Source organism: Staurois parvus, unplaced genomic scaffold (genome assembly GCF_062004578.1).
Source record: "Staurois parvus isolate SC_StPar_1 unplaced genomic scaffold, SC_StPar_1.0 ptg000434l, whole genome shotgun sequence".
NCBI lineage: Eukaryota > Metazoa > Chordata > Amphibia > Anura > Ranidae > Staurois > Staurois parvus.
The window spans coordinates 422,784-494,872 of NW_028318230.1; positions in this window are offsets into that span (position 1 = coordinate 422,784).

The following is a 72,089-nucleotide window of genomic DNA, read 5'->3' on the forward strand; positions in this document are numbered from 1 at the left end:
GATAAGCACAGTGTGTCCAGGCACTTTAAGATGAAACATGGTAGTGACCCTAGTCTAGTAACCTTTTATGGAATAGAGAAGGTGAACAAACATTGGAGGGGATTAGACCTGATTAATGCAATATCCAAAAGGGAGACATTTTGGATACATGAATTAGATGTATTGAAACCTAATGGGTTAAACATAGATATAGATCTAAACTGTTTCTTAACGAATTTTTGAAAATAAGCTAAGGGAGTTATATCTTTGGAGTATGCTAACCGTAAAAGAAAGTAGAGAAAATAAGGGGTGGTATATGCATGCATATCACCTATATAAGTAAGGATGAGAAAGGGTTTTCCCTTTGAAGTTATTTGTAGGGAAGGTCCCCTTTTAGAAGAGTCCAGTATCGGGTATGTACTTGTAATTGAGGTCCTATATATAAATGTAGAAGTATGAAGTGCATGCATATATGTATATCTCCTTTGAGTATGTAGTTTGGTGGAGTCCTCCTTTATGAAATTTGGGGACTATGGAATTGGAAATTGGAAATGTATACACTGGTTGACAAGGAAGTATAGATGTCAGGGAATATTGGGATATAGAGTTTTCCTGTATAGAGCTTGACATTTTGTGATAAGTTCTTCTTTTTTTTAATTTTTTTATTGTTTATTTTATATATTTTTTTAAAAAAGAATAATTTTTTATTAAATTTAATGTTCTTAATATGTTTTTTAACAAATGTTTTATGTGAACTATAATTCATTCATTATAATATATGTTTGTATATGGTTAAATACATGAATGGAAAGATATATGCCGTGATTGATACTGATGTATTATGTAATCTTACCAAGCCAGTGGCGATGTGTGAGTACACCGCCACTGTTATTGGTTAAGAAGCACCGTTATGCAGAGTGCAAGCGGTGTATCATTGTATTATTGCCGCTATTGGTTAAAGAGCATTATTATGCAGAGTGCGAGCGGTATATATAGGCTGTATTGATGTCTTGATCCATGCCGCTCCGTGAGGACGTCAGAGTGACGAAACGCGTAGGGCGGAGCTTATTGGATGACGTCAGGACGTTCCCTGGAGCTGTCGGCGAGGTGTCCGCGGTGAACGGGGCTCGTCCATTCCGTGTATCTGATCGCTTGTTATACCAGTGTCAGGTGGACACTTAACTTTGTGAGTAAGATGAGATTGCAATAAAAAGTTTAAATGGTTCTTACTTACTGCACCATCATGCCTTTTCTTTATTTTTGAGTGGTATTACTATACATTTGGAGGATGATCGCTATATAAGGAGTCTTGGCCATACCTCAAAGTCACTGCAGAGTATTGCTCCTGATATCTGGAAGTGTCTATACTATAGAGTGCTGCTTCATGATCTACTTACTCTCATCGCTCCCAGAGCAAACACGCTTGTGCTGATTTATAATCTAATCAGCATTGAGCTCTGGTGAGTTTATTCCATTCATTTGGTGGTGGATTAAGCACGGTGGATTTATATGTTTAAAGAAGAATTTTTGTTTGGGGTGTCAGACATTGTTTCTACACACTTTTATACACTAAATTTATGGATTGTTTTCACTGGAGATTTTTTATCTATTGTATTTAATATGTTGGGACTTTTATACACATATTATTTGTGATATTATTTTTGATATATTTAGCGCATTCCGATTATTGATTTTTTTTTATAAAATATGAATAACAAAGTTTGCACTCACAATATAGGATGGTATAAAATATGTATCAGCATGAAAAACCGAACTTCAGGAAGTGACATCACTAAGCTCCGCCCAGTCCACCCTCCACGGTGCTTAGAGTACCTGGGTCTAGCCCTAGACACAGCTCTGGCCACAGATTTTCCTCCCCAGGAAAACTTTAAATTTTCCACTCATGGGACTCATGACCCATAAGTCTTTCAACTCCCTGCTTTTGAATGAAAATGGAATATGCTGTCATTGTGGGACATATCAGTCCAGTTCCTGGTCAGATGGATTCATTTGGTGTGGGGGACCAGGTTGTCCCTGGCTTGATGGCTTAGGAATCTGTCTTTGGAATTGGAAAAGTCCTTCCTTTTCATCTTTTGGAAATGCCTCATGATGATTGCCAGTTTTGGTGGGCTGGAGAATCGCAGGTGTTCTGTCACAACAGGGAACATAGACATTAGAGGAAACTCAATGCTTGAAGAACTGCTAGCGCTTTGGGTGTTTTGGCTGTCCTTGCAGCGTTAGACTATCCTGCTGGAGCACCATCTAGTCCAGATTCAGTCAGAGGGAATGCCATGGCTGTGGTGTGTATCAACCATAAGGAAGAAACCAGACGTTTTGCAAAAAGAATGGTAGAGAGGTTTTTTCATGTTTTCAGGAAGAGAGAAAACTCATGGAATTGACAATTGGCAGGCCTACTTCCTCAGCTGGATACAGAGAAAGCAAAAAGAGGGCGCACCGGCCTAGTGCATTATCGTAAAAAATATTTATTAAAAGGATAAAAAGTAAGTATCATACTCCCAATGGACATACAGGACAAAGGCACATCACATTAAACAGCGGTGTCCAATCCACACTGCATATAAGTCCAAAAAATGAAGCCCTGGACTTCCAACTATTTTAATAAATATTTTTTACAATAATGCACTAGGCCGGTGCTCCCTCTTTTTGCTTTCTTTGTATCCAGTGACTTTGGACTACCTGTTGAGGGCAGCAAGGAGTGCATATTCCAGGACATACCATATATGTTACCATAGCCTTTGCTGAGTCCATCCCCAGTGCAGGAGCACAGAGTTTGCTGTGCCTGCATCTACTTCCTCAGCTGGCAGTGCTATGGCCCAGGGGAATGGTCTATATAACCTGATTTGTTCTTGGACCTGTTTCACAGTTTCACAGGTGGGGGAAGCTGGATGTGGCTCTTCTGGCCTCCATGTTTAACAACAAACTGTACAGGTTTGTCCCCAGGTACAGGAATACTCTACTGGAAGCAGTGGATTCTTTTTGTGGCTTCATGGTATCAGTACCATCTAATCTATGGCATTTCTCCCTTGAAACAATAATCCTCCGTGCTCTGGATTTCAGGTGGATGTGGTACTCTGATCTGATAAGACTCCTGGCAGATGCTCTGTGGGTTGTGGCAGATCATCCAGACCTCTTGTCTCAAGGACTGATATATTATCTTATTTTATGGTTGCTGGCTTCAACAGGGGCTTAAAAACATAGGACCCTAACTAGAAAAAGCTAATGGGGCTTTGAGAGGTACCACATCAAAGAAATACTCAAAATATAAAAAAGCTTTAACAATATTAAAACCACAGTTGTGGTGAGAGTTTTGAGCATTCACATAGCTCATATTAAAATGTATGTGTAGCTTGTGTGAAATAACAGGCTTACTACATAACATTGCAGAACATATCCCTGGATGACATGAGTAACATAGTTGACATCATTTCTCCAATAGTTTATATCGATCTTTTCACCGATGCTTTTCGTAGGACAATAGCCCGTTTCCTCAGGGAGATATAACATATAATTCTACAATTATATAAACAAAGCCAAAATAAGCATACAACACACAAGAGAACATAAAAAAAAAATAACATCGATAGCAATCAAATACTTGGATTTACCAAATGATGGCATCAAAGGGTTCATAGAAAGCCACAGGGATCCATGACCATTTGAATGCAAAAGGGAGTACCTCCATCAAGGGTGCAGAGATAGGCTAAATGGACAGACCAATATTCATATTCAAAGCTGAGAAAATAGCTGAGAAAATAGATCAGATCATCTAAGTATCCACTGTGTCCCAAATCCATCCAAACTACAATCCTACTCCCCAAACTGGTTATACAAACAGATTAATAATTCAGGACAACAGAAAGGTATTGTATGCATAGGCCTAAGCTAGGTACATATCAATTTTCCATTTACTCTAAGTAACATACATCCAAATATAAAGCATTCCAGAAAAGAGAAAGGATATATATGTACCATATCGATATACATAACACACCCAAATAAATCCTCAGTTAGAGATTCCAATCTTCATAGATATGTTGGATAAATGTAATAGAGATATTCTCCAAAGATAAAGCCATGAAATCACTAACTCTGCTTAAAGCCTTAGTGAGGGAAAGGCGCCAAATGCCGGCATTCTGGCCGTAGGGCGCATGCGCAGCCGCAGTGTCGGCATGTATGCGTAACGTGACAACGTCCACCATCATTACAGCTGACATCACGGGTTAACGTTAGACTCCCACAGCCATATTGGAGAGGCAGATCAACAGGTAGATAATTGAGAACATAATGCAGCACTGCACATTTCCAAAATGAAACCTGCCCAGAGGCACCACCCTAGGATCCATGTTACCAAAGCAAAAAATATATTGGCCGCAAACCAAAAAATTTATGAATGGTGATGGTTTCATTGTAGCCTTCCTCGTAGATTGATTGTAATTGCCATGTTGTCATAAGCATATAATAAATTCTATAATACACAACAAAAAAAAAATTATTTAAAGAATCACCACAGCAATTACATAAATAAGATACATAACAGTAAAGTGAAAAAAACAAATAATATGTTAAATAACAGTATATCTAGTTCAAATTAATTGTAGATAATATAAATAAATAAAAATATGATGGCTGATTACCAGAACAAAAAAAATAAGGACAAAACTAGTAATTTGACCTAAAGCTAAAATGGTTTGAAATTCAACGAGTCATTCAGACCAGGGGACTGTGTGGTGGCTAGGTTATGTATCCATGGCAGCACAGTGGCTAAATGGTTAGCATCTGCACCTGGCAGTACTAGGGTCATTGGTTTGAATCCCAGCCATGGCACCACCTGCCTGGAGTTTGCATGTTCTCCCTGTGCCTGCATGGGTTTCCTCCCACACTCCAAATACATGCTGGTAGGTTAATTGGCTCCTGTCTAAATTGTCCCTAGTATGTGTATGTATGAATGTGGGTTAGGGACCTTAGATTGTACTCCCCTTGAGGGTTAGGGACTGATGTGAATGTACAATATATATATGTGTAAAGCGCTGCATAAATTGACAGCGCTATATAAGTACCTTAAATAATTAAATAAATCTAGCCTCCTTCTGAAGAATGCAGCGATCCCAGTCACCACCTCTAGAGTCAAGATGAACTCTTTCAAGGGCAAAGAACTCGGCACATTGTGGATTCTTAAAATGATACCATGTACCATGTCTTCCTATAGGGGATGATATATCTCCCAGTTGAATAGCTGACATATGGTCATAAATTCTTTTCCAAAACTTATGTTTGGTTTTACCAGTATACATAAACTGCCACAACTGCACGTCATCATATAGACGACGCCTGCAGTTTGGCAGTTCACATAGTGTCGTGCTTCATGCAACTCCCCATTCTGCAGTATATGATTTTTGCCCTGAGAAATATATTGGCAATAAGCACACCACAAATAAAGGTTGCCTTGTGGTGGCATGGGTCTGTCCTTTCTGACCTAGCAAAATTACTTTGTACCAATGCATTCCTGATAAATGCATTCCTCTGGAATGCAATTTCAGCCTTGTCTCTTACACCTGCAGCTACAGCAGGGTCAGCTTTGAGGAGATACCAGTATTTGCAAATAACATGACAAATCTGTTGTCTATTGTAGCGCATGACTAGTTTGGTAGTAATCCCTGTGTTTGGCCTAGGATGTGGAGTTTGAAAGATTAGGTCCATACGTGATTGCTGGTTCACTCAATGATATGATTTTTTCAACATTTTATTTGAATAGCTGCAAGCCAGCAATCTAGTTTTTAATGCATCAGCCTCTTGTTTAGAATTCTCTTGGTTAGAACAATTACATTTGAAGAGTAAATATTGACTGTATGGTATGGATCTAATTAAACTCTGCGGATGGCCACTATTCACCCTTAAAATAGTATTTCCAGATGTGTCCTTAGGATACTTATGATCTTCCCATATAAAGATCTGCACGTCCAAAAATTAGATACACTGAGGATCACATGACATCGTGAAGGACAAATTAAAATCATTTGTCTCAAACTTGTAATGAAGGTACACAAAAGTTCCCTGATACCATCCCAGAGGATGAGTATGTCATTGATGTACCTGTGCCATGGCACAGGTACATCGAGAGAGACTCATCCCCAAATACTTGGCTTTCCCACCCCCCAGGTACAAATTGGCGTAGGACAGGGCACAACATTTCCCCATCGCTTTGCCCTGTACCTGGAGGAAGTGGGAACCATCAAACGTCAAATAATTGTTCCTAAGTATGTATTCAAGAATCTCAAGAACAAACATATTGAATCCAACCTGTTCATTACTCCTTTCCTGCAAAAACATATTAGTCACATTCAGGCCCTTACTATGAGGTATGCTGCTGTGCATATCCATCAGAATACTCGCATTCTCTGTGAGCCCACCACAACACATATGATAGGTCTCCCTAAGTTTTTTTATTTTTATGCACCTTAGGAAGGGCATAGAAAGTGGGTAGGTGTGGCCACTCAATGTTCAAAAATTCCCAAGTACTCTTAGGGATGACATTCTTTTGTAAGGCATCATTGATAATGTTATAATGGATTATGTGACAGTGTGGCGATCTGTCACCCTGGATTCTCAACAAGGCAGGTTGAGGGGCTCCAGGGTAAAGGTTTGATATGGAGGAAAGTGGCTTTTTACTTTCCTCCTTTGTTTGTAAGGTCCTTTTTGGGAGCTGGAGCCTGGAGATTTCAAAGCGATTTGGGAGGGATGAAATCTCCAATCCTGGGACCAGGTTTTGGGATAGGCCAGGAGACTGATTGCACAGGTGTGTGCAGGCCTTTAGAGAGAGTCAGGACCAGGGTTCTGGGCTCCACCCCGGCAGCTAGGAGTCAGCAGGGCTCCACCCCAGCAGATAGGAGTCAGGAGGGCTCCACTTGGAAGACAGGAGGTCACTGCCTGGAAGTCAGGTGGGCTCCACCTAGGAGAGGTGGAAGCCAAAAGCAGCAAGGGGCTGCTAGAGACTAGCTGTGTGCTAGAGCCAGCGGTGTGCAAGTGCCATATTTTGGGAAGAAGTCTGCAGGAGACAGACAGCAAGCTGAGTATAAGCCAGGAGGCTGAACAGTTGTTTTGTGGATGATCGATACCCCTGTGTGGGAAACTTCTGTTTGAACTTTCATTTAAATAAAAGTGGGCTAAAAAGGCCCTGAAAAAGAAAGCGAGTAGCTGTGTGCGTTTAAAAGCTCTACCACTTTGAAGCGAGTTCCCACAATTAGTTGACACATTGTAATATACTGATCATTGGACATCACTACAACATTGCCCCCTTTATCAGAGGGTTTGATAACTAACTCCTTTCTTTTCCTTAACTGCTTTCCCCAGATATACTGCTACAGGGCAGCAGGGGTTCACAAAATCACGCAAATATATACACGTGATTTTGCATTTCCGGGTAGGGGGCTATTCGCGGCCTCGGCTGTCAACCACCGGGTTCCAGCCAGTGATTACTCGCTGGCACCAGGTGATCGCGGAGCATTGCTGACGAAGGGAAAGAACTGTATGTAAACAATACAGTTCTTTCCTCTATCAGCTCCTGCACACTGCTTTGCATGGCTCTGCATAGCACAGCCATGCAAAGCAGTGTGCGTACAGTTGAAAGCACTAACACAGCCCACAGTAAAACAGCACACAGCACACAGTTAACCCTTTGATCGCCCCACATGTTAACCCCTTCCTGCCCAGTGCCATTAGTACAGTGTCAGTGTTATTAGCACTGATCACTGTATTGGTGTCACTGGAGATTTCAGTGACACCTAGTCAGTTCCCCCCAGTGTCAGAATGCCTGCCGCAGTCCCTCTATAAGTTGCTGATCGCCGCCATTACTAGTAAAAATAAAAATCCCAGTATATATACCGCCATTTGTAAACACTATAACTTTTATGTAAACCAATTAATTTACACGTATTGGGATTTTTTTTGAGCAACGACAGAATACATTTTGGCCTACATTTATGACAAAATTAGATTTTTACCAATTTTTTACTGGACATGTTTGATAGCAAAAATTCAAAAATATAGTTTTTTTTCTCAAAATTGTTTTTTTTTTATAGTGCAAAAAATAAAAAACACAAAGGTGATCAAATACCACCAAAAGAAAGGAAAAAAAGGAATTTCATTTGGATGGAGCATTGCATGACTGCGTAATTGTCAGTTAAAGTAACGCAGTGCTGTAATGCAAAAAATGGCCTGGTCAGGAAGGGGGGTAATACCTCTGGAGGGCAAGTGGTTAACTTATCCAAAGCTTGGGATTTGGTCAGGTTCTGCTCAGCACCATCTGAGACAGGTATAGACATATAATCATGATCTCCTTTGTCGTTTGCTGCACAAAAGCAAGAATGTTGCCATTCAGGGTTAATGAGGGAAAAGTTTTCGATTTGGATCCAAAAACATTTTGTAACGGGAACTGGACTGGACCCGATGGATTTGCATCTATTGCTAATAGCTTGTCCAAATCCCACTTGTCAATTTCATCAAAATAGTCCGTGTTATCACTTTCCTCTAATAGTTCAATAAGCTCTTGAAGAGCCTTGAAGTCCCATTTTATATAGTTAGAAAAATCCAAGTTTAATCAAGCAGCTCTTACGAGCTTTATTTTTTTCATGTAAAACCCTCAATAGCAACCTTCTTGCAAACAAAAGAATATCCTTAACCGCCTCAAATGCATCAAAATCTTTTTCAGGACAGAACACAAGACCCAAGGATAATACTTCAATTTCTTCTAAAGAGAGGGGTGTGGGAGATAAGTTAACTACCTCCAAAGTGTCTTGTACCCCGGTGCCAGTGTTACATATTGGTCTAAATTGGTTTGTATTGCTTTTGTATTCTCCCCCATATGGTTTACTAAAAAGGGGGCCGCTGAAGTCTGAAAGTGCATGTGTTGTCACATGATATGTTGAGGGGACCACACCATGTAGTGTTGGTGGTTTAATTAGGATTATGATGTGCATTAAATTTTGTTTGTTTCAACGTACCACCACTATGCGGGCTAAAACCCCCACCATTCTTACGCTTCTTGTGAAATCTAAAAAAGTTTTTCTTAAACCCTTGTGACTGTTGCTGAGATGTAGAGAGATGTGAAGAAGAATTTGGCACCTTTCTCTCACTATTTAAGGCTTTAAGCAGAGCTAGTGATTTCATGGCTTTATCTTTGGAGAATATCCCTATTACATTTATGCAACATATCTATGCAGACTGGAATCTCTAGTTGAGGATTTATTTGGCTATGGAATGTATATTATCGATATGGGACATATATATCTTTTCTCTTTTCTGGAATGCTTTATATTTGTATGTATGTTATTTAGAGTAAATGAGTTTTGGAAAGGACCAAATTTGATATGTACCTAGCCAAGGCCTATGCATACAATACCTTCCTATTATCCCAAATTATTAATCTGTTTGTATAAACAGTTTGGGGAGTAGGGTTGTAGTTTGGATGGATTTGGGACACAGTGAATACTTAGATGATCTGATATTTTTTTCTCAGCTTTGAATATGAATACTGGTCTGTCCACTTAGCTTATCTCTGTACCCTTGATGGAGGGACTCCCTTTTGGATTCAAATGGTCATGGATCCCTGTGGCTTTCTATGAACCCTTTGATGCCATCATTTGGTAAATCCAAGTATTTGTTTGCTATCGATGTTATTTATTTTTTTTATGTTTTCTTGTGTGTTGTATGCTTATTTTGGCTTTGTTTATATAATTGTAGAATTATATGTTATATCTCCATGAGGAAGCTGGCTATTGTACTGTCATACGTGTGAGTGAAAAGATTGATATAAAATCTTGGAGAAATTATGTCAACTATGTCATCCATGTCATACAGTCATGGCCGAAATTGTTGGCACCCTTGATATTTCTCCAGGAAATCATGTATTTCTCACGAAACGTATTGCATTAACACATGTTTTGCTATACACATGTTTATTCCCTTTGTGTGTATTGGGACAAAACAAAAAAAGGGAGGAAAGAAAGCAAATTCGACATAATGTCACACAAACCTCCAAAAATGGGCTGGACAAAAGTATTGGCACCCTTTCACAACTGCGGATAAATAAGAATGTTACAAGCATGTGATGCTCCTGTAAACTCACCTGGGGCAAGTAACAGGTGTGGGCAATATAGAAATCACACCTGAAAGCAGATAAAAAGGAGAGACGTTCACTTAACCTTTGCATTGTGTGTCTGTCTGTGCCACACTAAGCATGGACAACAGAAAGAGGAGACGAGAACTGTCTGAGGACCTGAGAACCAAAATTGTGGCAAAATATCAACAATCTCAAGGTTACAAGTCCATCTCCAGAGAACTAGATTTGCCTTTGTCCACAGTGCGCAACATTATCAAGAAGTTTGCAACCCATGGCACTGTAGCTAATCTCCCTGGTCGTGGACGGATGAGGAAAATTGATGAAAGATTGCAACGCAGAATAGTCCGGATGGTGGATAAGCAGCCCCAAACATGTTCCAAAGACATTCAAGCTGTCCTGCAGGCTCAGGGAGCATCAGTGTCAGCGCGAACTATCCGTCGACATTTAAATGAAATGAAACGCTATGGCAGGAGACCCAGGAGGACCCCACTGCTGACACAGAGACATAAAAAAGCAAGACTACAGTTTGCCAAAATGTACTTGAGTAAGCCAAAAGCCTTCTGGGAAAACGTCTTGTGGACAGATGAGACCAAGATAGAGCTTTTCGGTAAAGCACATCATTCTACTGTTTACCGAAAACGGAATGAGGCCTACAAAGAACAAAACACAGTACCTACGGTAAAATATGGTGGAGGTTCAATGATGTTTTGGGGTTGTTTTGCTGCCTCTGGCACTGGGTGCCTTGACTGTGTGCAAGGCATCATGAAATCTGAGGATTACCAAAGGATTTTGGGTCGCACTGTAGGGCCCAGTGTCAGAAAGCTGGGTTTGCGTCCAAGATCCTGGGTCTTCCAGCAGGACAATGACCCCAAACATACGTCAAAAAGCACTCAGAAATGGATGGCAAAGAAGCGCTGGAGAGTTCTGAAGTGGCCAGCAATGAGCCCAGATCTAAATCCCATTGAACACCTGTGGAGAGATCTTAAAATTGCTGTTGGGAAAAGGTGTCCTTCCAATAAGAGAGACCTGGAGCTGTTTGCAAAGGAAGAGTGGTCCAAAATTCCGGGTGAGAGGTGTCAGAAGCTTATTGATGGTTATAGGAAGCGACTGATTTCAGTTATGTTTTCCAAAGGGTGTGCAACCAAATATTAAGTTAAGGGTGCCAATACTTTTGTCCAGCCCATTTTTGGGGTTTTGTGTGACATTATGTCATATTTGCTTTTCTGCCTCTGTTTTATATTTGTTCCAATACATACAAAGGGAATAAACATGTGTATAGCAAAACATGTGTTAATGCAATACCTTTTTTGTGTGAAATACTTGATTTTCAGGAAAAATATCAAGGGTGCCAACAATTTCGGCCATGACTGTATGTTCTGCAATGTTATGTAGTAAGCCTGTTATTTCGCACAAGCTACACATGCTTTTTAATATGAGCTATGTGAACTATCAAAACCCTCACCACTACTGTAATTTTAATATTACAGTTGTGGTACAGCTTTAACTTTTTATTTTTTGAGTATTTCTTTGGTGTGGTGCCTCTGAAAGCCCCATTAGCTTTTCCTAGTTAGGGTCTTATGTTTTTCAGTGTCTTGCAAATAAGGGGTGTGGCACCAGTAAAATCCAATAACAAGGGGTGAGACCTTTATCTATAGGCCTCCCTCTTCCCCCTCCCCAATTAATGTTTTCAACAGGGACTTCTTTGAATCAATTATTCCCACAGTGTTAAAAGCTAGGAATTCTACATCTTGGAAGGTCTATCATTGTACTTGGAAGGCATCCATCTCTGTGGGATGAATCCTTTCCCTACTACAACTGGGTCTGGACCAGCAATTGGCTCTCTGCACCATTAAGGGTCAGGTCTCTGCTCTTGCTATCTTGAGCGCTAACCTCTCATTTGTTCAATAAGGCCTTTTTTAGGGAGTCTCCCATGTAACTCACCCTGATCATTCCCCTGTGACTCTGAGGAATCTGCACTCGTGGCCCTTCAAAAACTGCCATTTGAGCCCATTAGAGAAATTCCCTTCCCAACTCACAAGATGGCGTTTCTTGTAGCCATCACCTCTGCGAGGCAAGCATCTGAGATTGCGGTTTTATCTTCCAAAGAACTTTTTCTGATTTACATTTTGGTCTTCCATCTCAACCAGATCGGTGTTTTTCTATCCTTTTGCCCTGCTTCAGCTCATGAAAATGATGTTTTCCTCTATTGCCTGATTTCCTTTTTGACATCCCGGATGGTCACTATAGAAACGCACCAGCTTCTCGTTCCACCTTCTGTAGGGGGCTCAGACAGACATTATTCAAGCTTAAGGTCTCATTGGATTACACCATTTCTTGCGAAGGTGCACTCTGTTAGATCCTTGAGTGCCTCTGGGCTTTTCAGCATCAGGTTACGGATTCCTGAATCTGCTAGGTTGCCAACTGCCCATATGAAAGAAAAATATATTTGAAATATAGTTTAAAAATATTCTTCCCAAATAAATTGCCATGTATTTGAAATGCTACAATTTTGGCCATATTCAATATATTTCAATAAATAAATAAATAAATATATATATATATATATATACTGCATGTTGAAATGCATTGTCATTGCAAAATATATGAAAAATATTTTTAAAAATACATTTCAAATATACTGTATGTTTTTAAAAATACAAATCTACATTTTTGGAATGCAATTACAAATATATGTAAAATATATGTTAAAAAGAAAATCTGAAAAATATATTTAAAAAAATATATTTTTAAAAATATTTTTCATGTATTTTGTAATATATAAAAATGCATTTTAACATGCAATATATATATATATATATATTGCAGATTTCTTTTATTCTTTTTCAAAACCCTGTGATGATAATCCTAAAATACTCACCATGCCCCTTAGCAAATACCTTGGAGTGTCTACTTTCCAAAAAGGGGTCATTTGGGAGAGGGTTGTACTATTCTGGCAAATCAGGGCCTCTGAAACTGTGTCAGGAAGTGAATTGAGGAAATTATGCGCTTTAAAAGCCATAAGAGTGCTTCTACTATCCTGGCATTTCAGAGCCAACATTAGAGGTTTATGCCAGACATCACTCACTTTTCTAACCACTTGAAGACCAAGCCTTTTCTGACACTTTTTGTTTACTTGAAAAATTTGTTTTATTGCTATAAAATTACTTTGAACCCCCAAACATTATATATTTTTTCAAAGCAGAGGCCCTAGAGAATAAAACAGGTGTTGAAATTTTTTATGTCACACAGTATTTCCACAGCGATTTTTCAAACGCAAATTTTTTGGAAAAATACACTTTTTAGACTTTCAATTCACAAAAACACAATATATTGCCCAATTGTTTGATAAACTATAAAACATTTTAGGCAAAATATAAAGTGCAGCGCTAAATGGATAATCATCAAAATATAAGTTCGTTTGAAAGTTCATGCAATAAATCAACTTATGTGCGGTACCAATCGAACACAGCTTTCCTATGCCCCACGGCACCTAAACTGCCTGTGCTCTATATTCTCCCTAAGATGCATAAGGATCCCGTCCATCCACCAGGACGTCTTATTATTAGTGGGATTGGATCCCTCAGTTCCAAAATTGGGGAGTACATAGATTTCTACCTTCAAGCTTTGGTAACGCAAACTCCATCCTACCTGCATGACATGAAACAGGTGCAAAATGAAGTCAGTACCTTAAATATACTACCAAGCACCTTTTTGGGGACAGCAGATGTAGCCTCTCTCTACACAAACATTAACCATGTTGACGGCATGGAGGCAGCAGATTTTTACGTTACTAATCATAGCACCCTACCTACTACACAAAAGCACTTTATTTTAGATCTGTTGGAATTTGCGATGAACCATAACTATTTTTGGTTCAACAAATCTTATTATTTACAGATCAAAGGTGTTGCAATGGGGGCCAAGTTTGCCCCCAGCCTAGCCAACCTTTTCATGTCTCGTTGGGAGGAGGATTTAATCTACGCTAGAGACTGGCCAGAGCTAGTTATGTATAAAAGGTATATCGATGATATCCTCCTCCTATGGAATGGTGAAGAAGAGTCACTGGTTAATTTCTTCACCACCTTAAATAACAATGATCTCAATATTAGTCTTACGTTTACATATAGTCAACAAGAAATAAACTTTTTAGACCTCACTCTCATTAATTTTAAAGGAAAAATTGTTACAAAATCATTTTTTAAAGCTACTGATAGAAATAGCTCTATCCCAACAAGTTGCTGTCATCACTCTAATTGGTTGGGTAACATTCCGAAGGGTCAATTTATGCGCATTAGACGCAATTGCACAGACATTGATACTTATCATACCCAAGCAACAATACTTAAGAAAAGATTTTTAGAAAAGGGATATGAGAACATTTTGGAGAACACTCTACAGGTGGTTGCCCAACATAACAGAAGTGAGATGTTATTGAGCAAACCTAAATCGACACAAGCAAGGGTTTGCCCTTTCATAACCACTTTTTCCACGCAATTCAGACAAATTGGGGGGATTATCAAAAAGAATTGGAACATATTAAAATTGGACCCCATACTATCTAAGATCCTACCTGCCAAACCCGAAATCATCTTTCGGAAAGCATCAGCAATCAGACATCAGGTTGCACCCAATGTAGTCAACCCCCCAACTAGTGTCTCATTCTTTAATGATCTGAAAGCGTTTCACCCCTGTAACAAATGTATTATCTGCAAATGTTATAATACAAGAAAATGCAGGCTTGACACTTTTGAATCATTTGTAACAGGAAAATCATATGTTATAAAACGATTCATTTCATGCTATAGCAAATTTGTGGTGTATCTCCTCCAATGCCCATGCCACAAGCAATATGTAGGCTGTACAACCAGGCGACTACGCGACTGTTTACGAGAACATGTGGCCAACATAAAGAAAGGTTATAGGGAACACTCCCTTTTCAATCATTATAGGTTGTTCCACAATAATGACCCCTCCTCTCTCAAGTTTGTTGGAATTGATGTTATATCGCCACACTGGAGGGGTATGAACAAAACTAGAGCTGTGTTGCAATCTGAAACTAAATGGGTATATGAATTGGACACCCTACATCCTAGGGGACATAATATTTTACATTTTAAAATGGTGTTGTTTATATCTGGTGAAATGGAAATGATGAAATGCTCGTAGCTTCCGGTCTCTTAAACCATAGAGCTGGTTGGAGGCATTCCATTCCCCAGTCAGCTCTATTGTCAGCCAGCGGAATTGGCAGCTGCATTTTTGGGTTCCCCGGTGGGATGGGAGAGCCCAAGAAAAACTTGGAAGGTGGTGGGAGGGGTGGGGGCATCCCTTACTGCTACTTGTAAAAGCGATCCAGTGGCTAATTAGTAGCTAGGACTGTTTTTACATGAAAGCCGACCCCCAGCTGAAAGACAGGCATCATCCCGTTATAACAAGTACATTGGTGGTCCTTGTTGGGCATATATGTACCAGCAGAGAACATGGGCATATGCTGAATTAGGTTTGTGGATTAATATGACCTCAATTTGTTCTTTCTTATAATGCCCATATTGAGGGTTAGGCCTAAAAAGGTTTAAATTCAGAAACTGTGATAGGTTTCTATGCAAATTGTCTGGCAAGAGCTGAATTTGTGTGGGGAGCGATGTATTGTTGTGCATAAAAATTGCTTTGGCCCACAATCAATTGATACAAATGTCCCATGAAAAACAGCAGAGGGGTTAAATGCTAGTGCTGACATCGAACTGGGCCGATCCTGCTAACACTGCATTTCTGGGGACACAATAAAATCTGTAGAAGCACTATACTAGTAATGGCGGTGATCAGCGACCTATAGCATGAGTGCAATAGTGTGCGGGCAATGTAATGATAGCTGACCCTGGTTGGGTGGCGCGCTTACTGACCCTGATGCTATCTGATGTTGCTAGTGGCAGGAATGCAGTGAACAGATAAAAATTTTATATACTCACACTATACTAATGGCACTGACTGGGTGAAGGGGTGATCAAAGGATTACTAGGGGCGATAAAAGTGTTAAATGTGCTAATCTAACATGTGTGTGTAAATTGTAGTTCTTTTTTCTGTGTCTGTTGATATCTCCCTGGATGGCATACGGGGACAGAGGGAGGGGTGGGTGTGTGGTGGGGGGGTTGCACGCACACCTGGAAATAGAAAGCAACTTAAGATTAGTTAAGCAGTAGTACTGTAGTTAAAAAAAGTCTCTAAATTTTTTTTTTTTAACATTATTTCTCTTTTGTTACTATTATTTTTCTTTAATACTTCAGAGTTCTGCAATGTTAACATAGTAACATTGTACTACTATGGGGGAGTATGATCAGGGTTCTTTTTTTTTTACACTTTGCATTGCATGATCAATGAAGCTCATTTTTCTGCAATGCAAAGCTTGCTTTGAACTGTCATAAATGTGTTAAGTTCAGGACAGTTCAATATAATAGTGATCTGTGATTGGCTCCAGCTGGTCACATGATACAGGGAGCTGTGATTGACCCCATGTGTTATGTGAGAACTGTGGACCAATCACAGCTCTCCAGGAACAGAAGCAAAGCTATTATGAATCATATAGATTCATAAATGCTTTGTTGTCATTGTGATCATGTGATCGCATAGCGATCACTTGATTACCTGGTCACAATTATGGGGATTCTCATTCAGACGTGTGTGCGCATGGGGGGGGGGGGTTAGGGTTGTGCACAGCGGCCACTGTGTTGGCAAAAGACCAGCGAGTTCTGCAGCTGCAGTACATTGTGGGCGGGTGGCCCGAAAGTGGTTATTTATTGAACGTGTTTACTTATGCATTGTCTCCTTTGGCCACTCTAGGATTAGAAATGTCAATCCTGAGTTTATTTGGTAATTTCTTGGTGATTAACCCTTATATAATAAATTCATACACAGCTACAATTATGTAAGTTTCTCTAAAATATGTAGAATGCCATGGAGACTTCCTATTTTATGGTAGCAGCAATTAAATGTAAAAAAATAGAATTTCATATAGAACGATTAAAATATTAGTTATACACATAGAAGTTAGGTAGCAGAGAGGGTTGTTAATCAGTTTCAGCTGCTTTGGTGTTAATGAAATTAACAGGTGCACTATATGTAGAGATGAGCGAAGTATTCAAAAATTCGATTCGGCGAATTCGAGGAATAAATTCGATTCGATGCGAATATATTCGCTGCAAATTTAACTTATAAAAAGGTGTTTCTAGGCTTCAGAGAGCCTTTATATTAGTGCAGAACACTGTACCTTTAATTTAAATGCCCTTGGAGTCTGCTGGGGAAGAGAAATAATACTGTCAGTCAGTATGACATGCAGATGAGTGCCGTCGATCTTAGAATCACCGCACACTTCACTCATTTGGGCAGTCACGGGGCCAAAACCAGAGTGTGGAGCCACAGTGTGGCGGTGGAGGCAGCAGCAATGGGAGGCCATACAGCACCCTATGACAAAATGGAACCCACCAGCAGTGTGAGGAGACCTGAAAGTGGCACATGGCAGAGTGTGGCGATGGAGACAGCAGCAATGGGAGGCCGTACAGGGACCCATGACAGATTACGGGCCTGGCAGCAGCATGAGGAGGCGGTACAGGGGCCCATGTCAGATTACGGGCCTGGCAGCAGCAATGGGAGGCCCGTAATCTGCCAGCACCCTATGACAAAATGGAACCCACCAACAGTGTAAGGAGACCTGAAAGTGGCACATGGCAGAGTGTGGCGATGAAGTCAGCAGCAATGGGAGGCCGTACAGGGACCCATGAGAGACTCTGGACCTGGCAGCAGCAAGAGGAGGCGGTACAGGGGCCCATGGCAGAGTGGCGAAGCGTAAGCAGCTTAAATTGAAGGCCATACAGAGGCCTATGTTAAAAATAATAACATGTTTGGGGCATGATTCATGGCGGATTTAGTCAGTTGTGTCAGGAACTGGTGGTTTCAAATCCAGACTAATCCACGCCTGATTCATTTTCACAAACGTGAGTCTCTCCACACTTTGGGTGGACAGTCGTGTCCTCCGCGGAGTTACAATACCTCCTGCCGCACTAAACACGCGCTCCGATGCCACGCTACTGGCCGGGCATGACAGCCTTTCAAGGGCAAATTCAGCTAGTTGGGGCCAAAGGTCAAGTTTTGTTGCCCAGTAGTCAAGGGGATTGTCTACCTCGGTTGGCAGGGTGCTGTCCAAGTAGGCCCAAGCCTGTTGTTTGAGGTCCTGCTCCAGGTCCACCTGATGCTGCTGCTGCTGCTGCGGCTGGTTAGTAGTTTCCTCACTGCGCTGGTGAAGAAAGCTACTCATCATCGACTGCAGACTGAGGCAGCCGCTGCTGGTGGAGCTGCCACTGCTCCTACCACCCCACCCCTCCCCTGCTGCCATGGCAGCGGAACGCGAGTGCACAGGGCCCACAGTGTCTGAGGATGGACGTTGGCGCAGAAAGGCAGAGACCAACTGACTACATAGGTGGTTTTTATAGTACGTTATTTTGGGCTCCCTCTCAGCAGGTGTGAAAAAGGCCACCATTTTTGAACGGTACGAGGGTCCAACAAGGTGGACAGCCAAAAGTCATCCCTCTGTCTGATGGTTATTATTCGGCTGTCGCTACGCAAGCAACCGAGCATGCTATGGGCCATTTGTGCCAAGGAATGCGAGGGACTCCCTGCCTCCATCTCCACAGCATACTGCCACGGTGCGTCTGGGTCCTCTGTCTCCTCCTCCTCTACCAGATGCTCCTGCTCCTCCACTCCTGTCCGCTGAGTGGAAAAACCACCCATTTCACTCAATAATTCCTGAGCACCAATGTCCTCCTCTACCTCCTCCTCTTCTTCCTGTCCTGCCCCCACAGGGGTCATGTGGCGTTGAGATCTGTGCGCCACGTCTACCGCACCCTGACCAGCCATTGTTAACAGCATTTGTTCCAGGACGTGCAACAGAGGAATGACGTCGTTCATCCCATAGTCCTGCCGACTCACGAATAGCGTGGCCTCCTCAAAGGGCCTGAGCAAGCGGCAGGTGTCACGCATGAGCTGCCAATGGCTGACATCTAAGTTACACAGGGGAGTACCTTTATCCGCTTGTAACATCAGGAAATCAGTGATGGCCTTTCGCTGTTCGTAAAGGCGGTTAACATATGTAGGGTTGAATTCCACCTTGTTGCAACGTCACAGCATGAGGAGTCGGTACGGGGGCCCATGGCAGATTACGGGCCTGGCAGCAGCAATGGGAGGCCCGTAATCTGCCAGCACCCTATGACAAAATGGAACACACAAGCAGTGTGAGGAGACCTGAAAGTGGCACATGGCAGAGTGTGGAGATGGAGACAGCAGCAATGGGAGGCCGTACAGGGACCCATGAGAGACTCTGGACCTGGCAGCAGCATGAGGAGGCGGTACAGGGGCCCATGGCAGATTACGGGCCTGGCAGCAGCAATGGGAGGCCCGTAATCTGCCAGCACCCTATGACAAAATGGAACACACCAGCAGTGTGAGGAGACCTGAAAGTGGCACATGGCAGAGTGTGGCGATGGAGACAGCAGCAATGGGAGGCCGTACAGGGACCCATGAGAGACTCTGGACCTGGCAGCAGCATGAGGAGGCGGTACGGGGGCCCATGGCAGATTACGGGCCTGGCAGCAGCAATGGGAGGCCCGTAATCTGCCAGCACCCTATGACAAAATGGAACACACCAGCAGTGTGAGGAGACCTGAAAGTGGCACATGGCAGAGTGTGGCGATGGAGACAGCAGCAATGGGAGGCCGTACAGGGACCCATGAGAGACTCTGGACCTGGCAGCAGCATGAGGAGGCGGTACGGGGGCCCATGGCAGATTACGGGCCTGGCAGCAGCAATGGGAGGCCCGTAATCTGCCAGCACCCTATGACAAAATGGAACACACCAGCAGTGTGAGGAGACCTGAAAGTGGCACATGGCACAGTGTGGCGATGGAGACAGCAGCAATGGGAGGCCGTACAGGGACCCATGAGAGACTCTGGACCTGGCAGCAGCATGAGGAGCGGTACAGGGGCCCATGGCAGATTACGGGCCTGGCAGCAGCAATGGGAGGCCTGTAATCTGCCAGCACCCTATGACAAAATGGAACACACCAGCAGTGTGAGGAGACCTGAAAGTGGCACATGGCAGAGTGTGGCGATGGAGGCAGCAGCAATGGGAGGCCGTACAGGGACCCATGAGAGACTCTGGACCTGGCAGCAGCATGAGGAGGCGGTACGGGGGCCCATGGCAGATTACGGGCCTGGCAGCAGCAATGGGAGGCCTGTAATCTGCCAGCACCCTATGACAAAATGGAACACACCAGCAGTGTGAGGAGACCCGAAAGTGGCACATGGCAGAGTGTGGCAATGGAGACAGCAGCAATGGGAGGCCGTACAGGGACCCATGAGAGACTCTGGACCTGGCAACAGCATGAGGAGGCGGTACGGGGGCCCATGGCAGATTACGGGCCTGGCAGCAGCAATGGGAGGCCCGTAATCTGCCAGCACCCTATGACAAAATGGAACACACCAGCAGTGTGAGGAGACCTGAAAGTGGCACATGGCAGAGTGTGGCGATGGAGACAGCAGCAATGGGAGGCCGTACAGGGACCCATGAGAGACTCTGGACCTGGCAGCAGCATGAGGAGGCGGTACGGGGGCCCATGGCAGATTACGGGCCTGGCAGCAGCAATGGGAGGCCCGTAATCTGCCAGCACCCTATGACAAAATGGAACACACCAGCAGTGTGAGGAGACCTGAAAGTGGCACATGGCACAGTGTGGCGATGGAGACAGCAGCAATGGGAGGCCGTACAGGGACCCATGAGAGACTCTGGACCTGGCAGCAGCATGAGGAGGCGGTACAGGGGCCCATGGCAGATTACGGGCCTGGCAGCAGCAATGGGAGGCCTGTAATCTGCCAGCACCCTATGACAAAATGGAACACACCAACAGTGTGAGGAGACCTGAAAGTGGCACATGGCAGAGTGTGGCGATGGAGGCAGCAGCAATGGGAGGCCGTACAGGGACCCATGAGAGACTCTGGACCTGGCAGCAGCATGAGGAGGCAGTACGGGGGCCCATGGCAGATTACGGACCTGGCAGCAGCAATGGGAGGCCCGTAATCTGCCAGCACCCTATGACAAAATGGAACACACCAGCAGTGTGAGGAGACCTGAAAGTGGCACATGGCAGAGTGTGGCGATGGAGACAGCAGCAATGGGAGGCCATACAGGGACCCATGAGAGACTGTGGACCTGGCAGCAGCATGAGGAGGCGGTACGGGGGCCCATGGCAGATTACGGGCCTGGCAGCAGCAATGGGAGGCCTGTAATCTGCCAGCACCCTATGACAAAATGGAACACACCAGCAGTGTGAGGAGACCTGAAAGTGGCACATGGCAGAGTGTGGCGATGGAGACAGCAGCAATGGGAGGCCGTACAGGGACCCATGACAGATTACGGGCCTGGCAGCAACATGAGGAGGCGGTACGGGGGCCCATGGCAGATTACGGGCCTGGCAGCAGCAATGGGAGGCCTGTAATCTGCCAGCACCCTATGACAAAATGGAACACACCAGCAGTGTGAGGAGACCTGAAAGTGGCACATGGCAGAGTGTGGCGATGGAGACAGCAGCAATGGGAGGCCGTACAGGGACCCATGAGAGACTCTGGACCTGGCAGCAGCATGAGGAGGCGGTACGGGGGCCCATGGCAGATTACGGGCCTGGCAGCAGCAATGGGAGGCCTGTAATCTGCCAGCACCCTATGACAAAATGGAACACACCAGCAGTGTGAGGAGACCTGAAAGTGGCACATGGCAGAGTGTGGCGATGGAGACAGCAGCAATGGGAGGCCGTACAGGGACCCATGAGAGACTCTGGACCTGGCAGCAGCATGAGGAGGCGGTACGGGGGCCCATGGCAGATTACGGGCCTGGCAGCAGCAATGGGAGGCCTGTAATCTGCCAGCACCCTATGACAAAATGGAACACACCAGCAGTGTGAGGAGACCTGAAAGTGGCACATGGCAGAGTGTGGCGATGGAGACAGCAGCAATGGGAGGCCGTACAGGGACCCATGACAGATTACGGGCCTGGCAGCAACATGAGGAGGCGGTACGGGGGCCCATGGCAGATTACGGGCCTGGCAGCAGCAATGGGAGGCCTGTAATCTGCCAGCACCCTATGACAAAATGGAACACACCAGCAGTGTGAGGAGACCTGAAAGTGGCACATGGCAGAGTGTGGCGATGGAGACAGCAGCAATGGGAGGCCGTACAGGGACCCATGAGAGACTCTGGACCTGGCAGCAGCATGAGGAGGCGGTACAGGGGCCCATGTCAGATTACGGGCCTGGCAGCAGCAATGGGAGGCCCGTAATCTGCCAGCACCCTATGACAAAATGGAACACACCAGCAGTGTGAGGAGACCTGAAAGTGGCACATGGCAGAGTGTGGCGATGGAGACAGCAGCAATGGGAGGCCGTACAGGGACCCATGAGAGACTCTGGACCTGGCAGCAACATGAGGAGGCGGTACGGGGGCCCATGGCAGATTACGGGCCTGGCAGCAGCAATGGGAGGCCTGTAATCTGCCAGCACCCTATGACAAAATGGAACACACCAGCAGTGTGAGGAGACCTGAAAGTGGCACATGGCAGAGTGTGGCGATGGAGACAGCAGCAATGGGAGGCCGTACAGGGACCCATGAGAGACTCTGGACCTGGCAGCAGCATGAGGAGGCGGTACAGGGGCCCATGGCAGATTACGGGCCTGGCAGCAGCAATGGGAGGCCCGTAATCTGCCAGCACCCTATGACAAAATGGAACACACCAGCAGTGTGAGGAGACCTGAAAGTGGCACATGGCAGAGTGTGGCGATGGAGACAGCAGCAATGGGAGGCCGTACAGGGACCCATGAGAGACTCTGGACCTGGCAGCAGCATGAGGAGGCGGTACGGGGGCCCATGGCAGATTACGGGCCTGGCAGCAGCAATGGGAGGTCAGTAATCTGCCAGCACCCTATGACAAAATGGAACACACCAGCAGTGTGAGGAGACCTGAAAGTGGCACATGGCAGAGTGTGGCGATGGAGGCAGCAGCAATGGGAGGCCGTACAGGGACCCATGAGAGACTCTGGACCTGGCAACAGCATGAGGAGGCGGTACGGGGGCCCATGGCAGATTACGGGCCTGGCAGCAGCAATGGGAGGCCTGTAATCTGCCAGCACCCTATGACAAAATGGAACACACCAGCAGTGTGAGGAGACCTGAAAGTGGCACATGGCAGAGTGTGGCGATGGAGACAGCAGCAATGGGAGGCCGTACAGGGACCCATGACAGATTACGGGCCTGGCAGCAACATGAGGAGGCGGTACGGGGGCCCATGGCAGATTACGGGCCTGGCAGCAGCAATGGGAGGCCTGTAATCTGCCAGCACCCTATGACAAAATGGAACACACCAGCAGTGTGAGGAGACCTGAAAGTGGCACATGGCAGAGTGTGGCGATGGAGACAGCAGCAATGGGAGGCCGTACAGGGACCCATGAGAGACTCTGGACCTGGCAGCAGCATGAGGAGGCGGTACAGGGGCCCATGTCAGATTACGGGCCTGGCAGCAGCAATGGGAGGCCCGTAATCTGCCAGCACCCTATGACAAAATGGAACACACCAGCAGTGTGAGGAGACCTGAAAGTGGCACATGGCAGAGTGTGGCGATGGAGGCAGCAGCAATGGGAGGCCGTACAGGGACCCATGAGAGACTCTGGACCTGGCAGCAGCATGAGGAGGCGGTACGGGGGCCCATGGCAGATTACGGGCCTGGCAGCAGCAATGGGAGGCCTTTAATCTGCCAGCACCCTATGACAAAATGGAACACACCAGCAGTGTGAGGAGACCTGAAAGTGGCACATGGCAGAGTTAACATGTTTGGGGCATGATTCATGGCGGATTTAGTCAGTTGTGTCAGGAACTGGTGGTTTCAAATCCAGACTAATCCACGCCTGATTCATTTTCACAAACGTGAGTCTCTCCACACTTTGGGTGGACAGTCGTGTCCTCCGCGGAGTTACAATACCTCCTGCCGCACTAAACACGCGCTCCGATGCCACGCTACTGGCCGGGCATGACAGCCTTTCAAGGGCAAATTCAGCTAGTTGGGGCCAAAGGTCAAGTTTCGTTGCCCAGTAGTCAAGGGGATTGTCTACCTCGGTTGGCAGGGTGCTGTCCAAGTAGGCCCAAGCCTGTTGTTTGAGGTCCTGCTCCAGGTCCACCTGATGCTGCTGCTGCTGCTGCGGCTGGTTAGTAGTTTCCTCACTGCGCTGGTGAAGAAAGCTACTCATCATCGACTGCAGACTGAGGCAGCCGCTGCTGGTGGAGCTGCCACTGCTCCTACCACCCCACCCCTCCCCTGCTGCCATGGCAGCGGAACGCGAGCGCACAGGGCCCACAGTGTCTGAGGATGGATGTTGGCGCAGAAAGGCAGAGACCAACTGACTACATAGGTGGTTTTTATAGTACGTTATTTTGGCCTCCCTCTCAGCAGGTGTGAAAAAGGCCACCATTTTTGAACGGTAGCGAGGGTCCAACAAGGTGGACAGCCAAAAGTCATCCCTCTGTCTGATGGTTATTATTCGGCTGTCGCTACGCAAGCAAGCGAGCATGCTATGGGCCATTTGTGCCAAGGAATGCGAGGGACTCCCTGCCTCCATCTCCACAGCATACTGCCACGGTGCGTCTGGGTCCTCTGTCTCCTCCTCCTCCTCCTCTACCAGATGCTCCTGCTCCTCCACTCCTGTCCGCTGTGTGGAAAAACCACCCATTTCACTCAATAATTCCTGAGCACAAATGTCCTCCTCTACCTCCTCCTCTTCTTCCTGTCCTGCCCCCACAGGGGTCATGTGGCGTTGAGATCTGTGCGCCACGTCTACCGCACCCTGACCAGCCATTGTTAACAGCATTTGTTCCAGGACGTGCAACAGAGGAATGACGTCGTTCATCCCATAGTCCTGCCGACTCACGAATAGCGTGGCCTCCTCAAAGGGCCTGAGCAAGCGGCAGGTGTCACGCATGAGCTGCCAATGGCTGACATCGAAGTTACACAGGGGAGTACCTTTATCCGCTTGTAACATCAGGAAATCGGTGATGGCCTTTCGCTGTTCGTAAAGACGGTCTAACATGTGTAGGGTTGAATTCCACCTTGTTGCAACGTCGCAGATCAGGCGATGCTGTGGAATTCCGTTCTGCCACTGCAGCTCAAGGAGGGTGTGCTTTACGGTGTAGGAATGGCTGAAATGCATGCAAAGTTTACGTGACATTTTAAGGATGTCTTGCAGTGGGATGGTGGATTTTAGGAACTGCTTGACAACCAGATTGAACACGTGAGCCATGCATGGCGCATGGCACAACCTTCCTTGACGCAGAGCAGACACCATGTTCTTTCCGTTGTCGGTCAACATGGTTCCGATTTTCAGTTTGCGTGGAGACAGCCATCTGTCGATTTCTCTGTTCATTACACTCAGAAGTTCCTCCCCTGTGTGACTACGTTCGCCAAGGCATACCAGGTGCAGCACAGCGTGACACCGTTGCGCCCTGCACATGTGATATGCCGGTCGGGTAATGGGACTTGGCACGGGGGTGGCGGCTGAGGACACGGCGGAAGAAGAGGTGGTAGAGGCGGACATCTTTTGTGGACCAAGGACGTGCAAACGTGGAGGCAAAAGCGGCGTGACCTGTCCAAGTTGCTGGTGCGGCTGTGCCGGCACCACGTTCACCCAGTGGGCCGTAAATGACATGTACTGTCCCTGACCGTAGTTACAGCTCCACATGTCGGCGCTGCCGTGCACTTTGGCAGAGACCGACATGCTCAAAGACTGGCCCACCATCTCTTCTACATGTGAATGCAGGGCTGGCACTGCCTTTTTGGGCGAAGAAATGACGGCTTGGCACTCTCCACCGCGGCGCGGCACAAGCCATCATTTCTCGGAAAGGTGCTGAGTCCACCACTTGGAAAGGGAGGGACTGCAGCACCAGCAACTTGGACAGGAGGACGTTCAGCTTTTGCACCGTCGGGTGCGTGCTCGCAAACTGTTGTCTCTTGGAAACGGATTCCAAGAAAGACTGCTGACGGAATCCGTGAAGAGGAGTAGCAGGAGAAGGAGCATCTGAACGAGCGGAAGATGCCAACGAGCGACAACTCCCCTCAGCAGAGGTGTTGGAGCCTTGACTGGCTGATAGAGGGCGTTTGACGTCGGGTGACGGAGCAAGTAACGGAGCGGGTGATGGAGCGGGGGCTGGGGCAGGCAGAACCGCCGTATTTTTATCACGGTTTTCCCAGGCCACCAAATGGCGACGCTGCATATGCTGACGCAACGCTGTAGTCCCAACATGGGCCCCCTGGCCACGCTTGACTTTCTGGCCACATAGTCGACATACGGCTACGTTTACTTCCTCGGGCGGCTTGACAAAAAATTGCCACACCGCCGAGTAGGAAACTTTGCCCCCGCTACTCCTCACTGGCTGACTGCTACTTCCTCCGTGCACACCGGCACCACTACTGGCCGTGGTGGTAGGCTGCAGTGGAGCTGGTGCTCTACTCCGTGGCCGTTTGCCTCCACTGACACTGCTGCGACCCTGCTGCCTCCTGGGGAACCCACCGACTGTTTTGCTCGCTGCCAAGCTGGCACCCTCTTCTCCTGATGATGCGGAAGCAATAGCCTGATGACGACGAGGCTGCCAAGTGCGATCAGCCTCATCATCATCAATTAGGGTCTCCGCCTCACTACTAGCCCCCTCGGCTGCGTGTGGGTCAGGAGACAGACCTGTCTCTAGACCGGCTACCGAGCCACTCTCCTCGCCAGTACTTCTTCGCCTGGCTGCTGAAGAGGCGGATGTCTCCCCCCGTTCCTGACCGCCCTCTGTTAGCTCTTCCTCACTGTACAGTGGGGCTGAGCCCACAGCATGCGATACTTCGCTTGGTGAGGGAACACCAAAGGACAGGGGCAGGTAGAGGACACGTGATTTCAGTGGGCTTGCTCCCGGGCCATGCCAACTAACGGTTGTGTCTGACGTACCCACCGACTGTTGGCTGTAGGTGTCAGAGGTGACCTGGGAAGAGGAAGACGACCGAGCCAACCAATCGATGACGGCAGGGTTGTCGGTGGAGACACGACCGCTGGATGACACCGGGAGCACTGGCCTCTGGCTGCGACTAGTGCTGCCTCGACCCCTTCCTCTGCTGCCACGTCTGCTCGCTCCTAAAACATTGCCTCCTCTGCCACTCCTCTGCACGTTGTCTGACATACTCTTTAATTCAAGGATTCTGTGTCCCTGAGTAACAATTCTGTGTCCCTCAGTAACAATTCTGTGTCCCTCAGTAACAATTCTGTGTCCCTCAGTAACAATTCTGTGTCTGTCCCTGAGTAACAATTCTGTGTCCCTGAGTAACAATTCTGTGTCCCTCAGTAACAATTCTGTGTCCCTCAGTAACAATTCTTTGTCCCTCAGTAACAATTCTGTGTCTGTCCCTGAGTAACAATTCTGTGTCCCTCAGTAACAATTCTGTGTCCCTCAGTAACAATTCTGTGTCCCTCAGTAACAATTCTGTGTCTGTCCCTGAGTAACAATTCTGTGTCTGTCCCTGAGTAACAATTCTGTGTCTGTCCCTGAGTAACAATTCTGTGTCTGTCCCTGAGTAACAATTCTGTGTCCCTCAGTAACAATTCTGTGTCCCTCAGTAACAATTCTGTGTCTGTCCCTGATTACAATTCTGTGTCTGTCCCTGAGTAACAATTCTGTGTCCCTCAGTAACAATTCTGTGTCTGTCCCTGAGTAACAATTCTGTGTCCCTGAGTAACAATTCTGTGTCCCTCAGTAACAATTCTGTGTCCCTCAGTAACAATTCTGTGTCTGTCCCTGAGTAACAATTCTGTGTCCCTCAGTAACAATTCTGTGTCCCTGAGTAACAATTCTGTGTCCCTCAGTAACAATTCTGTGTCTGTCCCTGAGTAACAATTCTGTGTCCCTGAGTAACAATTCTGTGTCCCTCAGTAACAATTCTGTGTCCCTCAGTAACAATTCTGTGTCTGTCCCTGAGTAACAATTCTGTGTCTGTCCCTGAGTAACAATTCTGTGTCTGTCCCTGAGTAACAATTCTGTGTCTGTCCCTCAGTAACAATTCTGTGTCCCTCAGTAACAATTCTGTGTCCCTCAGTAACAATTCTGTGTCTGTCCCTGAGTAACAATTCTGTGTCTGTCCCTCAGTAACAATTCTGTGTCTGTCCCTGAGTAACAATTCTGTGTCTGTCCCTGAGTAACAATTCTGTGTCCCTCAGTAACAATTCTGTGTCCCTCAGTAACAATTCTGTGTCTGTCCCTGAGTAACAATTCTGTGTCCCTGAGTAACAATTCTGTGTCCCTGAGTAACAATTCTGTGTCCCTCAGTAACAATTCTGTGTCTGTCCCTGAGTAACAATTCTGTGTCCCTGAGTAACAATTCTGTGTCCCTGAGTAACAATTCTGTGTCCCTCAGTAACAATTCTGTGTCCCTCAGTAACAATTCTGTGTCTATCCCTGAGTAACAATTCTGTGTCTGTCCCTGAGTAACAATTCTGTGTCCCTCAGTAACAATTCTGTGTCCCTCAGTAACAATTCTGTGTCCCTCAGTAACAATTCTGTGTCTGTCCCTGAGTAACAATTCTGTGTCCCTGAGTAACAATTCTGTGTCCCTGAGTAACAATTCTGTGTCCCTCAGTAACAATTCTGTGTCCCTCAGTAACAATTCTGTGTCTGTCCCTGAGTAACAATTCTGTGTCCCTCAGTAACAATTCTGTGTCCCTCAGTAACAATTCTGTGTCCCTCAGTAACAATTCTGTGTCTGTCCCTGAGTAACAATTCTGTGTCCCTGAGTAACAATTCTGTGTCCCTCAGTAACAATTCTGTGTCCCTCAGTAACAATTCTGTGTCCCTCAGTAACAATTCTGTGTCTGTCCCTGAGTAACAATTCTGTGTCCCTCAGTAACAATTCTGTGTCCCTCAGTAACAATTCTGTGTCTGTCCCTGAGTAACAATTCTGTGTCTGTCCCTGAGTAACAATTCTGTGTCTGTCCCTGAATAACAATTCTGTGTCCCTCAGTAACAATTCTGTGTCCCTCAGTAACAATTCTGTGTCTGTCCCTGAGTAACAATTCTGTGTCCCTCAGTAACAATTCTGTGTCCCTCAGTAACAATTCTGTGTCCTTCAGTAACAATTCTGTGTCTGTCCCTGAGTAACAATTCTGTGTCCCTGAGTAACAATTCTGTGTCCCTGAGTAACAATTCTGTGTTCCTCAGTAACAATTCTGTGTCCCTCAGTAACAATTCTGTGTCTGTCCCTGAGTAACAATTCTGTGTCTGTCCCTGAGTAACAATTCTGTGTCTGTCCCTGAGTAACAATTCTGTGTCCCTCAGTAACAATTCTGTGTCCCTCAGTAACAATTCTGTGTCCCTCAGTAACAATTCTGTGTCTGTCCCTGAGTAACAATTCTGTGTCTGTCCCTGAGTAACAATTCTGTGTCTGTCCCTGAGTAACAATTCTGTGTCTGTCCCTCAGTAACAATTCTGTGTCCCTCAGAAACAATTCTGTGTCCCTCAGTAACAATTATGTGTCTGTCCCTGAGTAACAATTCTGTGTCTGTCCCTGAGTAACAATTCTGTGTCTGTCCCTGAGTAACAATTCTGTGTCTGTCCCTCAGTAACAATTCTGTGTCCCTCAGTAACAATTCTGTGTCTGTCCCTGAGTAACAATTCTGTGTCTGTCCCTGAGTAACAATTCTTTGTCTGTCCCTGAGTAACAATTCTGTGTCCCTCAGTAACAATTCTGTGTCCCTCAGTAACAATTCTGTGTCCCTCAGTAACAGTTCTGTGTCTGTCCCTGAGTAACGATTCTGTGGCCCTAACTCTCTCCCTCAATACAGACAGGTCTGCCTCTCTTGAATGACTGGAGGCAAATGGAGAATTCTAAAATGGCCGCAATTTATAGCTCGACCATTACACAGTGCTGGCTGGCTGGCTGCTGATTGGCTAATGCGATCACATGTCATGAATGAATGCATTATGGGTCAGCGCGCCTTGTCTGCGCGCCTTCCCAGAGATCCCCGCTCCGTCGCCGCACATGTCGCCGCCATTTTAGGAAAAATTTTGGATTCGTCGCGAATCAAAATTTTCCTAATATTCGAAACGAATTTCACTTCGCCAAGTTCGATTCGCTCATCTCTAACTATATGGACAACAATGAGACAACCCCCAAAACAGGAATGGTTTTACAAGTTGAGGCCACTGACATTTTTTTTCCCTACTCATCTTTTCTGACTGTTTTTCACTAGTTTTGCATTTGGCTAGGGTCAGTGTCACTACTAGTAGCATGAGGCGATAACTGGACCCTACAGAGCTTGCACAGGCAATCCAAATCCTCCAGGATGGCACATTCATACGTGCCATTGCCAGAAGGTTTGCTGTCTCCCAGTATGTCTCAAGAGCATGGAGGAGATTTTAGGAGACAAGCAGTTACTCTAAGAGAGTTGAACAGGGCCAAAGAAGGTCCTTAACCCATCAGCAAGACTAGTATCTGCTCCTTTGTGCAAGGAGGAACAAGATGAGCACTGCCAGAGCCCTAAAAAATGACCTTCAGCAGGCCACTGATGTGAATGTCTCTGACCAATCAGAAACTGATTTCATGAGGGTGGCCAGAGGGCCCAACATCTTCTAGTGGGCCCTGTGCTCACTGCCTGGCACCATAGAGCTCAATTGGCATTTTCCAAATGAACACCAGAATTGGCAGGTCCGCCACTGGCGCCCTGTGCTTTTCACAGATGAGAGCAGATTCACCCTGAGCACATGTGACAGATATGAAAGGGTCTGGAGAAGCCATGGGGAATGTTATGCTGCCTGTAACATCCTTCAGCATGACTGTTTTGGTGGTGGGTCAGTGATGGTCTGGGGAGGCATAAGCATCCAGGGACGCACAAACCTCTACAGGTTAGACAATGGCACCCTGACTGCCACTAGATATCGGGATGAAATCCTTGGACCTATTGTTAGACCCTACGCTGGTCCTCCTGGTGCATGACAATGCCTCATGTGGCGAGAGTATGCAGGCAGTTCCTGGGGGATGAAGGCATTGATACCATTGACTGGTCCCCACGCTCGCCTAAACTAAATCCAATAGAACACCTCTGGGATATCATGTTTTGTTCCATCTGACAATGCCAGGTTGCACCTCAGACTGTCCAGGAGCTCACTGATTCCCTGGTCCAGACCTGGGAGAAAATACCCCAGGACACCATCTGTCTTTTCATTAGGAGCATGCCCCAAAGTTGTCAGGCATGCATAGAAGTATGTGGGGGCCATATAAACTACAAAGTACAATTTTGAGTTGCTGCAATTAAATTTCAGCAACATGGACTAGCCTGCTGCATAATTTTTTCACTTTAATTTTCAAGGTGTCTATGAATTCAGTCCTCTTTAGGTTTATCATTTTCATTTCCATCAAACGATGGGGCATCCTTATGTTCCTAAGATATTATCTAGTCCATATCAGTATAGATATCCAGCATGATATTTTTCCCCATTGAGATCTGATGTGTTCTTACTTAAATGACTTATTTGAGTGTGGCTATGGTATCATACGCATACAATATTAACATATCCAACCCATTAATTATATAATGGAATTATAACTTCCCTTTCAATCCTCAGTCAAATAATATGATATTTCATCCCAGACATATGCATTTGAATGGACAAGTGTCTTAATACTTAATTTTCTTAGGGCCAGTTCCCACTGTGCATTTCAGTTGCTTTTTTTCTACATCCAAAATGCACAGAAAGTAGGTTATATGGTTGTCAATGTCATAGTTCCCATAAGTGCTTGCAGCTCCAGTGCGTTCCTGTTGAAGAAAAAAAAGTAGAACATGCTGCATTTTTTCTGCACAGAACTGTACTGGAACGCACCAAAACACACTGGAAAGCACATTTCCCTATTTAAATTGAAAAAAAAAGAGGGGAAAATGATCTGGAATGCATATAAAATGCAGCAGAATGCACCAAAAATGCTTAAAAAACATGCATGCAGAAATGCATCCGAAACGCATCCGGACTTTCTATAGTCTGATCTGGCCCCATCTTTTCCTAAAGTGTTCCAAAAATATGTTGATTCAAAATCCTAATAAAATATAGTGCTGTTGCGCTTAGGAATAGATATTCATGCAACTGCCAATTTGCATGGGGTCGATCTGAGCCGGGGGGGGCATGAACATAGCGCCGTGAGCAGCGTGAGCTCCAGGCGCCTGGCAAACTGAAAGAGCAGCTCTGCAGCCCTTCAGCCAAGAATCAGTTACAAAGTCCTGAGTAGAGAAAAAGGAAAAGGGGGCTTGGGCTTACCTAATGTAAGGAATTACTATTTAGTGTGTGGGATAGAATGCATAGTCAAAAAGGATGGAAATATAATACAATATTGACTCCTTTGGAGGGAATGGAATATTTCCCCCCTGGGGAAGGATAATATATTTGGGAAATGAAAGGGTTGAAAGTTTTTTCCAATTTCGAATTAGTATAGGTGTAAGGGTGTTTTAGGATATCATTTTCAAATTGTAATTATATTTGGGAAATGGTTAAAGGATAAGAATGCACATTTGAAGGATATATTGAATGAAGGGAAAATGCACACTTTTCAAAATTTAAAGAAGAAAAAAGATTTATTATCACATTTGATGAGTGGAGGTATTATCAACTAAATCACTTTGTTTCAAGTCTCCCTCAACCATTGAGGACGTCTGAGGACATGTATCCATTTGAAAAACTGTTAAATTAAAAATTAATCCCAAAACGTGTTACTTCTAGGATTTATAAGATCCTAATGGCTATAGAAGGCACTGATCCTCCAGGGTTCTTGAAAAAATTAGAAAAAGAGATTGGAACAGAACTGAGTGTACAGCAATGGAAAAAAGTTTTTAAATTAACAGATGAGGTGACAAATATGATCACAGTGGAGATGAATTATACATTTTTAACTAGAGGTTAATAATACACCAAACATAGCTCACAGACAACAAGTAGACACATCACCGTTGTGTTGGAGAGGATATGGAGAAAGTGGCACAAGTGGGGTTGTCCAAAAATACAGGATTACTGGAGAGAAATAATTCATTATATTCAGGAGATATGTGGGATATTTGTACAGAGAGATCCCTGGAGTTGTTTATTCTATAACTTTGAGCCCTCGGTGAAATTTTATAAAAACAGGGTACTTTATCATCTAATTAGTGCGGGTAAGAGTCTGATTCCCAAATTTTGGCAAGTTCCTGAAGCACCAAAAATTAATGAATGGATAAATAGAGTCGAAAATATTTATAGGATGGAGGAGTTATGTCATATAGAGGAGGATAAAATGGAAAGATTCAGGAAAACGTGGTGTAGTTGGTTGAAATTTAAAACCTCTGAAAGATATATGGAACTGGTGGGTACTGGTGGAGAAAATTAGAAGCCAGGAGTCTTAATTGTGATTTTGAGGGAGAGCAATGTTGGAGATAAAGAGACAAGTAGATAAATATGAGAAAGCATATAGGTCAGGAAGAGGATGTGGATGGGGGAGAAGGGGGCAGGGGGACAGGGGGAGGGGTGTGTGGGGGTGTTAGGGGGTATAATGGAATGGGTATATGTGAATTATTTTTGTAAATATGTTGTTCTTTTTATATTGGAAAATCAAAAAAAAGTTAAATAAAAAAAAAAAAAGATATTCATGCAACTTTGATAAGTATGCGCTGCAGTCCTAATTTGTGAACCAATAACACAAAAACAAACAAAATACCATGTGGACTGCGCATAAATTAAGTGCATTAAATTTGACAATACATGAGTAATAAAATAATGCTTCACATATACAAAGTGAATAATTGTAACATTCAGTCCCAATTCGGAAAAATAAAGTGCCCAGGTGTTGAATACTAATTGGTGAACTTCGTGCAAAAACTGACAGGTGCTCCTCTGTGTTCAATTGGGGCTCCACATGGATGTGCACTCACTGTTAGCCGTGGACCACCTATCTCTAGGTTGGTCTTAAGCGCCTGGTTTGGGACTAGCCCAATGCGTGATGGCAAGAATGGCACCAATATTAATTCCTGGGAATCATGCGATCTGGCTGATAGTAACCAATAGGATGATGACTAGCATGGATATAAATGACAGTGTAGTTTTAAAAGAACCTTTTTAAACTTTTTCCTCTCAAGCAAAGTGCCCATAACCTGGCACTCAGTGTATTCAGCCTTGCTGCCTGTGAATAGGAACGAAGATGGTCACAGTGTTCCAGTGTGCGTACCAAATGGCGGAAATGTCGTGAGCAGAAGTTGCGTCTTCAAACCTCGAGCAGTTTCGATCAATGGATCGTCATCAGGAAGTGCAAGATCTGCCATTTTGGAGATGGTATTTATACACAGCAGTGATTAAATCACTTGCTGGAGCTGTGTCATTTAATTACTTGCCCGAATCTATCCATAAGTATCTATCCATATACAGTTTATATATGCCAGATATGCTTGGGCTAGTAAACAAAACTTAAAATTAAATCATAAAGTAAATTTAGTGCATAAAATACAGTGATGGGGTTCTTAAAGGGGGAAAAAACCCTGCTTACCAATAATGCCTAAATCTTTTAACAGAATATTAAAAAGATGTAAACCAACACAGTATATTCCCAAAGAGAGTCATAAATTCTGTCAGGTTTGCATACTTTGAGCTGTATTCTACATACAGTTTAAAAACTGTTCTGTATCAATCTCTATGCTGGAAAACCAAATTAAAGGGGGAAATACTCTCCCAAGCTTTACTAAACTGTCTGATGTAAATCAAAATTGGTCTACAATAAACATTTATGAGACCTGGAAGTCCTTGTAAACATTGGTCAGTTTATCTCTGGTTGGTGCGGTGGGAATACCAGAAACCCATTGTCCGGAAACTACAAAGGCCTTGACTTTACTTATTTGGCCACAATTTTGTTTGTAGACCAAGATTGTCTCTTGGTGTAGTCAAACTAAAATGAAGACATTTGTTTCTACTTACTTGGAGTTTGTTTTATACAATCCAAAAATTAAAAACGATAATTTCCATTAACAGTTCTGACGGTGTGCTTGGCAGAGCACTTGGTGGTGGCACACTGAGATGGTTAATTGGAAGAGGAAGAATTCAATTTTTTGGATGGAGACACCACTCACCTCTTATATTTTTGGGACTTTGCAATTATATATTTGATTTTATGGACTCTCATATACTTTTGGTGATAGTTATCTTATCCTTTTTTATTAGTGCTGCACTTTTTTGTAAGTTCTATAGTTGTCAATTTTTATCAGTTGACATGCTAGCGGCTTTGTTTTTACTCGTAGTGTGATTTCCTTTACCATTCCAAGTGTACTTTATGCACACGGCCTGAAGAGATCCTACTGATGGGGAGCAGAGGAATGACCCCATCAATTTGTTACTGCTCCTTCACTTTCCCATAAGAGGCTAACTTAAGGGACGTGACCAAGATATTTTGGTTAACTGCAGCAGAGAAAAGTCAAATCACCAGGCTAAATGTGCTGCTTCTCAGGGCTATGTAAATACCAGGACAGGATGGAAAGAAATGCAAATCTTTTGGCAGGTAGGACAGTTTCTATATGTATTTGAATGTCTTGTTTAGCTGATTGGCTGGAGTTTAACTTTAAATGCACAATAAACTGACAGCTTTTCCCATGTACATATTTATTTATTAAGTAGTACAGATCATGTTCAATTCTCGGTTCAGCAGCCTAAACACTCTTCATTAGCCTGCATTGTGGATCTATGTATATTGCCTGATGTCTTGACAGGAAAAACACTGGCAGCACAGGCCTGTTTTCAAGCCAAGGTTTGGCTAAGATAAAACTGCACAGCGTTTTTTTAAATGAACTGGAAAAATCCTATCCTTCTGCCATTCCACTGAATTATCTGCTAAATAGGTCATGCAGTGAGCTTTTGTCAAAGTGTTTTGGGATTATTATTTTGGTGAATTTTAATGAGGCTGTTCTTGACAAGCTTCAATGTTAATAAAATAAAACTGGTGACAGCTTTAAAATTGAACTTGCACTAATGTTTTTGCCAGCTTTATTCTTTTAAGATCATAGTGAAATCAAATGAGAAACTATTTCAGAATAAATAATTATCCATTGAATTAATGTAATGACTAACATTTACTTGACATTAACATTTTGCAGAGCATTAGGAGAGATATAAAAGAACAGCCTAATCAACTTGCACCTTAAGAAACATTAAATCAGTGAATTAATTGAGTATTTATTACTGAAATATGCAAACTGTTTTGCTCCATTGCAGAAGAAAATCAAGACTTATACAGTATTCTTGTCTGCTGTAGCCAGAATGTAAAACCTCTGTTTTTGTAGACTGATCTTGAAGCTCTTTAGAACCATGTGTTTCAAATCTACTGAAATACAAATAATATTCAGTACCATTTAGCAACTGCCGAATGTAATAATAGATAATCTACGTGAAACAGGAATAGCATGTTTCCTTTGACTTGTGCGTGTTCAGTTTGGTGTCTAAACCAAGCTTAGGCTGGGTCTACATGGGGGATCTTTAAACTCAGGTCTAAAAAAAGAAGTGCTGCTTGTAGGAGATTTAAATATGATTGTTAAGAGATTAGTTTCATGAGATCAATTCCCTAGGAGTATACTTAGAATGGCAAAAGAATCACACAAATGTGCTATTGTTGAATGATTCATTTCCTTCTCCATTTTACCCTATAAAGGAGAGGGTTTTAATTGTTGATAAATTCTGTAGCACAATTAAATTGTAGCATTGCATGATTGGACGAGGTCAGTTGGGTGACTGCAGCAGTTCTCATTAAAACTGTGATGCATAAGAAGTGGTTGGTCGGAAGAGAATCTTGCTTACAGATTTTTGTAAATAAATAAAGGAAAAAGATGCATTATGATCACAATGCTGAATTTACAATTTAACTATATCATAACAATGTCCTAAGCCATTCAGCAGCTTGAACAACAGGGCTACTTCCAGGCTAATATGCTTACTGATTACAATGCTTACTGATAGTGGTAGGCCACAGCATGAGTCTCAGCCTGTAATAAGAGCTGTCAATTCATCAGTTCATGCTGCTGTTATTGTAAGTACAGACTTAAGTGGTTGTAAACCTTCACCCAGTGAGGTGACTGCTCTCAGGTGATACACAGACATGAAGCAAATCCTTATACATACTGTAAGTTGTACCTGTTTATCTTCAGTGTTTCTTCTGTAGTTTGTTCTAAAAACACACAGATCAAAGGGTTTTTTTCAGCTTTGGCAGCAGGGGTGGGGATCTGACATCTCACATTGCAGAGCTAGAGCACAGAGTTCCTTGATATCTGATAGCTCAGTGGACAGAAGGGACACACCCCTTTCTACACTGGCTTACAGGCTCATAGAAAAACATTCAGAGCTGAGGGTATGAGTCACCTGCCATGTGCTGGAGAGGGGCAGACAGCCTCCCTTGAGACAGTTGTGTCAGCTTAGTCTTTTCGGTACTTGTACAGATAGCAGAAAGATCAGAGAGGAACCACACTCAGTACTTTGGATGCAGGTTAGTACACATTATATAGGGGATGTGCTTTGTTACTTTCATGTCTGAGATTTACAACCACTTTAATGCTCCTTTGACCTAATCCATTCAATTTTTTGGTTTTTGATATTTGAAGTGAGAAGTTTAAAACCTTTCTAAAGTTTTTCTGCTGTCTTTATCAACACCATTTTAAGATATATCACTACATATCTAGTGGGGTTCCCTGGGCCCCTATGCTGTGACCATCCACTATTTTATTTTTCTTTCTCTGAGGTTAAGATGGTCTAGAGAAGGAGGGTTTGAAAAGGGGGGTTGAGATCTGTACTGGGAGGGCTTTGAAAGGGCATCTGTTTGGGGGTGGGGGGAATTGGTGGGGTGGAGGATTTAGGCTGCTGGGATTGATATGTACTGGGAGGAGGGGGTAACTTTTGGTTGTTCTTTGTAAGCTGGCCTGTATGACCTCTTTGCTCTTTGTGTTACTTCTGTGATCTGTGTATTACATATTTTTGAACCCTGCACTGTCTGCATCATGTACTCTTGAGCCCCGCATTCTGTGTGCTTTGCATGCCTGACCCCTGCACATTTTGCATTATGCAAACCTGAGCCCTGTGCTTTGTACATATTTCTGAATCCTGTGTTCTGTGTGTCGCATACTCCTGAGTCCTGAGCTCTCTATATTCTTCTGACCCCTTCACTCTGTGCTTTACATATTCCTGACTCCTGAGCTATGCTCTCTTTGTGTTATGTACTAATAAGCCCTGTGCTCTGTGCAATACAAATACCTGACCACTGATCTCTGTGGTTTATGCACTCCCAAGCTCTGTGCTCTGTGCCTTACACACTCCTGACCCCTGAGGTCTGTATTTTACATGCTCTGAGCTCTGTGCTGTGTGTTACATGTTGCTGGGCCCCCTACTCTATGCACTACATGTTCCTAGGCCCTGTGTTCTGTGCATTCTGTACTCTTGAGCCCAGTGCTCTTTATGTTATGCACTCCTGAGCCCAGTTCTCTGGGCATTACAGCTCATTAGCTTGAGCTCTGTGTGTTACATAATCCTGAACTTTTCACTCAGTTCATTACATGTCCTTGACCCCTGAGCTCTTTGCATTATTTATTCCTGAGCCACGTATTCTTTGTGTCACAAACTTCTGGGCCCTGAGCTCTATGGGCCACATCTTCCTGACCTCTGTGCTCATCATCACTGTGCCTTATGAACTTCACACCCCTGAACCCTCTATGCACTCACTTTGCTTTACATATTCATGAGCCTTGTGCATGATACTTTTTGGGGCCTGGGCCCTGCGCTCTATACTTTGTGCTTCTGGGCCCTTCGCTTTGTGTGCTGTCTGCTCCTGAGTCCTGTGCTCTGTGAGTTATGTACTCCTGAGCCCAGAGCTTCGTGTGACTCCTTTAAAAAAACAAAACAGTGCTGCGCTAGTGATAAACAAGCTACCATATCTCTATTCTCCCATATGCAAAATATCTAATTTGATGAATAAATCCAACACATAAATTAAACCAAGAGCACATATAAATACAGGTGTACCTCAGTACCTCAGCCTTGGTTAACGTTAATTTCCGGTTTACTAATGAAAATCCATTGAAAATAATACCTCGGTTTACGAATTGTTTACAAATTTGTTTTGCAATACGAAGTGTATGTCGGTGCTGATTTTTAAAATCCTTTTTTTTTCTTCACCATAGCTCACAAAATTAGCTGTCACTTTCCCTGGAGCTAAAGGATACTTTGTTTATTTTATCTCCAGAAACAAACTAAAAGGAAACATTGTTTCTTGTAACTCAGGGAAATAAACTGTCACAAGTTAGCCTGCAGCCTCTTGTTTGTTTAGTCTTACCTCCTTGCTGTTCTTGTTTCCTTCACATGTGGGTTGTTCTGTGCTCACCTGTGGGCGTTGTCTGCTATTCCATGGGTTTTATGTCCTTCCCTTCCATCACTTCCTGGCCTGCCTCTTAGCTGGCTTGTCTATTTAAGACATGCTCAGTCTGTCTCACTTTGCCTGAGCAACGTGTTGTTGTCGGAGCTCCCTTGTGTTCTTCTGAGAATCCTTATAGTCTATCTGTGTACCGACCCTGGCTTCGTCCCTGACATTGCTCTTTTATGGTCTATCTGTGTACCGACCCCGGCTTCGTTCCTGACATTGCTCCTTTATGGTCTATCTGTGTACCGACCCTGGCTTCGTTCCTGACATTGCTCCTTTATGGTCTATCTGTGTACCGACCCCGGCTTCGTCCCTGACATTGCTCCTGTTAGGAATGGACTGGCCAGCAATGGTGGGACTCACCTGCCTTTTGATCTGCAGTACCAGGGCTGGCCAGCGGGTGTTCCCAGCAATCAGAGACTCAACTCTGCAGCCAGCTAACACCTGTAACTGATGATGCTGGGGTATTTAAGGGATGGCCAGACCCACAGACTCTGCCTTGGTGTTGTGTTTGTCCTGGGCCCTGTAGCTGTCCTGCATCCTGTTTCTGTTCCTTTGCTGACTTCTCCTGCTCTGATCCTGGCTTGTGACCCTGACCATCCCTCTGTCTGACCCTCTGTACTACGCTGCTTGCTACCTGTTCTGATCCCTGGCTTGTGACCCGGACCATCCCTCTGCCTGACCCTCTGTACTATGCTGCTTGCTACCTGCTGAACCTGGCCTGTGACCCCGACCATTCTCTGCTTGCTCCCCCTGTACCTACCTGCCCTATTGATATTGACCCGGCCTGCCTGACGACGCTTGCTTGTATATACTGTTATCTGTGGGTGGTTTGGTTTGGTTTGTTTGCACCGTATTATGTTTTAGTATTGCACTGCGTTTATGTTTGTACTGTTAGTGTTAATAAATTATATTGTTTATAACATATCTGAGGTCTGCGTTTCCCTGCTTCAGTCACACACCTCTGGTCATACCTGGGAGCCCTGACATTACACCAAGGCCAATCCTGACCAGAAGTGGCTGCACAGGGAAGCCATCTTGGCTTGTTGATGGGAAGGATGGATCTTGAGGAGGTTGAGTATTTATATCTGCTAGTGTTTGATGACAGGGAGTATGCTTATCAAACTCTGAAGGAGTATACCCGGGATGAACTGCTAGAATGTATACGGCTCGCTCATGTTCTAGTAGATCAGGGCACAGTGTTCTCTGAGGTGCAGCCATTGATTGAGGTTTGTGCAGAGTTGGTTTCATCTGGTTCCCCCGAATGCAGGGATGAATTTTTGCCACCATTTAGTGCAGACCAGGTAGAGTCCCTGGTGTGGTTATTAGAGGATGATGTGGGTTATTTTCTGGAGCGTTATTCCACATGTTCACCACAGACACTGAGAGATTGTATAAACGCAGTGCAGTCATTGACCAGACAGGCTTTGTGTAAGCTCAGCTTTGTTCAACCCATACTGCAGACATGGACAGACTTGTTGCACCCAGCCTCAGTCAGCTTACAAAGACCCAGTCCTGCTTCTAACTCTACTCCTGTATTCCCACCAGCTCCTCCAGTTACAGCCCAGTATACTTGGCTATCTACCGCATGTCAGTACCCTGTTCCCACTCGCTGCACCTATCCTGCCTTTAACCCTGTAAAAAAGCCCTCTGTAGCAACTGCTCCCTCTCCTGTTCCATCCTCCAGTTCTTCTCTGTCTCCAGCTGCTCCATTCGTTTGCAGACCTGCGTTTACTTGCAGTGCTCCAGTAGTTAAAACCAGAAAAAAGCGAAAATTCTTTCCAACCAATACCATCCTGCCAGTATCCAAACCGGTGAGCCTGCCTTCCGTGGTTCAGACTGATGCCTGTACGCAGCCTGATGCCTGTACGCAGCCTGAAGCCTCTACTCGGCCTGAAGCCTCTACTCGGCCTGAAGCCTCTACGCAGCCTGAAGCCTCTCCTCGGCCTGATGCCTGTACTCGGCCTGATGCCTGTACTCGGCCTGATGCCTCTCTTCAGCCTGAAGCCTCTACTCGGCCTGATGCCTCTACTCGGCCTGATGCCTCTACTCGGCCTGAAGCCTCTACTCGGCCTAATGCCTCTACCCAGCATGATGAACTGATCCAGCCTGACGATCCTATTAGGCCAGTTGACTCGATGCCCGCTGTTGATCCAGATGATCCGGTACCTGATCCGGTGCCCGCTGTCGTGCCAATTGACTCAGAGCCCGCTGTCGTACCTGGTGACTCGGTGCCCACTGCCTTGCCAGATGACGCGGTGCCCGCTGGCAAGCCAAATGACCTGATGCCTGGTGACCTAGTGTCCGCTGTCATACCTGATGACCCGATGCCCGCTGTCGAGCCAGACAATCCGGTACCTGATGACCCGGTGCCCACTGTCGTGCCTGTTGACTCGGAGACCACTGCCTTGCCAGATGACGCGGTGCCCGCGGTCGAGCCAAATGACCTGATGCCTGGTGATCCGATGCCCGCTGTCCAGCCAGACGATTCAATGTCTGCCCCGGTGCCCGCGGTCATGCCAGTTGACTCGGAGCCCACTGCCTTGCCAGATGACGCGGTGCTCGCTGTCGAGCCAAATGACTTGATGCCTGGTGACCCGATGCCCGCTGTCCAGTCAGACGATCCAATGTCTGACCCAGTGCCCGCGGTCATACCAGTTGACTCGGAGCCCACTGCCTTGCCAGATGACGCGGTGCCCGCGGTCGAGCCAAATGACCTGATGCCTGGTGACCCGATGCCCGCTGTCCAGTCAGACGATCCAATGTCTGACCCAGTGCCCGCGGTCATACCAGTTGACTCGGAGCCCACTGCCTTGCCAGATGACGCGGTGCCCGCGGTCGAGCCAAATGACCTGATGCCTGGTGACCCGATGCCCGCTGTCCAGCCAGACGATTCAATGTCTGCCCCGGTGCCCGCGGCCATGCCAGTTGACTCGGAGCCCACTGCCTTGCCAGATGACGCGGTGCTCGCTGTCGAGCCAAATGACTTGATGCCTGGTGACCCGATGCCCGCTGTCCAGCCAGACCATCCAATGTCTGACCCAGTGCCTGCGGTCATACCAGTTGACTCGGAGCCCACTGTCGTGCCTGGTGTCTCGGTGCCCGCCGCTCCGCCTGAGGGCCCGAGACCTGTCGCTCCACCTGGGGGTCCGGCGCCCGCCGCTCCGCCTGAGGGCCCGAGACCTGTCGCTCCATCTGGAGGTCCGGCGCCCGCCGCTCCGCCTGAGGGCCCGAGACCTGTCGCTCCGCCTGGGGGTCCGGCGCCCGCCGCTCCGCCTGGGGGCCCGAGACCTGTTGCTCCGCTTGGGGGTCCAGCGCCCGCCGCTCCGCCTGGGGATCCGGCGCCCGCCGCCCCGCCTGGGGGCCTGAGACCTGTCGCTCCGCCTGAGGGCCCGAGACCTGTCGCTCCGCCTGGGGGTCCGGCACCTGCCACTCCGCTTGAGGGCCCGAGACCTGTCGCTCCACCTGGGGGTCCGGCACCCGCCGCTCCGCCTGAGGGCCCGAGACCTGTTGCTCCATCTGGGGGTCCGGCGCCCGCCGCTCCGCCTGAGGGCCCGAGACCTGTCGCTCCGCCTGAGGGCCCGAGACCTGTCGCTCCATCTGGAGGTCCGGCGCCCGCCGCCCCGCCTGGGGGCACGATGCCTGTCGCCCCGCCTGGGGGCACGATGCCTGTCGCCCCGCCTGGGGGCACGATGCCTGTCGCCCCGCCTGGGGGCACGGTGCCTGTCGCCCCGCCTGGGGGCACGGTGCCTGTCGCCCCGCCCGGGGGCCCGGTGCCTGCTGCTCCGCCCGGGGGCCCGGTGCCTGTTGCCCCGCCCGGGGGCCCGGTGCTTGCTGCTCCGCCCGGGGGCCCGGTGCCTGCTGCTCCGCCCGGGGGCCCGGTGCCTGCTGCTCCGCCCGGGGGCCCGGTGCCGGCTGCCCCGCCCGGGGGCCCGGTGCCTGCTGCCCCGCCCGGGGGCCCGGTGCCTGCTGCCCCGCCCGGGGGCCCGGTGCCTGTAGCCCCGCCCGGGGGCCCGGTGCCTGTAGCCCCGCCCGGGGGCCCGGTGCCTGTAGCCCCGCCCGGGGGCCCGGTGCCTGCTGATCCGCCCGGGGGCCCGGTGCCTGCTGCTCCGCCTGGTGGCCCGCTGCCTGCTGCTTCGCCTGGTAATCCGATGTGCCTCTGCCCGGAGTCCTGCCCGATGTGCCTCTGCCCGGAGTCCTGCCCGATGTGCCTCTGCCCGGAGTCCTGCCCGATGTGCCTCTGCCCGGAGTCCTGCCCGATGTGCCTCTGCCCGGAGTCCTGCCCGATGTGCCTCTGCCCGGTGTGCCTCTGCCCGGAGTCCTGCCCGATGTGCCTCTGCCCGGAGTCCTGCCCGATGTGCCTCTGCCCGGTGTGCCTCTGCCCGGTGTGCCTCTGCTCGATGTGCCTCTGCCCGGAGTCCAGCCCGGTGTGCCGCTGCCCGGAGTCCTGCCCGGTGTGCCAGTCTTTGATATCCCGCCAGTTGCCAGACCCGGGCGGTGGAACATTTTGCCCAGCTAGGACTGTTTGGAGCGTCCTGAGGCCGCTCCTTGAGGGGGGGGTACTGTTAGGAATGGACTGGCCAGCAATGGTGGGACTCACCTGCCTTTTGATCTGCAGTACCAGGGCTGGCCAGCGGGTGTTCCCAGCAATCAGAGACTCAACTCTGCAGCCAGCTAACACCTGTAACTGATGATGCTGGGGTATTTAAGGGATGGCCAGACCCACAGACTCTGCCTTGGTGTTGTGTTTGTCCTGGGCCCTGTAGCTGTCCTGCATCCTGTTTCTGTTCCTTTGCTGACTTCTCCTGCTCTGATCCTGGCTTGTGACCCTGACCATCCCTCTGTCTGACCCTCTGTACTACGCTGCTTGCTACCTGTTCTGATCCCTGGCTTGTGACCCGGACCATCCCTCTGCCTGCCCTCTGTACTATGCTGCTTGCTACCTGCTGAACCTGGCCTGTGACCCCGACCATTCTCCGCTTGCTCCCCCTGTACCTACCTGCCCTATTGATATTGACCCGGCCTGCCTGACGACGCTTGCTTGTATATACTGTTATCTGTGGGTGGTTTGGTTTGGTTTGTTTGCACCGTATTATGTTTTAGTATTGCACTGCGTTTATGTTTGTACTGTTAGTGTTAATAAATTATATTGTTTATAACATATCTGAGGTCTGCGTTTCCCTGCTTCAGTCACACACCTCTGGTCATACCTGGGAGCCCTGACAGCTCCTTTATGGTCTATCTGTGTACCGACCCCGGCTTCGTTCCTGACATTGCTCCTTTATGGTCTATCTGTGTACCGACCCCGGCTTCGTTCCTGACATTTCTCCTTTATGGTCTATCTGTGTACCGACCCCGGCTTCGACCCTGACATTTCTCCTTTATGGTCTATCTGTGTACCGACCCCGGCTTCGTTCCTGACGTTGGTCCTTTATGGTCTATCTGTGTACCGACCCCGGCTTCGTCCCTGACATTGCTCCTTTATGGTCTATCTGTGTACCGACCCCGGCTTCGTTCCTGCCATTGCTCCTTTATGGTCTATCTGTGTACCGACCCTGGCTTCGTCCCTGACATTTCTCCTTTATGGTCTATCTGTGTACCGACCCCGGCTTCGTTCCTGACATTGCTCCTTTATGGTCTATCTGTGTACCGACCCCGGATTCGTTCCTGACATTTCTCCTTTATGGTCTATCTGTGTACCGACCCCGGCTTCGACCCTGACATTTCTCCTTTATGGTCTATCTGTGTACCGACCCCGGCTTCGTTCCTGACGTTGGTCCTTTATGGTCTATCTGTGTACCGACCCCGGCTTCGTCCCTGACATTGCTCCTTTATGGTCTATCTGTGTACCGACCCCGGCTTCGTCCCTGACATTACTCCTTTATGGTCTATCTGTGTACCGACCCTGGCTTCGTCCCTGACATTTCTCCTTTATGGTCTATCTGTGTACCGACCCCGGCTTTGTCCCTGACATTTCTCCTTTATGGTCTATCTGTGTACCGACCCCGGCTTCGTCCCTGACATTGCTCCTTTATGGTCTATCTGTGTACCGACCCCGGCTTCGTTCCTGCCATTGTTCCTTTATGGTCTATCTGTGTACTGACCCCGGCTTCGTTCCTGCCATTGCTCCTTTATGGTCTATCTGTGTACCGACCCCGGCTTCGTCCCTGACATTGCTCCTTTATGGTCTATCTGTGTACCGACCCCGGCTTCTGTGTACCGACCCCGGCTTCGTCCCTGACATTGCTCCTTTATGGTCTATCTGTGTACCGACCCCGGCTTCGTTCCTGACATTGCTCCTTTATGGTCTATCTGTGTACCGACCCCGGCTTCGTCCCTGACATTTCTCCTTTATGGTCTATCTGTGTACCGACCCCGGCTTCGTTCCTGACATTGCTCCTTTATGGTCTATCTGTGTACCGACCCCGGCTTCGTTCCTGCCATTGCTCCTTTATGGTCTATCTGTGTACCGACCCCGGCTTCGTCCCTGACATTTCTCCTTTATGGTCTATCTGTGTACCGACCCCGGCTTCGTTCCTGACATTGCTCCTTTATGGTCTATCTGTGTACCGACCCCGGCTTCGTTCCTGACATTTCTCCTTTATGGTCTATCTGTGTACCGACCCCGGCTTCGACCCTGACATTTCTCCTTTATGGTCTATCTGTGTACCGACCCCGGCTTCGTCCCTGACATTGCTCTTTTATTGTCTATCTGTGTACCGACCCCGGCTTCGTTCCTGACATTGGTCCTTTATGGTCTATCTGTGTACCGACCCCGGCTTCGTTCCTGCCATTGCTCCTTTATGGTCTATCTGTGTACCGACCCCGGCTTCGTCCCTGACATTTCTCCTTTATGGTCTATCTGTGTACCGACCCCGGCTTCGTTCCTGACATTGCTCCTTTATGGTCTATCTGTGTACCGACCCCGGCTTCGTCCCTGACATTGCTCCTTTATGGTCTATCTGTGTACCGACCCCGGCTTCGTCCCTGACATTGCTCCTTTATGGTCTATCTGTGTACCGACCCCGGCTTCGTCCCTGACATTGCTCCTTTATGGTCTATCTGTGTACCGACCCCGGCTTCGTTCCTGACATTGCTCCTTTATGGTCTATCTGTGTACCGACCCCGGCTTCGTCCCTGACATTTCTCCTTTATGGTCTATCTGTGTACCGACCCCGGCTTCGTTCCTGACATTGCTCCTTTATGGTCTATCTGTGTACTGACCCCGGCTTCGTCCCTGACATTGCTCCTTTATGGTCTATCTGTGTACCGACCCCGGCTTCGTCCCTGACATTACTCCTTTATGGTCTATCTGTGTACCGACCCCGGCTTCGTCCCTGACATTTCTCCTTTATGGTCTATCTGTGTACCGACCCCGGCTTCGTCCCTGACATTTCTCCTTTATGGTCTATCTGTGTACCGACCCCGGCTTCGTCCCTGACATTGCTCCTTTATGGTCTATCTGTGTACCGACCCCGGCTTCGTCCCTGACATTGCTCCTTTATGGTCTATCTGTGTACCGACCCCGGCTTCGTTCCTGCCATTGTTCCTTTATGGTCTATCTGTGTACCGACCCCGGCTTCGTTCCTGCCATTGCTCCTTTATGGTCTATCTGTGTACCGACCCCGGCTTCGTCCCTGACATTGCTCCTTTATGGTCTATCTGTGTACCGACCCCGGCTTCTGTGTACCGACCCCGGCTTCGTCCCTGACATTGCTCCTTTATGGTCTATCTGTGTACCGACCCCGGCTTCGTTCCTGACATTGCTCCTTTATGGTCTATCTGTGTACCGACCCCGGCTTCGTCCCTGACATTTCTCCTTTATGGTCTATCTGTGTACCGACCCCGGCTTCGTTCCTGACATTGCTCCTTTATGGTCTATCTGTGTACCGACCCCGGCTTCGTTCCTGCCATTGCTCCTTTATGGTCTATCTGTGTACCGACCCCGGCTTCGTCCCTGACATTTCTCCTTTATGGTCTATCTGTGTACCGACCCCGGCTTCGTTCCTGACATTGCTCCTTTATGGTCTATCTGTGTACCGACCCCGGCTTCGTTCCTGACATTTCTCCTTTATGGTCTATCTGTGTACCGACCCCGGCTTCGACCCTGACATTTCTCCTTTATGGTCTATCTGTGTACCGACCCCGGCTTCGTCCCTGACATTGCTCTTTTATTGTCTATCTGTGTACCGACCCCGGCTTCGTTCCTGACATTGGTCCTTTATGGTCTATCTGTGTACTGACCCCGGCTTCGTCCCTGACATTGCTCCTTTATGGTCTATCTGTGTACCGACCCCGGCTTCGTTCCTGCTATTGCTCCTTTATGGTCTATCTGTGTACCCACCCCGGCTTCGTCCCTGACATTGCTCCTTTATGGTCTATCTGTGTACCGACCCCGGCTTCGTTCCTGACATTGCTCCTTTATGGTCTATCTGTGTACCGACCCCGGCTTCGTCCCTGACATTGCTCCTTTATGGTCTATCTATGTACCGACCCCGGCTTCGTCCTTGACATTGCTCCTTTATGGTCTATCTGTGTACCGACCCCGGCTTCGTTCCTGACATTGCTCCTTTATGGTCTATCTGTGTACCGACCCCGGCTTCGTCCCTGACATTGCTCCTTTATGGTCTATCTGTGTACCGACCCCGGCTTTGTCCCTGACATTACTCCTTTATGGTCTATCTGTGTACCGACCCCGGCTTCGTCCCTGACATTGCTCCTTTATGGTCTATCTGTGTACCGACCCCGGCTTCGTCCCTGACATTGCTCCTTTATGGTCTATTTGTGTACCGACCCTGGCTTCGTCCCTGACATTGCTCCTTTATGGTCTATCTGTGTACCGACCCCGGCTTCGTCCCTGACATTGCTCCTTTATGGTCTATCTGTGTACCGACCCCGGCTTCGTTCCTGCCATTGTTCATTTATGGTCTATCTGTGTACCGACCTCGTCTTCGTTCCTGCCATTGTTCCTTTATGGTCTATCTGTGTACCGACCCCGGCTTCGTCCCTGACATTGCTCCTTTATGGTCTATCTGTGTACCGACCCCGGCTTCGTTCCTGACATTGCTCCTTTATGGTCTATCTGTGTACCGACCCCGGCTTCGTCCCTGACATTTCTCCTTTATGGTCTATCTGTGTACCGACCCCGGCTTCGTTCCTGACATTGCTCCTTTATGGTCTATCTGTGTACCGACCCCGGCTTCGTTCCTGCCATTGCTCCTTTATGGTCTATCTGTGTACCGACCCCGGCTTCGTCCCTGACTTTTCTCCTTTATGGTCTATCTGTGTACCGACCCCGGCTTTGTTCCTGACATTGCTCCTTTATGGTCTATCTGTGTACCGACCCCGGCTTCGTCCCTGACATTGCTCCTTTATGGTCTATCTGTGTACCGACCACGGCTTCGTTCCTGACATTGCTCCTTTATGGTCTATCTGTGTACCGACCCCGGCTTCGTTCCTGACATTGCTCCTTTATGGTCTGTCTGTGTACCGACCCCGGCTTCGTTCCTGACATTGCTCCTTTATGGTCTGTCTGTGTACCGACCACGGCTTCGTCCCTGACATTGCTCCTTTATGGTCTGTCTGTGTACCGACCCCGGCTTCTTTTCTGACATTGCTCCTTTATGGTCTGTCTGTGTACCGACCCCGGCTTCGTTTCTGACATTGCTCCTTTATGGTCTGTCTGTGTACCGACCCCGGCTTCGTTCCTGACATTGCTCCTTTATAGTCTATCTGTGTACTGACCCCGGCTTCGTTCCTGACATTGCTCCTTTATGGTCTAACTGTGTACCGACCCCGGCTTCGTTCCTGACATTGCTCCTTTATGGTCTATCTGTGTACCGACCCCGGCTTCGTTCCTGACATTGCTCCTTTATAGTCCAGCTGTGTACCGACCCTGGCTTCATTCCTGACATTGCTCCTTTATAGTCTATCTGTGTACCGACCCTGACTCCGCTCCTGACATTGCTCCTTTATAGTCTTTCTGTGTACCGACCCCGGCTTCGTTCCTGACATTGCTAGTTTTCCGCCTGTCCTGACCTTGGCTTGCCAACTGGATCTCCTGTGTCTACTCTTGTTGTACCCTGCTCCCGCTAGCGGTCTCCTCTACCTCAGCTGGGTGTACCTGGGGGCCGCGACCTGGTTCCAGCCTGCTCCAAGTCCATCCCCACCATCAAGGGCCCTGGTGAACAAGCAGGCTGGGGCTTAGACTCCGCGCCCTGGGGAACCCCAAGTTGTGGATCAAAGAGCTCACCACCACAGGTGCTGACATAAACTAAAAGGAAATTTTCTTTCTTTTAGCTGGGGGGAAAGTGACAGCTGATCCTCTGAGCTAAAGTGAAGGAAAAAAAAGCTGGTAATTACATTTAAAAACTGGCACTGACGTATAGTGACTTATTTTTTTTACTTTTTTCTGACCTCCGGAGGTGGTTTTCAATGCATTCCTATAGGAAACCGCTTTTCGGTTAACTAATTTTTAGCAATACGAAACATCCCGGAGAATGCATTAAATTCGTAAACCGAGGTACACTTGTATGTGCACAGTAAATTGCATGAAGGAATGTCCATCTGATGATAAAGCTGCTGACAAAAATACATTCTTCAGACTGTGTAATTTTATTGAGCATCAGATTGCACCCTTGTGCCCCACACCATAGTCCTCCACCACCAGGTGTGCTCTCACCTTATTGCTATGACCTCCCACATATGTGTTTGGTCATAAAGCGCTTTTGTCTTGACAAGCGGACTGCGATCTCCTTTTGTTCAGTAGCCACACCATCCGAGATTGCAAATCCTCTTCTCTTGCTGCTTCTACTCAACATCATACAAACAAAACACTGTATATAGAATTTTATCCTTAAAAATGTGTTTATTGTATTCAAAAGACAGATAAAATACTACTCACACTCTGTAGGTGCTAGATCACACCAGTTATATCCAGTCCCCTGGCAACATGCGAACAAACACTTGCCAGTTATTTTGTGTATGTGGTGCAGTGGTAGATTTTTAGTTTGTTTATTAATTTTTTTCCTTTTGTGCACTTGTACTTTTTTGTTTCCTTGAGTTTATATATACGTGATACATAGCAGCTCACAAGGGTTTCTTGGTGTCAATTGTTCGTGTGACTCCTGCACGCTGAGCATTAAGAATTCCTGATCAATGCACTGCACATGCACTATGTTGTACATTTCATACTCTTTAAGTACTGCATTCTGTACAATGTGCTGCATATGATACCCCTGCACTACAAGTCCTCATGCACACTGAACGTTTTTACAGCTGCTGTTTTTGGCTTTTGACATTGTTTCTACAGCTAGTAAACCCCCCAGCATGTTATCCAATGTGTCCATGCACACATAGACTGTAATCAACGTTTTTTGGCAGGGACATTTCTGCCTGGAAAAAAAAACCCAGGACTAGTGGGTTTCTAGAGGAGTGTTTTAGCTGTAAAAATGCTCTAATGCTGAAAAACGCGGTAAAACGCAGTAAAACTCTGCAAACTGTCATATTTGGATTTTTTTACACTGAAAAACATTTTTTTCATCAAAAAAATGCTAAAAACCGCAAATGCAGAAAAACGTGGGAAAACGCCACTAAACGCTAATGCAAAAACACAAAAAAAAAGCTGAAAAACTCACGTTTTGTAACGTGACTTTACACAGCTAACATTACCAGCGTTATCAAAACACCCCGTGTGCATGGAGCCTAAGTACATTACTCATTCTTGACCACTGCATTCATTATGTTATATTATACATTATATACTCCTGACCAAAATGTTTGTTGTCTCAACAGTTGTGTGTTACTAAGTAGTCAATGACTATATTAATGAAGTTCGTTTTACGATAGACACTGCATAAAAGCATACAGTATGTAACAGACAAGGTGTTAACCACTTGCCCTCCAGAGGATTTACCCCCCTTAATGACCAGGCCTCTTTTTGCTACTCGGCACTGCACTAATTCAACTGATAATTGCCCGGTCATGCAATGCTGCACCAAAGTAAATTTACGTCCTTTTATTCACACAAATAGAGCTTTCTTTTGGTGGTATTTGATCACCTGTGTGCTTTTTATTTTTCACGCTATAAACAAAAAAAGGCCAAAAATTTTGAAGAAAAACAATATTTTTTACTTTCAGCTATAAAAAATATATAGTAAACTCAAAGTTGGTTATACATTTAGGCCAAAATGTATTCTGCTACATGTTTTTGGTAAAAAAAATCCCAATAAGTGTATATTGATTGCTTTGTGTGAAAGTTATAGCGTCTACAAACTATGGTATAGATACTGCAATTTACGACATTTTTTTGCTACCAAAATTCAGCTTTTACCAGACAATTCGCGTGAAAACCTATCACGGTTTCTGAATTTAAAACTTTTTTGGGACTTACATTCAACATGGGCATTACAAGAAAGAATGAATTGGTCATATTGGTCCACAGAGCCAATTCATAATATGCCCGTGTTCTCTGCTGTTACATATATGCCCAACATGGACCGGCAATGTACTGGTATGTTGTTGGACTTTGAGTGGTTATACCCGGATGATGCCTGCAGCTTTTAAAACGTCGCCTATCAATAATAAAAATGTATGTACTTTGTTGCCACTGCACTGGCATGCACAATTTTAAAGCATTACATGTTTGGTATCTATTTACTCGGCATAACATCATCTTTTATATTTTATAAAACAATTGTTCAATATATTGTGTTTTTGTGCATTAAAATTCTAAAAAGTGTATTTTTCCCAAAAGATTTGCATTTGAAAAATTGCTGCACCCACCGTTTTATTCTCCAGGGCCTCTGCTTTAAAAAAATATACTGTTTGGGGGTTCAAAGTAATTTTCTAGCAAAAAAACAGTGTCAGAAAAGGCTTGGTCTTCAAGAGTGGGTGATGTGTGGCATAAGCTTCTAATGTTGGCCCTGAAATGCCATGATAGTAGAAGCAACCCCTCCACATGACCCCTTTCTGGAAAGTAGACACTCCAAGGTATTTGCTAAGAGGCATGGTGAGTATTTTTCAGATCTCATTTGTTGCCACATGTTTTTGGAAAACAAAGAAAGAAAACAAAAATGTATTTTTTCTTTTCATTTTTTTTTCAAAACCCTGTGACAAAAATGATATCTGTAAAATAATCATCATGCCTCTTATCAAATTCCTTGGGGTGTCTACTTTCCAAAAAGGGGTCATTTGGGGGGTGTTTGTACTACCCTGGCATTTTGGAGCCTCCGAAAGTGTGATAGGTAGTGAGGAAGTGATATGAGGAAATATGCCCTTTGAAAGCCTGGAGGTGGTCATTGGATTTTGGGGGCTTGTATGTAGCTAGGATGCCAAAAAGTCTCTCACATGTGGTATCCCCATACAAGGGAGAAGTAGAAGAATGTGTTTTGGGGTGTTATTCCACATATATCCATCGTATGCATGAGCAAAATTTCATTAAATTAAAAATTTGTGGCAATAAAAAAAATGTGCCATGAACTCAACATTCCTCTCTGCAAAATCCTTGGGGTGTCTACTTTCTAAAAACGGGTAATTTTTGGGGGGGTTGTACTGGCCTAGCATTTTAGCACCTCCTGAAATGTGATAGGCAGTCAGAAAGTAAAAGCTACCTAAATTCCATTATATATACCATAGTTTGTAGACAGTATAACTTTCACACAAACCAGTTAATATACATGTGTTGAGTTTTTTTTTTACCAAAGACATGTAGCATGCCCGCCTCCAGGACTTCTCCAGGATGTCACCCATCCTCTGGAACTCCCTGCCCCAACCCATCAGATTATCACCTACTCTCCTCTCCTTTAGGCACACCCTGAAAACCCATCTCTTCAGGGAAGCCTACCCCACCCCCTGCTATCCTGCCGACCTCCTCCACTCTTCCTACCACTCCATCCCCCACAGCTATCTCCTCCTGTACCACTATCCCCTCCCTCCTAGATTGTAAGCTCGAAAGAGCAGGGCCCTCGATCCCCTCATGTTTTGCATTGTATTGGTACTGTTCTGTCACATGTTCTGTCCCCCTTTGTAATGTACAGCGCTGAGCGAACTATTGGCGCTTTATAAATACTGTATAATAATAATTTTGGCCTAAATTTATGACCAACTTTGAGTTTATTGGATTTTTTTATAATCAAAAGTGAAAAATATTGTTTTTTTTCAAAATTTTCGGTCTTTTTTTGTTTATAGCACAAAAAGTAAAAACCCCAGAGGTGATCAAATACCACTAAAAGAAAGCTCCATTTGTGTGAAAAAAGGCCATAAATTTAGTTTAGGTACAGCATTTCACGACCATGCAATTACCAGTTGAAATAGCACAGTGCCAAACAGCAAAAAATGACCTGGTCATGAAGGGGTGTAAATCTTCTGGAGGGCAAGTGGTTGAACAATTAAACATAACTAGACTATACAAAATGCAGTCTTTCTAATTTTGACCAGTTTAGTTGAAAAATAAATAGTGTTCATGCAGATAAAATGTGAACACTTTATTCTGCAATTTGTCCTGTTTAAAAATGACACTGAAATTATGATTCTGGTATAAAGCATTGTATAGTTATTTACAAATGAAATAAAGTGTTTTTTGTTTTTTTCAATATTGTGCTTTTTAAAATGGGAAAAGTGTAAAAATGTTAACGAACAAAACAAATACAAACAAAAAAAGTTGAAATATTATTGGTTAATAAAATAGAAATGAACAGAAAAAAAATCAGCAGAAAAATAATATATGACTGGATAAGGAGAATAAGGAGTGAATTAGGGCTAATTAAAGTACATTAAGAGTTAATAAGGGGTTAAACAGAGAATATTTTATTTTAAAAAAATAAAACTTTTTTTTCCTACTTGTCAGGTTGCTTTAACTGACATCATCTACAGATCAAAAGTTAAACAGAATGATACAAGTGTAACAATATATTACATTGTATCTTTCTATAGCGCCTGAGCAACTGTTATTTATTTGTCAGGCTGCCAAGTCTCGGTTCACTCTACTGTGACCTGAAAGTCACGCCACTTATGGTACAATTTTGCCAAGCGACTTCCTAAAAATTTGCTGGTAAATTGATGAGACTTGAGTATTACTTTGATGCAACTTGTTGTGACTTTGAAGTGAGTTTCATGCCATGCGTCTTTGCCTGTGACCAATGAGAATGTCAGCTACAGGTAATCTTTCTGTAATGTCGGATCCAAATCACATCAATATAGATGAGGATCCAACTTGAAGGTGACTTCCATTAAAGTCTATGCGCAGAGGTTGCCTTGAAGTAGTAGAGGAACCTTTTCTAATGTTGGAGTGACTTCATTAGTGCTAATTAAGACAGCTCTCATTGACAAAAATGGGATTTCACTTCTGGAATTGATTAATCAGAGATGAATTGCTGAGTATTGGCAGGGGGAAGCAGGACAGAAGGCCTGGACATGCTACACACGTCCTGTGTACAACAATTACCTTTTTTGTGGCCTGTCTAGCACGCCCAAAGTCTGAAACTAGTTAACCATGCCAATTTAAACCCGTCTCACAGTTAGCACAATTTGGCTGCACCCACTAATCGGCATGGCATGCTACTTGCATTCCTAACCTCTGGTTGCCCAAGGAAGCTTCAGGTCACTCACATTCCTAGCAATGTCTTGGATTTCACCTCACTTTCTGTATGGTTCTTCACATATACACAGATACTGGTGAAAACCTTATCAACATTGTCAATCAACAATAGCTTAAAAATGATTACCAGAAAACGTATGAACAGAAATTTCAGCCCCAAGTCCAATCTTTAACTAACTCATGCAGCCTCCACCTCCGCAAGATCGCCAAAATCTGCACGTTCCTAACCCCAGAAAACACTAAACAGCTCATCCACTCCCTCATCATATCACGACTCGACTACTGCAACTCCCTCCTCACTGGCCTGCCTCGCCGCTGGCTATCCCCGCTTCAGTCGATCCTGAATATGGCTGCCAGACTCATTCACCTTTCCAACCGCTCCGTTTCTGCCACCCCCCTCTGCCAATCCCTCCACTGGCTTCCGATTGCGCAACGGATCAAATTCAAAATCCTAACACTGACGTACAAAGCTGTCCACCATACTGCCCCGAACTACATCACTGACCTAATATCCAAGTACTGCCCAGCACGCACACTCTGCTCCTCACAAGACCTCCTTCTCTCTAGTTCCCTGGTCTCCTCCTCCCATGCCCGCCTCCAGGACTTCTCCAGGGTGTCACCCATCCTCTGGAACTCCCTGCCCCAACCCATCAGATTGTCACCTACTCTCCTCTCCTTTAGGCGTACCCTGAAAACCCATCTATTCAGGGAAGCCTACCCCACCCCCTGCTAACTTGCCGACCTCCTCCACTCTTCCTACCACTTCATTCCCCACAGCTATCTCCTCCTGTGCCACTGTCCCCTCCCTCCTAGATTGTAAGCTCGAAAGAGCAGGGCCCTCAATCCCCTCATGTTTTGCATTGTATTGGTATTGTTCTGTCACATGTTCTGTCCCCCTTTTAATGTACAAAGCCGAGCGAACTATTGGCGTTTTATAAATACTGTATAATAATATAATAATAATAATTTCATTTCAGTTCTATCAGTCATAGAAACTCACTCAGATTTGGTGTTAAAGGATAAGTTCACTTAAAAAAAATATGCATTTTCTGCAGGTAAAATAGTGCATTTATCGGGAGTCACGGGATGTCCCTCCGGCGGAATTTTTTCGTTACCTTCAATTGCAGCATTGGCTGACCTCACTGGGGGGCACTTCTGCTTTCCCATACCAGAAATCTGCCTTTGAACTGCTTTGCCAACAGCGTCCGGGGCGTTCCGGGTCTTATTTCCCTTCTTTATGTAGCTTTGAACAGACGCTCAACGTATACTTCTCTCTCATATGTCGCTCAATGGGAGCACGACCTGGTGGCAGTCGTGGATCTGGAGGACTGGAATAGGGCCTGGTCGCTTATAGCTAAATGTTAATTTAATACGACCATGCTGGAGGCGGCATACAAGGTATTGTTTCGTTGGTTTTGGTTTCTGGCTTGTTTGGCCCAGGCAAACCCTGCCTGCAGTGATCGATGCTTCTGGGGTTGTGGCCATCGTGGTGATGTATTGCATATCTGGTGGTCATGCCCGAGACTGTTTCATTTTTGTGTGTTTGGCCTCCTTTTCACCTTGTTCCATCTCTCCATATGCTGGGATACTCAGTATACTTTGCTTCATTGTCCCATACCTGGCCTCTTGGCTCTCCAGCAGAAGTTGGCTTCCTATCTGTTTTTGTCGGCCACTAGAACAATTGCTCAGGCCTGGAAGAGCCCGTTTGTCCCTCTTGTCCCCGTTTGTCCCACTATGATGCTCAATGAACAGATGTCAAGTATCTGTAATGACTCCCAACGGAAATTCTTGAAAATATGGGAGCCGTGGTTGCAATATGCCTTTCCCACGCTCCCCCCAGCTAGTCTGGGGTTGTGATGTTGCTCGGTATTGGTGTTCTCTGACGCCTGCTCTTGGTCTTGTAATCTTTTTCCTTTTGTCCTCCTCCTTCCTTTTCTTTTTCTGTTTTTTTCTGGTGTGGCATGGCAGTGGATAGCTGCCTTTAGATTGAGTTACTGTCGGTGTTATACCAATGTTTTTGTCATTTATGTGCCTCTGATAGCCCCTGCGTGGACAAACCTCATTAGCGATATAACACATCACAGTCCCCTGGTACATTATGATCTTTAGCGTACCTTTCACACTGTAGTCCCCTCTACATCACAGTTCCCTCTTTAAAGAAGTCCCAGAAAGTCCTCTTTTCCCTCTGCCCTCCTTTACATCACATCGCCCCTTAACAAAACACAGCATCTCCTAACACAACACAGCACCCCTTAACACAACTGTCAGGAATGGACTGGCCAGCAATGGTGGGACTCACCTGCCTTTTGATCTGCAGTACCAGGGCTGGCCAGCGGGTGCTCCCAGCAATCAGAGACTCAACTTTGCAGCCAGCTAACACCTGGAACTGATTATGCTGGGGTATTTAAGGGATGGCCAGACCCACAGACTCTGCCTTGGTGTGTGTTTGTCCTGGGCCCTGTATCTGTCCTGCATCCTGTTTCTGTTCCTTTGCTGACCCTCTGTACTACGCTGCTTGCTACCTGTTCTGATCCCTGGCTTGTGACCCTGACCATCCCTCTGCTTGACCCTCTGTACTACGCTGCTTGCTACCTGCTGAACCTGGCCTGTGACCCCGACCCCGACCATTCTCCGCTTGCTCCCCCTGTACCTACCTGCCCAATTGATATTGACCCGGCCTGCCTGACGACGCTTGCTTGTATGTACTGTTATCTGTGGGTGGTTGGTTTGGTTTGTTTGCACTGTATTATGTTTAGTATTGCACTGCGTTTATGTTTGTATTGTTAGTGTTAATAAATTATATTGTTTATCCCATATCTGAAGTCTGCGTTTCCCTGCGTCAGTCACACATCTCTGGTCATACCTGGGAGCCCTGACATTACACCAAGGCCAATCCTGACCAGAAGTGGCTGCACAGGGAAGCCATCTTGGTTTGTTGATGGGAAGGATGGATCTGGATGAGGTTGAGTATTTATCTCTGCTAGTGTTTGATGACAGGGAGTATGCTTATCAAACTCTGAGGGAGTATCCCCGGGATGAACTGCTAGAATGTATACGGCTCGCTCATGTTCTAGTAGATCAGGGCACAGAGTTCTCTGAGCTGCAGCCTTTGATTGAGGTTTGTGCAGAGTTGGTTTCATCTGGTTCCCCCGAATGCAGGGATGAATTTTTGCCACCATTTAGTGCAGACCAGGTAGAGTCCCTGGTGTGGTTATTAGAGGATGATGTGGGTTACTTTCTGGAGCGTTATTCCACATGTTCACCACAGACACTAAGAGATTGTATAAACGCAGTGCAGTCATTGACCAGACAGGCTTTGTGTAAGCTCAGCTTTGTTCAACCCCTACTGCAGACATGGACAGACTTGTTGCACCCAGCCTCAGTCAGCTTACAAAAACCCAGTCCTGCTTCTAACTCTTCTCCTGTATTCCCAACAGCTCCTCCAGTTACAGCCCAGTATACTTGGCTATCTACCGCATGTCAGTACCCTGTTCCCACTCGCTGCACCTATCCTGCCTTTAACCCTGTACAAAAGCCCTCTGTAGCAACTGCTCCCTCTCCTGTTCCATCCTCCAGTTCTTCTCTGTCTCCAGCTGCTCCATTCGTTTGCAGACCTGCGTTTACTTGCAGTGCTCCAGTAGTTAAAACCAGAAAAAAGCGAAAATTCTTTCCAACCAATACCATCCTGCCAGTATCCAAACTGGTGAACCTGCCTTCCGTGACTCAGCCTGAAGCCTCTACTCAGCCTGAAGCCTCTACTCGGCCTGAATCCTCTACTCGGCCTGAATCCTCTACTCGGCCTGAAGCCTCTACTCGGCCTGAAGCCTCTACTCGGCCTGAAGCCTCTACTCAGCCGGACGCCGGCATTCAGCCTGATGCCTCTACCCAGCATGATGAACTGATCCAGCCTGATGATCCTATTAGGCCAGTTGACTCGATGCCCGCTGTTGATCCAGATGATCCGGTACCTGATCCGGTGCTCGCTGTCGTGCCAATTGACTCAGAGCCCGCTGTCGTACCTGGTGACTCGGTGCCCACTGCCTTGCCAGATGACGCGGTGCTCGCTGGCGAGCCAAATGACCTGATGCCTGGTGACCCAGTGCCCGCTGTCATACCTGGTGACCCGATGCCCACTGTCAAGCCAGACGATCCAATGCCTGGTGACCCGGTGCCCACTGCCTTGCCAGATGACGCGGTGCCCGCTGGCAAACCAAGTGACCTGATGCCTGGTGACCCAGTGCCCGCTGTCGAGCCAGACAATCCGGTACCTGATGACCCGGTGCCCACTGTCGTGCCTGTTGATTCGGAGCCCACTGCCTTGCCAGATGACGCGGTGCCCGCTGTTGAGCCAAATGACCTGATGCCTGGTGACCCGACGCCCGCTGTCCAGTCAGACGATCCAATGTCTGACCCAGTGCCCGCGGTCATACCAGTTGACTCGGAGCCCACTGCCTTGCCAGATGACGCGGTGCCCGCTGTTGAGCCAAATGACCTGATGCCTGGTGACCCGATGCCCGCTGTCCAGTCAGACGATTCAATGTCTGACCCAGTGCCCGCGGTCATACCAGTTGACTCGGAGCCCACTGCCTTGCCAGATGATGCGGTGCCCGCGGTCGAGCCAAATGACCTGATGCCGGGTGACCCGATGCCCGCTGTCCAGCCAGACGATCCAATGTCTGACCCAGTGCCAGCGGTCATGCCAGTTGACTCGGAGCCCACTGTCGTGCCAGATGACTCGGCGCCCGCCGCTCTGCCTGAGGGCCCGAGACCTGTCGCTCCACCTAGGGGGTCCGGCGCCTGCCGCTCCGCCTGGGGGCCCGAGACCTGTCGCTCCGCCTGGGGGCCCGAGACCTGTCGCTCCACCTGGGGGTCCGGCGCCCGCCGCTCCGCCTGAGGGCCCGAGACCTGTCGCTCCACCTGGGGGTCCGGCGCCCGCCGCTCCGCCTGAGGGCCCGAGACCTGTCGCTCCACCTGGGGGTCCGGCGCCCGCCGCTCCGCCTGAGGGCCCGAGACCTGTCGCTCCACCTGGGGGTCCGGCGCCCGCCGCTCCGCCTGAGGGCCCGAGACCTGTCGCTCCACCTGGGGGTCCGGCGCCCGCCGCTCCGCCTGGGGGCCCGAGACCTGTCGCTCCGCCTGGGGGCCCGAGACCTGTCGCTCCACCTGGGGGTCCGGCGCCCGCCGCTCCGCCTGAGGGCCCGAGACCTGTCGCTCCGCCTGGGGGCCCGAGACCTGTCGCTCCACCTGGGGATCCGGCGCCCGCCGCTCCGCCTGAGGGCCCGAGACCTGTCGCTCCGCCTGGGGGTCCGGCGCCCGCCGCTCCGCCTGAGGGCCCGAGACCTGTCGCTCCGCCTGGGGGTCCGGCGCCCGCCGCTCCGCCTGAGGGCCCGAGACCTGTCGCTCCACCTGGGGGTCCGGCGCCCGCCGCTCCGCCTGGGGGCCCGAGACCTGTCGCTCCGCCTGGGGGCCCGAGACCTGTCGCTCCACCTGGGGGTCCGGCGCCCGCCGCTCCGCCTGAGGGCCCGAGACCTGTCGCTCCGCCTGGGGGCCCGAGACCTGTCGCTCCACCTGGGGATCCGGCGCCCGCCGCTCCGCCTGAGGGCCCGAGACCTGTCGCTCCGCCTGGGGGTCCGGCGCCCGCCGCTCCGCCTGAGGGCCCGAGACCTGTCGCTCCGCCTGGGGGTCCGGCGCCCGCCGCTCCGCCTGAGGGCCCGAGACCTGTCGCTCCGCCTGGGGGTCCGGCGCCCGCCGCTCCGCCTGAGGGCCCGAGACCTGTCGCCCCGCCTGGGGGCCCGATGCCTGTCGCCCCGCCTGGGGGCCCGATGCCTGTCGCCCCGCCTGGGGGCCCGATGCCTGTCGCCCCTCCAGGGGGCCCGATGCCTGTCGCCCCTCCTGGGGGCCCGGTGCCTGCTGCTCCGCCCGGGGGCCCGGTGCCTGCTGCTCCGCCCGGGGGCCCGGTGCCTGCTGCTCCACCCGGGGGCCCGGTGCCTGCTGCTCCGCCCGGGGGCCCGGTGCCTGCTGCTCCGCCCGGTGACCCGCTGCCTGCTGCTTCGCCTGGTAATCCGATGTGCCTCTGCCCGGAGTCCAGCCCGATGTGCCTCTGCCCGGAGTCCAGCCCGATGTGCCTCTGCCCGGAGTCCAGCCCGATGTGCCTCTGCCCGGAGTCCAGCCCGATGTGCCTCTGCCCGGAGTCCAGCCCGATGTGCCTCTGCCCGGAGTCCTGCCCGATGTGCCTCTGCCCGGAGTCCTGCCCGATGTGCCTCTGCCCGGAGTCCTGCCCGATGTGCCTCTGCCCGGAGTCCTGCCCGATGTGCCTCTGCCCGGAGTCCTGCCCGATGTGCCTCTGCCCGGAGTCCTGCCCGATGTGCCTCTGCCCGGAGTCCAGCCCGATGTGCCTCTGCCCGGAGTCCAGCCCGATGTGCCTCTGCCCGGAGTCCAGCCCGAGGTGCCTCTGCCCGGTGTGCCTCTGCCCGGAGTCCAGCCCGGTGTGCCTCTGCCCGATGTGCTTCTGCCCGGAGTCCAGCCCAATGTGCCTCTGCCCGGTGTCCAGCCCGATGTGCCTCTGCCTGGTGTACCGCTGCCCGGAGTCCTGCCAGGTGTGCCAGTCTTTGATATCCCGCCAGTTACCAGACCCGGGCGGTGGAACATTTTTCCCAGCTAGGACTGTTTGGAGCGTCCTGAGGCCGCTCCTTGAGGGGGGGTACTGTCAGGAATGGACTGGCCAGCAATGGTGGGACTCACCTGCCTTTTGATCTGCAGTACCAGGGCTGGCCAGCGGGTGCTCCCAGCAATCAGAGACTCAACTTTGCAGCCAGCTAACACCTGGAACTGATTATGCTGGGGTATTTAAGGGATGGCCAGACCCACAGACTCTGCCTTGGTGTGTGTTTGTCCTGGGCCCTGTATCTGTCCTGCATCCTGTTTCTGTTCCTTTGCTGACCCTCTGTACTACGCTGCTTGCTACCTGTTCTGATCCCTGGCTTGTGACCCTGACCATCCCTCTGCTTGACCCTCTGTACTACGCTGCTTGCTACCTGCTGAACCTGGCCTGTGACCCCGACCATTCTCCGCTTGCTCCCCCTGTACCTACCTGCCCAATTGATATTGACCCGGCCTGCCTGACGACGCTTGCTTGTATGTACTGTTATCTGTGGGTGGTTGGTTTGGTTTGTTTGCACTGTATTATGTTTAGTATTGCACTGCGTTTATGTTTGTATTGTTAGTGTTAATAAATTATATTGTTTATCCCATATCTGAAGTCTGCGTTTCCCTGCGTCAGTCACACATCTCTGGTCATACCTGGGAGCCCTGACAACAACACAGCACCCCTAACACAACACAGTGCTCCTAACACAACACAGCACCCCTAACAACACAGCAAATATATAGCAAAGACGGGATGTCTCTTTGCTGGACAGGGATGTCTCTTTGCTGGATGGGGATGTCCCTTCCTGGACTGGGCTGTCTCTTTGCTGGACTCAACTGGGCAAAGAGACAGCCCAGTCCTGCAAAGAGACATCACTGTCCATCAAAGAGACAGCCCGTCCAGCAAAGAGACAGCCCACCCAGCAAAGAGACAGCCCATCCAGCAAAGACACAACCCATCAAGCAAAGAGACAGCCATCCAGCAAAGAGACAGCCCAGTCCAGCAAAGAGGCAGCCCAGACCAGCAAAGAGACAGCCCATCCAGCAAAGAGATAGCCTATCCAGCAGAAACAGCCCCATCCATCGCCACTACAGACCTGTCACAGTTTGCCGGCAGGTGAAGAAGAAAGGCCACTGTTGTCCCTTCAGTGCAGCAGCTGGCCAAGGAGGTGTCCCTGTGAAAGTGGCACTTCCTGCTTGTCACTGGAGCCATCACTTCCAGCTCCTCCTGTTGTCCCTGATTTAGGCATAGCTGCACAGCGGGAGGTGAGTGGCGGCCGTGGTCTGTACTAGCCCCGTCCAGACCGCAGTTGCTACTTACCTCCCGCTGTATAGCCCGGTCATCTTAAGCCCGGCGGCCCCGAGGGAGGTGGTGGCAGTGTCATGGCTGCAGTCCGGAGAGGACTGTCCCTCGGTCCAGTTCCAGACCGTGGTCCGCCATTTAGTGACCACTGCTATATTGCATATTATTATTGGAACCTTTTTCTCCTATGGACTGCGCTCCTATAATGGGCATAAGAGGGATTTGAAGATACGTGCATATAATCCTTCCTCCACCCCCTGTTGGATTACATCTGGGTTTGGAATTTTATTGTGGACATTGTTCCTTTTGCAATATATGGAGACTACTATCCATTGAGATCTCTTGGGAAACATCTATGGTGCAAGAGGAAGGTGGAACTGTTTACATTTATAGTAAAATATGTAGCGAACGTGCTCACAGAGATGGATGCGAACTTCCATTTTGGGCAAAGGATCTTCCATCTTGTATCATTTCTACTCCCAAGTCAGCTTTCCTCATCCCCCCTCCCTCTCTGTTGAGTGACATGTGGTCTGTTTGATGCAGATCACAGGCAGCAAACTCATTGGGAGGGCGTCATGGTTATAAATCCCACACTAGCTGGTGCCCCTATGTCTGTGAGACTCTTGCTGGAGAAGGGATCGTAAAGCCATAAACCAAGCCCTCACTGCGCTTCGAAGACATTCCAGGTAGTCGTAAAAACAGACTTACATTTAAAAACTCACTTTTCCATATAATTTTATATCTTCAAATAGGACATAATTACATAAACATGGAGCACATATTCGGATGGCTCACTTTAATACAAGTTGCCTGATATATTACACCCCCTAGCTGGCATATACAGGAGAGCAGAAAATTATATCTCCTTAACCATCCAAGCAGGTATGTAATATTTCATATCTAACCGTTCAGCAGATGCGTCTGCATATTACTCTACTAGTGGCCAGGCTGCTAAATGCACCAAGAATAAGATATATAATATCTTATTATATATCATTCATATAATAACATGAACCATGACATCAACTGGGAGAGTTTTTGGTTCTAGCTTGGGTTTCTGCCCCAACACCCCTCCCCAAATGAGGCAATTGGTTTTCTGCTTTAAGGAGACACCCTGCTGAGTTCCTAGAAAAAGCTGAGCTAAGCTGAGTTGAGAAAAAGTTGAAGATTCTCCCTTTTAACATCGGAACTAACTTTGGGAGATAAGGCATCCTTTTGGCTCTCAAACTTGATCTACTTAAACCAAGGCTGACAGCAAGTATTTTATCCCTCTAAACTTCTTTCTGTTATCTCTTTGCTGTGCTATTGCTCTTTGTATATTTTTATATATATATATTGGCTACATCTTTTTCTGTAAATATTTTTATTGCACCCTTTTGACCTTTTAGTAATAAATCTTACTTTCTGAAAGTGTTGAACTGTTTCTAAAGCTCTTTAATGCAAACTAAGAACCCATGCCTCAGAAGAGCGCTACTGTGTGTGTTTAACCCTCTGTATAACCTGCCTGCGGTGACAGTGGTATACAGACAATTATTCAATCATCATAGTGTTATTGCTGATATTGCCGAGTTTCCTCGTTCTCTGTATAAAAAGGAGGTGGTGGCAGTGTGAAGGGTTAATTGCGTAATTAACCTGACCCAGTAACAATTGCTCCCAGGCTGCAGATACACAGATTGTGGTCCATTAGCTGGAAAATCTTTGTGCAGAGTTCAGCTGGGCGTGGCATTCTTACACACGTGACAGCACAGTTTTAGATTGGCTAGTCCTTCGGTCACGTGTTTGGTGAGAAGGGCTGGGGTCTTTTCTTTTATTAAAATTTTTATTAATTTTTCAAATAAATACACTTTCCAACATATTCACTTTAAATATAAAAAATCATTTCTATATTACTTTTCTAAAACATTTTCCCTTTACCCGCCCATCCCAGCTACCTCCCCCTATTTTCCCTCTCCTCCCTCCCCACCCCCATCTACCCACTCTGCATTCTCCCCTATTTTTCCTTATCAAGGCAAGAAAATCCAGCACATCAAACCACTCTATACCTTCCTATATTTCACATTAAATCCAGATTTTTCCCATTTTGCCCATTTCACTTAGTATATCCCCATCTTGTCTTCCTGCATATATTAGAGTTTTTCCATCTTAGTAATCTGGTTCACTCTATCTACCCAGTCTTCCTCCTTCGGCACCTCTGTTTTCCTCCAGAACGTGGGTATCAGACCTTTTGCAGCATTTAGATAGCCCCCTACTTTCATTCCTGTGAATGAATGAACAGCACTCACAGCTGCTCCATTTTGTGACAGCGGGTGCGGGGAGAAAAACCCTCGCCCACTGTCACAGGGAGAGGGGGAGGATCAGGTGGTGATGGGGAGGATAATGAACATGTTACACTGTAAATATGGGTGAATCTATCCTTTAAAGACCCAGGACATAATAACTAGTATTCCATAGAATCCTTTGCCGTTGAACATACATACAAGCATGTACAGTAGATGCCATGACCTACTGTGTGTAGCGGAACTTTTATTTGCAGCTGTGTCAGCACTGATTAGCAGAAAAAGTTGTTTCTTCTCAGTGCGTTTTAAAATGTAAACTACACATGATACATTGTAGCTAAAGAAGAATTCCAGGTGTCAGTATTTTTACATTGTTACTTTAGTCCAGTTTGAATAAATCTATGCATATACTATGCTTATACTATGCATACCTGTGGAATCCCTGTAGAACAGAGATCTCCATACTTTCTGCACAAAGGGCCAGCTTGCTGTCCTTCAGATTTTAAGGGAGCTGGACTGTGGCCATTGGGAGTAGAAAAGGTCTCGATGTCAGTGGGAATAAACCATGCCCCTTCTTTGGTGTCAGTGGGAGGAATGGCACCCCACCATTGGTGTCATTAGGAGGTATTGTGCTCCATGATTGGCGTCATAGGGCCTGATTGTTGATGTCATTGTGAGGAATTGTGCGCTAATGTTGGTGTCACTGTGAGGAATTGTGCCCTATAATTGGTGTCATTGTGAGGAATTGTGTGCCAATCTTGGTGTCATTGTGAGGATTGTGCCCCATAATTGGTGTCATTGGAAGGAATTGTGCCCCTTCATTGGTGTCAGTGGAGGGAATTATGCCGTGTTTGTTGGTATCAGGGATGAAATAGTGCCCCAAGGGCCAGATATATGCAAGCAAAGGGCCACAACCAGCTTCCGGGCCGCAGTTGGGAGACCACTGCTCTAGAAGCTGAAAATTATTGTGGTAAACATGGGTGCCATTTTCTCAATGAATACAAACCATTCTCTGACTGAATGAGGTTGAGAGGCGGGGATGGTAAAGTCACACTTTCCATCTTGTCCAATCAGAGATTGTATTAATTAAGACTGCACCAATTCCTTTTATATCTGTGCAGATTGGAGGAGACTGCTTTGGACACTAATCATATTTGGATTAATATATTAAGTTGTATGCTGTAGGTTTAATAATTTGCAAATATTGGAATTGGGCAGCGCTCTGTGTCTGAATATCATTGCTGAAGGCGACAGAAGCTTTGTAAGGCCTCTTGCACACTGTACTGATGCTTGACAGTCAGTATTTTTGGACATAATTTGTGTGTTTGTTTTGCATGAACATTCTTAGGTAAATCCATTAATATTTATGCTCCTATGTACATATTTGTGCTCATACTGGTGCAAAATACTGAACAGGAACGCAAATGTTTCTATTTTTTTTATTCAAGAATATGCAGCTCTTGTGTATGTGCCTGTGTATACAGACACATTGTAAACAATGGGCTACATTTTAGATCAGTAACAGAAACAACAAAAAACTCTGCACTGAGCTTGTTCAAGCTGCAGTGTGCAAGAGCCCTAACAGCAGCTGCCTTGTTGTTTTATTTACCATTCTTTTTTTTGTTTATATTTTTTTATTTTCACTGCATATATTTTTTTTTGAACATTCACAGGATGGTTTATAATCCTAGCGCAAGTAAATAGAAAATATTTAGTTGATGCCCTGTGAAATGTTCTTACTGGGACAGTGGGGTAAAGGAAATCAAGCCCCAGAGGTTCTGACTCTGCCAAAACTGAAATTTTTTTTTGGCTACTCACAAAATGTCAAACTTATTTCAATGGAAACAAGCTATATATACACACAAACATTCTAAAAACAATTAGCAATTGCCCTATTATTAATTGTGTCAGAGTGGTGGTGTGATATACAGCTCACCGCAATCTGGAGGACTGATAAGGCTGCAGGGCACAAGCAGGGACCCACTGCAAGATGGTAAATCTGCGGCGTCTCTCCTGTCACTCACGGCACTAACAGGAAGGCAGACAGGAGAACATGACAGGCTGTGGGCAGGCGGACCACCACGCTCTTCCAAGGTCCTGCCTCCTTTTTCAAGCTTGATTTGCGGTGAGCTGTATATTGCACCACCACTCTGATACCTGGGGCAGTCTACAGGTTTTTCAGATGTAAGTGAGAAATGGACTTAAAATGTTGTCTTTAACCATACACTAATCTAGCACCCTGCTCTATTTCCTTTGTATGCTCGTGAGGGATTAGATTACCCAGATCCACTGGCTGGGACCTGCCAGACAGAGTGCGTTTCTCTCATCCACCTTTCTAGCCATCCATCCACCTGCTTTTTGATTATTCACTGTGGACTTGAGTGCTGATTGTGCTTGTTTAATCACAATTTGTACTGGTTACTGCCCCATAATGAATAACATGTCAAAACTGTCTGATTATATGACTCTAGTGGAATCCAACTATAAAACATTACTATGTTGGTACATGGCTCCCACTAGAGTAGCTAAAATGTGCCCACAAACATCTTCATCTTGCTTCAGATGCTGTGGCCAGATGGGAACTATGTTTGATATTTGGTGAAAATGCCATAAGGTCACCAATTTCTGGATCGGTAACTGAAGTGACCATCCTTAGAACACTGGAAATAGCTGTTCCAAATACTAGATATTGCTGCCCCTTAAAAACTGAAAAAATCAATATTCTTTATTATTCTAGCAGCTAGAATCATAATTGATAGGTGTTGAAACCAGTTGTTGGTATCTTTTAATTATGCTAAACAGAAATCTAACTGAATAATGATCAGTGATAAACTCTCCTGTACCCTCAATAACACTGAGTCAAAATTCTACAAAACGTGGAATCTTTGTAAATGATACCTAGTGTGACTTGGGGACATCGTCCGTAGCTTCTCTTGCTTTCAGACCCTGACCCTTGTTCTTTCCCACCTTTTCCTTCACCCCTCCCCCCCCCTTTTTTTCTTCTTCTTCCTTGGTGAGGTTGCTAAACTCCATTAAAATGAAGCATTGTTTGAAAACAGGGGCACTGGATGGAAGAAAGCTAGACATCACAAATGTCAGGTAACTTTATTCATCATATATTGTTTCTATATTATCATTCAAATGATACACTGCTACAGGTTTCCTTTAAAGGAACTAGTTTTTTTGTACAACCTGTAAAAGGAGGAAGGGGAAAAAGAATGACCCAAAGGGGTTTATTTACTAAAGCTGGAGAGCGCAAAATAATGCTCACTTCTCCATAGAAACCAATCAGCTTCTAACCTCAGCTTGTTCAATAAAGCTTTGGCAATAAAACCTGGAACCTGATTGGTTTCTATGCAGAAGAGAGCCTGACTTTGCTCTCTCCAGCTTTAGTAAATAAACCACAAACTGTCAGTTGCGTAGCATGGATTGCCAGCTCCCTGGGCTAGGTAAGTATTGTGCCTCCTAACCTGTGGACCGTTAGCACTCCCTGAATCCCTTCCACCAGAGTATACAAGATGTGGCTAGTCCCCGCTGATTGGGAAGTATATGAATGAATAAACATTTGGATTTGGTACAGTGACACTAAGGAATTCCTCACCTAGTTCCTGTCATGTGTCAGACATGTACAGTGCAGTGAGGACAGGAAGCCAGAGGGTGACACTAGGTGTATGTTTATGAGTGCATGGGTGGATAAAGGAGGTGGCAGCACTCTTTCCTCATCCTCGGGACATGGCTCTGCCCATCTCCTCCATCATCTTCCTGTGGCTGATCATCACTGCCTGTCCAATCACCATGTCCAGGTTGCCACCTAAACTAGTGAAGCTGGTTAAGGAGGCCTCCATTCCTCCCCCCACCTCTTCTTTTTACAGTGGAAGTTCTGACAATTCCAATACTCTAATGTCATCTCTGCAATGCTACTGCTTATACAATGGCTGCGCCCGGCCCAGGAGGAGTCCTTTGACGATTTCTGTCTGGGCAGTCTTTTTGATGCAAGTCTTTTTTATACTCTTCTTTTGGAGAAATCTGCACCCAAGACAACTGTCCCTGTAGCCCTGCCCAAAATACACCACCACCCTCTGTATATTTTACAAAGGGACTATATTTGGATCTCCTATTATACAAGTTGCAATTATTGGAATAGGGGTAAAATAAAACTTACAAATGCCTAATATTTAACTTTGACTTTTTTGTTTAGCATATCAACACTAGGGATTCGTACCAAATAAGTCAGCCTGCAATCAAAATCTTCCTGATCTTCACCTACTGTATTTTTTTCCCCTTTATTTGTAAGAAGATATTGTTGAAAAGAAGCCAACCGTAACCTAGTAAATTTTAGAAGTATTGGCCTTTTCAATAAGGACAGTGGGAAATGTTGCATAACAACAAACTTCAATGGATAGTCTCTGCCTGATCTTCTTTTCTGACATAATAAACTAGGAAACTGGTTTGGCAGCATAACAATGTTATTTATTGTCCTGTTCACAAACTGCCATGTGTTGTCCAAGCCAAAGGGACAATATTAATATAGTGCCAGTTTTCTCTATTTGCGCTACAGATATTTTAGATGAGCATTTGATTGCTTTTCCTTATATTTTCTATCTAGTTCATAATTATACTGTATGATTTTTGAGAAGTGTCTTATTACCACTGGAGTTCTTTAGTATCAGGAATTTTATTGCATTTATATAGTACTCCATTCTTTCAAAATAATTATAAACAGAAAAAGTGCACAAGGAATTCAATATGAAAAGAACATAAGGGAAATTGATATACTGTACATATAGAAGGCTAAATAATGATAATTATGGTGATTTAATATTGGTGATGGTTTAATATTTCTATCTGAGTGTACAGTTAAAGATGAACAAATAATAAAAAATTATCTCCACAGGTTATTTGCAGGTTTTACACTCAGAAATGCACTTCCCTAGTAAAACCTAAAATGGGATATATGAAAATTCAGTTATTAAATGGGTGGCTAAGTTAATCAGCACATGTGAGCTGTTGCAGCTGCAAAGACCTCTGTGGATACAGCTCCCTTTTACAGTGATATCCACATGTGTATAATTTATTTTTCATTGACTGGATTCTCCTGAAGGCCAAGCTAGAAGGACATGATAAAACTGGGTAAAGGCAGTGCCCAGGGACTACAAACCTGGACCAATACTCCCACCCACCATTTTACTTACCTGCTACACCAGACTTCAATCTGTCCTCTTCCCCCACTCCCTGCCTCCCCTACCACTTCCACACAGTTCCACCAGCCTGAAGGTGAACAGCAGTATAATGGTGAGGGTTTGGATGTTTCACACACTACCAAGCTTTAAACTACCACTGCGTCTACCAGCAAGATGGCCATTGCTGCCCATGTGACATCTGATTGCCATCTAGCCCCACCACTATTAGTCCTCTGTAATCTGCGTCTTCTGAGAATTCTTTTTTAGTGACATTATGCTTACTGTTCAATTATGTCACACATCTGTTAATGTGATAAACATCAATATTGAAGGGGTAATGTCTGACATATCTCGTTTGCACCACAACATGTACAGTATGCACAACCTTACCTCTGAGGTCAAGGTTAGAGTTTAATCCCTGGGGAAAAAATTGCAACCAGTCCTACAGGACTCTTAGTGCTTAAACAGTTGTCCACTACATGCATACATAAGATGAACCATCTCAAGAATCACCTGAAATGCAACCATGTATCGGTGATAGGTGTTAAGGAATGTGTGGAGGATGGTGACACTACAATCTTTGAGAAATGGTTGCTGGAGGTGTTTGGTCAAGATGCTTCTTCTTCCATGTTTACAGTGGAGCCTGCACACAGGACACTCTCCTTAGGTCTTTGTCACTAGGTGTATGTTGTTATTGTTGTACTCTTTGTCACTATCTTTGTAACCCAAGTTTTGTACCCCTCCAACTGTCTGTCCCCTTTGACATTACCGCTGAAGTAAACTTTTTTTCAGCCTATATCAGGGTTCAACAAGTTATCGATCGTGATCTACCAGTTGACAGCGGGCGACGACCGATAGATTGTGAACGTGGCTCTGCTTCCCCTCAGACTCCACTGCTCTAATCTTCCATGCAGAGTGGAGAGTGGGAGGCAGCATTGTACTGGATAGAGGGTGTGAGGGGGTGCTGCCTCAATTAGCCTTTTGAATCAACTAGCAGGTGATTGGTTGCTAGGACACTGGGCAGTCCTAGCAACCAATTACTAGCTTGTTATTATGAAAAGTTAACTCTGGCAGCTCCCACTTCCACCCTCCATCCAGCACTGTGCTGTCTCCTGCTCTCCACTCTTCTGTACACATGCTGACAGCTAGAAGAGTTCTACCTACACAGCACTGTGTGTCTATGTGTTGGGGGGGAGATGATGTGAAGGGGACAGAGGACAAGGGGTCAGAGGACAATGTTTTGTGGGATGGGGGGAGAGAAGACATTTTGGGGGGGCATAAAACACTGCTATGGGGGCATATGGCACTACAGTGGGGGGGGAGGGGGTGATGTGAAGGGGGACAGAGGACACTTCTTTTGGTGGGTACAGGACACTATTGTGGGGGAAGGGGGCAGAGGACACTACTGTGGGGGTGATGTGAAGGGGGCAGATAACAC